The sequence below is a fragment of the Colossoma macropomum genome, unplaced genomic scaffold, assembly GCF_904425465.1.
Source record: "Colossoma macropomum unplaced genomic scaffold, Colossoma_macropomum, whole genome shotgun sequence".
NCBI classification, from domain to species: Eukaryota; Metazoa; Chordata; class Actinopteri; order Characiformes; family Serrasalmidae; genus Colossoma; species Colossoma macropomum.
The window spans coordinates 25,925,917-25,998,005 of NW_023494790.1; the positions used below are offsets into that span (position 1 = coordinate 25,925,917).

Genomic DNA, 72,089 nt, shown 5'->3' on the forward strand with positions numbered 1-72,089 from the left:
AGGCAGCAGTAAGGACAAAAGCATGCCATTGCAGTCTTTCACACATTCCATAGTTTAGGGGCATTGTTCGTACCAAACGGCCGTCGTAGGTAATCATACTATACAGGGATGGATGATCATGTCTGTTTTCCACTTTTTTTCTAACTCTGTAAAGAAATCTGAGATACACAACTACCAAAAGAAAGCATGCGTAGTTTATCACTGCTGACATGTTTACAAAGCGGGCAATTGGATATCGACCTTCTGTAAACTCCTCGTTTGATGACAATGTAATTACACATACCTAAAATTACAGTGAAATGTTCCTTCTAACCACATCCTTGTCACCCTTGCAGCATCTGACGTCATCACAATCGCAATTATCCAATTTCAGAACAAAAACGTAGGCATTATGCCCACAAAATAGAATCCCAGCCTTGGATAACTGTTTCATTCAGTGACATTTCGGTCCTAAAGCTCCACATGTCAGGTTTTTATTCCAAGCATGGCCTGTCCAGCTAAAATCCTGCTTATCTGGACAGAGGTCGAATAGACTCACCCCACGACCTCATCTCATCCAGTCCACTGCAGGGAACCTTGTTCCTTTAATGTTTGGCTTATGTTGGTAATCGCTCTCACAGGCTGTCATTTTCCACGGTGACATGAAATGACTTAAGACAGAAACAGGCTGCCTGTGAATGATTGCTTTTCTTAGATTGATATGTGGGACATCCCAGCAGTTAAGAACCAGAATGGACCTATGCTGTAGGTCAGAATGCGAATGGTCTCAGGTATTTCTAGCTTAGCCTAAAACCAACAGTCTCTTCCTTGTGTTACTGATGAAGAACCCTTGGCGATGCTCAGATTTGAAATTGATTTTCAACTAAGCTCCCAGATGTAATATCCTTAGCCAAATCCTTCAAATGCATATTTGCATCAACTACAATCTTCATTTCCACCAAAGGTAATCACATTTACCACAAATCATCTACGTCTAAATGCTACACATGAAAGTAGCCATTGTAGCAGGAATTTGTACAATACAACACTACATTTGAAAAAAATGCAAGGGATGTGCTAAGAGAATAAATAAACAGCAATAAATTAGGAGTAGATATTCTTGGTATTAATGAACTGTTTCAAAGAGCAACCTCCTTTGGTGTGTTTCTTAGACCTACATGATTTTCATCAAATGTATGGCACTGTTTTTGTAAAATTACACTGAGCTTAATTATTATTATTATCATTGTTATTATTATTACATTGCCTTTTTTCCTATGGACTTTTGCTCAAACTAGACAGTGACACACTTAAGACAACAAAACAACTAAAGATACTTTGTAAGATCATGGCTCATTGTAGCAAGCATAGCTAAATAAACTAGATTCTTTAAATAGCATTCCCTAAATGCAAATGCGGTTGGTTCTAAAAATTCAATGGAAAGAAGTAAATGAAATATTTTATGCCTTCAAAACACCATACAAATTGCATGGCACACATGCATTCGGTTATACGTCCGAGTAAAAAAGAGTGTGAAACAGGTAAATCAATGGATAAAGCTCCAGAGGTGCACACCCAAGGAGAGTATAATATCCGCTTAATTCTATCCGTAGATGAAAATAAAGTAGGTCCTTCGTTTCTGTGTGCGTTACACCTTTAATCTGTTAAACTGCCCCCGTGCAGTGATGACACTTTCTCAAAAATCATCCAATTGTGGCATCCAGGAACTCTCTACAGACATACATGAATATACATATATATACAGACATCACTGGAGTGCGCCTCGTCCTTCTTGTGGACACACATGTTTAGACATACTGCTACTATAGCCAAAGTGCGTATCATTCAGTGAGCATCCAACAGCATGGCCGCAGTGTAGGAGTGTACGCCCTCTGCCTTTTAATCAAAGTCTCAGTCCTTATTGTCAGCAGAGTCCGACAGAGGCCTATCCTCAAAAGGCAGTGCAGTATCTCCAGTAGTTAGTTCGCTAGCTAGACAGCAGCAGGAGGCCTCTCCACATTCATAGCTGTAAATTGGTGTTCCTACTGATGTTTTCTTGTCGTTTTGTTTTTCCGTATTCGTGACCTTGTTATTTTTTTGTCGGTGATTTGGGATTTTTACCATTTGAGACTTCTTTGGTGCATCCAGGTCTGGCATTTCTGTTGCGAGTGGAAGCCAAGCCAACAGCACTGATCATCATTTATAGTCTTGACCATATACTCTAAAAAATAAAGGTTCCCTAATGGTTTTTGGCCTGGATGAATGGTTTCAAGAGACACCGTTAATTGGTATAGAACCTTTACATTATGTGGAGCTTCTTAAAACATTAAGAAGCATCTCATATACAAAAAATGGTTCTTTAAAGAACCATCCATTAGGGAACTAGAAGTGGATCTTCTCCAGCATTGCTCCCAAAAACCTCCTTTTTGACACCTTTATTTTTAAGAGTGTATGGGTCAATTTGTGTAATAATTTAATACTTACTGAACACCCGTAATACAGAAGTTTCCACTTAAATTTTTGCCTGTTGAGATTTGTCAGTCCAGTCACTTAGAAACCCATTCAAGAATGCCAGACTAGGATGCAGCTCCACTCTAAAACACTCTTCAGCGTTCCCTCACCGGTCCAGCCCAATAAGTAAGCGGCTCCTCTCCTCCTCCTTCTGGCTCTCGTTCTTGAGGTCTGCGAAGACCTGGGTGAAATAGTGGGGATCTGAGTTGATCTGCAGCATCTTGGCACTCATCAGGTTGATTATGGACAGGCAGCGGTCCCAGAAGGTCTCCTTAGAGCTTTCTACAAGGAATGGCTTGAGAGGGTAAGAGATTTCATTGCCCATGTAGGAGTAGGACAAGTAGAGGCAAGTGAGAAGCACTGCCTGCAGCTCATGTTCTGTGGCCACTTCTGAGGAGACTACATCCCGACAGAGCATGTAAACAAACACCACATTGGCTGGAGTGATGAAGCCTTGGTCTTGCCAGCCTTGCAGCAGTAGGGAACGGTCTACACTGCGCAGCCATAACACTGGGTCAGTGGGGGAAAGGTGCTTGAGGCGGTAGCATCTCCGGCACAGGAATTCACCCAGGCAGCGCAGGAGCTCACTGGTTGAGGCTTGGACAATCACCCTCTTGGGTGTCCCAGGTGCCACATTGGAGCTGGAGAGAGGTGCTTTCTTGACAGAGGAGGCCACATTATTAGAGCTTTTGGAGCCTTGGTTTGATGGGCTTGACTGCTCTTGAGTGAATGTGGACAGGTTGGCACAAGACTGTGACTTCTTCAGGTTCTCATTGTTCAGATGGGTGACATTGTTCTGGTAGGTGGTGTTGGGCTGCACCTTCTTAGAGCCCTTTTTCTTGGCCGAAACAGCTACTATCCTTTTCCATGGTAACACACTGATGAGCGAGTGACGCTTCATGTTCTTGTCTTTGGCGTTCTTGCTGTTTTGAACAGCAGTGTAGTGGCCCACCGTGGCTGGGCCATCCTCAAAAAGGGCTGCCTTCCGGTAGCTGGGAGAGAGAGACAGGACGGTTCCCATGGTGCCAGAGGAGAACGGGCAGAGTCTCTAGGTTAGGAGATGACTACAGAATGTGCCTGGAGTTGAGGGTCCTGCCTCACTGCTGCCACAATTGGAGACCCAGAACCAGGCTTAGTGTAAGTTCAGCATCAAAATCTGAATTAGTGATCAGCCTGAAGTAGAATAATGTCTGTGTGGATGCAGGCCAAACAAGTTCCTTCCTTGATCCAGAATTCTATTGCTGCAAGACCTGAAAATGCAACAGAAATTTTATTACTAACAATGGAAATGCCACTTACAATGGAAGAACTGTAGCATTCCTACTGAAAATTTCATGTAGAATACGGTAACTTATACTTTTAACTGAAGACTATAAGATATTGGGCATATTTTAAGATATTAGATGTATTAATTTGCCACAAAAATAATATGGCCTACTTCTGTGACTGCATACAGTTAATTACCGTTGCATTATGAATAATAACATATTATGGTGCCATATTTAGATCAACGAAATATTGGTCTAAACAGAAACCATTTAGCCATTTTCCTAAATACACTATATGTGCATAAGAATCCAGAGACCATTTCTTGTAAGTGTATTGACTTATTTTAAGGTCACTTAAAACAGTGGAAGTAGAATATAAAGCATTGGACCAGGCACTCAAAAACCTGAAATCACCTCAGCTAGAGAGGTATAAAGCCCCCCAGCTTTGGGCTGTGGAGCAGTGGAACTACTTCCTCTGGAACATCATTGAATACCTTTGGAATGAGATGGAGTGGCGTTTTGTTATCCAGAACTAATCATCCAACATCAGTACCTGACCTCATTAATGCTTTTGTGGCTGAAAGCAATCAAATCCTCACAGCAATGTTCCAACATGTAGTGCAAAGCCTTCCCAGAAGAGTAGAGGCTGTTATTACAGCAAAGGGGGGCCAACTCTACATGAATACTCTTTATTTTGGAGGAAATATTGGATGAACATGTGTCTATATACTTTTGGACACGTAGTCTGTGTAATGTAAACCCATTAAAAATGTAAAATTCACATTAAAATGATTTTAATGTAAAGTAAACCAACTAATGAGCTGTAGCAAAATTGTCTAGATAACCAATTAGTAAAATATAAATAGCTGTTCTAAAACATAACATACAAAACTGTCAACATGGCAACACTGTATCACTACCTTACTGCAAATCTGTCCATTTCTAGGTTATTTTGCATTGTCTTTGTTCCACATTGTCTGACAGTCTCACACCATAATAGAGGCGAGTGGTGCTTCTCACATGCAAAAATCCACATATGGATTTCCTTCAGAAATCTTTCTCCAGACCTAATACAGACCTCTAATCCCTGGATGAAATACTGTAGACCCTAAAAATTGTTGCATAAGAGTTCTTTAGTAAAGGCAATGGTCATATATAGAACCATGAACACTCAAAGAACGACTTGAATGCATGTGTTGTTCTTTACATGGTTAAATGGTTCTTCTTTATGATGGAAAATCTGTTGTACGTGGTTCTGTTTTTGTATGGTGCCACAAAGGGTTCTGCTACTGTTACCAGTCATAGAACATACAGTCTAGACTACCCTCTAAAAAGAGTTAAAAAGAGGGTCTTAAATAATTCTTGTCATGGATGGACAGTTCTAATGAAATATTTCAGCATCATAATTATTACCTTTTCATTTAATCGTTACACTTTGAAAAGGTTCTTCACACTCGCACATCACACGAAAATGAGTCCCTAAGAATCAACTAACGAAAGGTTCTTTAAGGCATTAGGGTTCCTGGCATTGCTCCAAAAATCCTTTTCAGCATCTCTTTTTGTATTGTAATAACTGTGTAATTATCTGTCTGTCTGTTGCGTTTAATAAAGCTGTTGTTATGTGTAGGTTTTAATGCAGGGCGTGAATTCTGTATCAATCTACCCTGAACGCTTCACAGTGGAAGCGCAGAATGTAAACACCTGATTCACTCCCGTGAAAAACACAGATACGCTTAAACTACGCAAAGCAGGTACTGATGTTATAGATGTGACAAATAGCTACAATCGATCACGTCTACAGGGCCTAATGTTTCGTGGAAGCATTAAATGATGCTAGTCGATGAGTTATAGCATTTCAGAAATATGTCTACATGCCGCTCCCTGTTTAAGATGGCAGATAATCGTTTTGCTCGAAAATAATGCAGTACGGTGCTGAGGGGCATTATTTCAGTGTTAGCCCCCTTCAGCGTTTGTTTAATCTCTCGCTGCTGCAGTGAAGGATGGAGTGCGCTGCTGTCCAAGGTCCTGAAAATGTGCGCTCATAATACAGTAATATTCGCTGATGGGTGTAGGCCTGTCTAAATCACCGTTCTTGTGTGATTTACTGTTATTTTTCCAGCAGATCGTAACAGTGGACGTAGATAAACAAACATCTGGTTTCAGAGATGCTCCAGTCTCTCATGTTTACATCATCCTCCGCTTAATAGAAGAATAACAAATAAAAATGAAAGTATATCGAGTTCGACTAGACCGTGCCATTAAACTAACCGCCCCTCAAACACAGATCAGGTGTAGGATATTCACGTATTTTGTCCCGAAAGCGGTGAATTGTACTTACTGTATTCTTTCCCCCGCGACGATGTGGCTATGAGGAAAGCAGAGCCGCAGTAATGGCCGTGTCTCTGTATCCTCCGATACGCTGCGCATCAAGGTGACACGAGAGGAGCCACATCAAGGAATGCGATCCAAATAATATGAATGATAAGAATGAAGCGAAAATAACTTCAAACAATAATCCAAGATGGGAGAAAAACAAAGAGAGAACAGGGGAAGATCCGCGCGGCTGTGCAGAGGAGCGTGCCCGCGCTGCTGCGCTGCGCTGATACTGAGTGTGTGTGTGTGTGTGTGTGTGTGTGTGTGTGTGTGTCGTACAGAGATGCTGAGACTGAGAGGCTGGACGGTTCACAGCGGGACAGCGCCGCTCTCTGCTCTGTCCTCACTGCTGTTCACCACAACTCCACCCAAGCGCTCAGCACTGCCGAGGTCTAAACACAACACTTCAGGCCTAAAATCTGACCCTGGTTCTCTCTTAGCCAACAGCGCTATCATTTCGAGAGAAACAGAACATATTACCTAGTAGCTATTAGCCTTATGTGAATGCGCTGGCCAACCGATTTTTTTTTTTAGGGCTATGTTGGAGTTAATGCAAAAGAAATAGCACCGTGTGCGTATATAACCGTTCAAAATGCATTCTGAGGTCAGTATAGGCTAAGAATGATGAAATTTAAAATTTTAAATCAAAATAAAAGCCCATTTCATCAGTTAAAAGAGTTTGATGTGGTATGTAATCACATATAATCTAATGCGTCTAAAAGTATTTTTAAAACGTGGGCTAACTTTGTCTGTTCTAACTCTCAGAAAAAATATTGTGACATCGTAAAAACTTCTTGCAGTATTATGATATGACATTTTATCATATTGCTCGCCGCTGATTTAAATATACATACACCTCTTCAGCCCACAGCAGTTTAGCTCCTTATAATGAAATTATGAGGAGTGTTTCGACCCAGACTCCTTTTTTATTACAGCCAATTAGAACAGAGATCATTGGCACAAAAGCCACAGAAACAGCCTGTTTAAAAGCAATCATGAGTTGGAAAATGGTCATGTAAACATGAGTTATGACTATGGAAAAAAAATAATTATAAGAAAAAATAAAGCAATGGCCTTTAAAACCATATCGATTGTTTAGGATCTGCTCATGTTGTTTTTTTTTCTTTCCCAAGGGACAAGTCAACATTATTGTGGCCAATAAACAAATTAATATTTGACATCTATATGCTGTTGATCATTCAGTGGTGAAGTGGCTATTTTTGCAACACACTGCAATATCCAGAACACACCCCTAGTGTGTACTGCAGGTGGCAGGTGATTGTGGGCCTGAAGAGACCCTCCCACAGGCTCCCATATAAGTGGAGCCACTTCCTTTTCCTCCTATCAAAACAGGAGTGCAGAACGCCAGAGGGCGCCCGCAAGTGAGTCCTCAATAAACAAGAGTGAATGGAGCTAACAACGAAAATTTAAAATAGCTTCTCACCACTTGTTCAGTACCTTCCTTTAATTTCAGAAAATAGAGGGATTCACTAAAAAGCAAAGAAAACTAAACTGTATATTTTTTTTATTTTTTTTTACAGCGAACATTTTCTTGGCAGTAGGATGATTAGCATTATTGCTACTGAGTGCTGATTGATTAGTATATTACTGGTACTGACTGCTGATTGGCTAGCATTACTGCTACTGAGTGCTGATTGGCTAGCATTACTGCTACTGAGTGCTGTTTGGCTAACATTACTGCTACTTGGTTGGTGCTGATTGGTCGGCTGAGTGAAGTGGTTAGTGCTCACTGATGTCATGAAAGTACATTAGGCACTGTCTTAAACTCCTATAACTGGAATTCAAAGGCGCTCAAAAATATAAAAGCAATGTTTTATGCCATTCTGTGTTCAGGAAACAAATTTTTAATTTGTTAAAGCATTTACAAATTGTGATTTTGCTCAAATGCTCCATATTAACCCAATCATTTCACACTTGTTTGGGAGTGCCCTCTAGCGTTGACAAGCCCAGAAGACCTTATTGAGTGGCAGTTCTCCTCACTACACATTGTCTGACGGCAGTCATTGGTGTAAAAGGCATAACGGTGTGCAAATAGCGAAACCAGAGTCTCTGAATGAGTAAAGGGGAGAAAATGGAGGAAATACCTGAGTAAACTGAACAAACTGCTGTTTTGTGAACTATAATACACTCCTGTACTGTTTTTCATCTTCAACATGTTTTCTACCACAAGTAACAGCAAGATGCAGTTGCAACAGTTGGGGTTAATTTACAGTACTGTCATTTTAAGTATTCAATTGCAGTAATGAGCAAAATTCTATGCAAATGGTCCATAGGTTTATTTTAAAAATCACACTCAATAGAATACATACAAAAACACAAATAAACAAGCCATAGTGCTTTTATGTATGTCACTGTGTTATCTATTTCCAGCCATAGTTAATCTAATAAATTCTTTATTATATTATATCAGATGTGCTGCTGAGGAATGGAACAAATCCACTCTTAAAGCTTAGATAAATTGTTTTAAACTGTGCAAATATGGCTGCCTAATACTTTTGCACAGGACTATATAAAATATTTTACTATTGCAGTAAATGTATGAGTAAAGGAATCTACTTTTAGTTACTATTTTTTGTGCCTAAAATGATTTACAACAGTCGCCTCCTTTTGTTAATGCTAGTTTAGCTAGCTATTGTTAGCTAGCCAGTTTGTCAGTTAACTAGCGAATGTACTTACAAATGGCTTAGATTCATGGGTAATACATTAGCATTTTAGTTTTGCTGTAACAGAATTAATTTTCACAATTGGCTATAGAAATACAATAATAAAAATAGCAAGACTGCAGGGTGGTTAACCATCAATTAGTGTTATCGAGTGTGTTAATGCACTATTTTCTCCTCTCACTATCTCTACTGTATCTGTGCTGTACTGTAACGTTATCTGATTTGGCCAAAAAGCCACTGAGCTGAGCTGTGCAATCCGGTGGCCTCTGATCAGGGAGATGTTCATTATTGTGCCAAGGCTATACGGCGATCCAGGCCTGAACTCTTTACTGAAATTGAATGTAAGTGTATCATTCTGCACTCCAGGTGCCTTTTTTGTCACTCAAGCTATATGAAATTTCTCTTGTTTATGAACACAACATGGACTTTGCTCTGCCAGTTTCACCGCCACCTAATTCAGAGTATCTTTACAAATCATTTTTCATGCTATGATATTGAGGTTGTTTGTGTTTAACAAACAGAAATCAAACAAGGATGCAGTGTCATTCCTGTGAAACACTACTCTATAAAAGGCCCTAAATGCATCCCCCATAAATATGCCAACACAGCACCCAATGCTGTTGCCATTGCAGTATAACAACAATACTGGAAACCATATTTACTTATATGGCAAATGTCCACTTGTTCAGAGTAATAGTACTGCAGTTGGACTGTGGATGTGGCTCCATCAAATGCGCTCTGTGCTGGCATAGTAATGGAATGTGTGTTCTGGGCCTTTTATTTTACATGCTTTGTGACTGTAAAGCACTTTTTTCAGGTAAGATGACTCCATCTTTTCAGTGTAGTCTTACACCTGTTTCTGTTGTGGTCTGAGATACTCAGATACTCAATCCTGTGACGTATTTTGTGGGCAGCCAGAGATTTGTAAAACAATAGCAAGTCACTGGGCCAATCCAAGGTAGGGTCATTCAATAAGTAATGTAGTCATACATTCTTATATGATACTGTCACTTGAGTCATTAGAGCTATCATAATTCTTCTGTTAAATTGTGTATAATTTTTGTTTTCTAATTAGGAATTGGTTCTGGAAATATTACTCTAGCTAATAGACACCTTCTATTGTGCAGAGGTGAGTTTTCCACCATACACCATTAAGTCATATGTGTGATTATATAAGACTGTGGCTCTCAATCTTGGTCTGAGAGCCTTACTAGCCTGCTCGTTTTAGTGTTTTCCTGCTCAGGAAAGGTTTGTTAATACAGTGATTCGTTGATTTGGATGTGTTGGAGCATGTATAGCACTAAAACACACAGGACAAGGGGCTGTAGGTGCCTAGTGAAGAATCACTGATGTAAGGTACAGCACCATTCGACAGTGTAAGGTTAGCAATGTTGTTCATCTGTGAGTTGTATCATAATATTAATCCATCGATTGTGTTTTTTCTCGTAATTCAGAGCATTTTTCCTCATCTGTGAAAAAGGTAGCCTCTGGAACTGTCTTACTTTATGTTATTAATGATATTAATATGCAGGCATCACAATGAATACATAGACTTCTTCTATACCCTATTACTACAAAACATCTCTCTCATTTGTCAGTGTGTTACTGCTTAGCAAGATAATGTTAAAGCTAATGATACCACAAAGGTATCCAAGATTATTAAAGGGGAAAAGTATGAAAGTACAAGTGTAAAAATATTATTTGACCCTGTATATTGGCCCATATTTTTCAAGCATTTTAAAGTAAGAACAGTGATCTGAGATCAGGTGTCATCAGTTTTTGTAATTCTATTCAGTGTTATATAAAAGCAGTAAGCTTACCACTGATCAGCATTCTGACACTGAGAAGTTTGATAAATATGGGCCATTGTCTGCATATTGTCTGTATATGTATGTGCTTAGTGTGGGTACACAAGGACACTTGATGTACTTCAAAGACGGTTTGAACCACCTTCAAGTCTGGTCCTATCATGCTTTTAAATGACTGAAGCCCAGGAACTTTCTCTAAAATGTCAATTTTACTACATTGCTGTTTTCAGGATGCTTTGTAGCAGTGTAGTCATCAATTTAGGACATCTGAGGCACATTCATAAATAAAATGGTGTTAAACTAGAGATTCATGGCACTACAGAATTGTATTTTTTTTTCTCTCCTGGATCATTTAGGTTGGATTATTAATAGGTGAGTTGAAGGTCATGAGAACAAGTACAAAACTGCTGTAATGCTTTTAGACACATTGTTCAATAATAATGTTTTTAGTAGATGATAGAGTCTAAAATAAGGCCTCACAGCAAGAAGGGCCTTTGTTCGATTCCCAGCTGGGTGACCAGGGTCCTTTCTGTGTGGAGTTTGCATGTTCTCCCTGTGTCTGCGTGGATTTCCTCTGTGTACTCCAGTCCTCCCATCGTCCAAAGACATGCAGTCAGGCCAATTGGACACACTAAATTGCCCCTAGGCGTGAGTGTGTGTGTGTGTGAATGTATATGTCTGTCTGTCTGTCTGTCTGCCCTGCGATGGACTGGCGACCAGTCCAGGGTGTATCCTGCCTTCCGCCCAGTGACCGCTGGGATAGGTTCCAGCTCCCAGAAGGATAAGCGGCTTAGAAAATGTATATGTGTGTGTGGGTGTGGGATTTAAATATTTCATTAACTGGTGAATGACTGTGTCAAACCAGGGACACTGCAGTACTGAGGCAAAAGAGGTTCACTTTAAGCATGCCAGTTTTTAATATCAAGCTTGTCATTTTATAGGCATACCTAAATACTTGCACAGAGGAACTATGTCTAACCTCTCACTGGCATGTTTTACATAAATTTTGAATACATGCTTGCATTTGCAGACTGATCATATTAAACATTATTTGACATTTTTGATTGAAAAGATCACACATGTCCAGACTGTGCTTTAAACTTAAAGACAGCATTCACTAATGTGTTTTAAGTTTGTAATAATAAGTGGTGATGATGCACAGTACTTCAAAAAGACTGTCCAGATTTTTAAATGTTAAATTGATAATAACATTTTGTGGCATATTAGGTTTAATATAAATATAGAAGAGCCTGAGTTTCTAGCCACTGCTGGTCATAAATTTTTGTTCTCAAGGAGGTTTTCTCTGATGTAGGATCAATTTGTGGATTGAGTTTGTTTATAATTAATATAATACTGTTATATCAGTGTTTCCTAATCCTGTAGCACCGCATAACTTCAACTATTCCCTGCCTTGCCACACTTATCCGCACTACAATACCCAGAACACGCCTGTAGTGTGCACGGCACTACGATGCCCAGAATGCCCTGCACCGATCTGCCCTTGCTTACGTATTTGTGGTGCAGTTCGCGGGTGGTTGTGGGTCTGTAGGTTTGAATAGGGAAGATGGCAGCCGCGGCGGTGGTGGAGTTTCAGAGAGCTCAGTCTCTTATCAGTACGGACCGAAACGCTTCTATCGACATTTTACATTCAATAGGTAAGACGCGTTAAGCGGGTTTTGGTTATTTTATTGCTTTAGTTTGCTCTTACACTAACTTTGGTGAGGCTGTCTGTTGTCAGTGCTCAGCCGGCTGCTGCGGTGCTGCTGACTCACTGCACTGTCAGTCAGTGTGGAGCTCATAGGGCTGCAGCTAATAGCTAATGTGGTTAGCTCGTTGTAGCTCACCGGCTATCGGGGTATTGAATTGTAGCTAAGCTAGCTGGCCCTGTGGTATGAATATGAGCTAACGTTAGCTAACGTAATTAATTTCCAGATTTCATTTTGAAATGAGTTGCTTATCGTTAGCCAGAGTTAATGAATGGTCTGATATCTACAATTGAGGATTATCTCGCAATACAAGTTAGCTAGCTAGCTGACTAACTTAGTTACTTATCCAGGTAAAATAACAGCAGTCTATAAACTTATCATATCTTACTTTATTGTCTTATTCTGGGTTAGCCATGCTAGCATTCTACCATTTTAAGTTATGTCAAATGACCAGCCAAGCTACAGGAAAACTGGATAGCGCGATTAGTCATTCCCATTAGTCAGCGATTTAGCTAACGCTAGCTACTTGCTAAGCTCAGTTTTGATCGCCCCTCTTTCAGTTTATCGTTATCGTTGCTGTTAGGTAAATTACTAGGTTAGGTTAGTTATTTGGGAAAACAGAAGTTTTATACTGCTATTCAATAGTTTAGCTGGTTAGCGAGCAGTTCTCTCAGACTTAATGCTGCTTCCATTATGGCTTGCTAACTATCTAACGCTAGTTGACTGACTTTGTAAAGTGTTTGTTGACCACAGCCGGACTGTTTCTGTTGGACGGTCTGTCACGCTTGTAGCTGTCAAGAGTCACTGCTTTCTTATTAACTTGAGAACAGCTACTCCTAAAATTATTAGCTGTGTATATACGATGTAGCTAGTAATATTTGGCGTCTTGTTTCATGCAACATTTCTGTAATAAAAAATAATTATAACTATATATTTCACCTCTTCTTAAGTCGGTTTCACTACGTTGATCATTCACCTTGTGATAATCAGGCTTTCCAAACCATTGAGATTTTCTAGTTGTAGTTCTACTTGTTTTTCCTAACAGTGATGTCATATTCCTTTTGGTAGGTGATATGTAGTGTGTTATCTGCTGAAGCACTCTGTGTTCTCACTGTGTTTCTTCAGTCAGGCGAGATGTTCAGCAGGATGATGAAGAGGCAGTGCGTATCAAAGAACAGAGCATCCTGGAACTTGGCACTCTACTGGCTAAGACAGGACAAGCCGCAGGTAAGATTCTTTATTTTGTGTTTAAAAATGATACAACTCCCTCAGGAGAGTTTGGAGAGCTGCAGTCATGAAGCTAATTAGTGATAGTTTTTGAAGTGTTAATGTAAGGACTGTTTGTTTTGGTAATTGATATAATCTCTCACTGTTTCATACATAGAGCTTGGAGGACTCCTGAAGTTTGTTAGGCCTTTTCTGATCTCCATAAGCAAGGCTAAGGCAGCACGACTGGTGCGCTCTCTGCTGGATCTCTTCTTGGACATGGAAGCAGCTACAGGCCAAGAGGTAGAACTGTGTCTGGAGTGCATTGAGTGGGCCAAAGCTGAAAAGAGGACGTTTCTCAGACAGGCCTTGGAGGTACATATATACCTTACAGTACAACATTGCACATATAGAGTAGCTGATGTTTAGGTTGACTGCATGAATTAACGGTTTTGATAGGTCAGTAGGAAACAAATGTGCAGGGTGTAACAGTTCCCTTTTGTCCAACAGGCTCGTTTGATCTCACTGTATTTTGACACCAAAAGGTACCAGGAGGCCTTACAGTTGGGTGAGTTGTTTAATGGAATCTTCAGGATGACAAAAAGACCCAGTCTTATTATATTAGGCAACATTGTATAGAATTTGTGGTTCAGTTACATATCAGAATTTCTTAGATAAGCTGCTAAGCCTGGTTGTACTGCAGGCTCCCAGTTACTGCAAGAGCTGAAGAAGATGGATGACAAAGCTTTATTGGTGGAGGTCCAGCTGCTTGAGAGTAAAACCTATCATGCACTCAGCAACCTGCCCAAGGCCAGGGCTGCCCTTACCTCTGCCAGGACCACAGCCAATGCCATTTACTGTCCACCCAAACTTCAAGCAGCCCTGGACATGCAATCAGGCAAGTCTAATGTGTACTAAACAAGTTTTGAACTTTCCAGTGTCAGTTTTGTGCATGCAGCATTCCTAGCAGTCTATATATACACCTGAGGTTCTAAAAGCCCCACTTAAGATTCTGTTAATGAACACATATCAGAGTTAAAGCTCATCTGCACTAAATATATGCTGCCTGTATATAACTGTGCAGTTGTTTAATGTTTTTATTGTAGGCATCATCCATGCGGCTGAGGAGAAAGATTGGAAGACAGCCTATTCTTACTTCTTTGAGGCATTTGAGGGCTATGACTCCATCGACAGCCCCAGGGCTATCACTGCACTGAAATATATGCTTCTCTGCAAGATCATGCTCAACTTGTAAGTGAAAAAGCAGTTTGTAGTTTTACTCATGCCTGTGTAGGAGGCCCTTGTAAGAGTGTGAATTGTACATGTTGTCCTGTCTTGAATTATGTAAGGCTGCATTGGAGAGTATATGCATTTTGGCAGAAGTAATGCAGTAGTACAGTTAAACTGGCCTGGGCTTTGTGACTCAAACAGATTTCAATAGTAAAGGCTTAGGAACATTACACTGGAAGTTTTCTGGCTGTGATTGTGGGACAAAATAAGGTATTTGTATAATAGGAGAAGCTAATATGAGAATTTGAGAAGCTTGTGCATAAAGCCAAAATATTTATTTTTGGTCAGGTTAAAATACTTTGACTTGAGCTTACTAAGATAGCAGCTACTGGAAGTCAACAGAGGATACCAGTCATAGCTTATGCTATTAGTGCATGCACTAAGATCATTCACCAGTGCCCCTGCTTGTTTTCTTATGTGAAATCTCATTTTATTTTAATTATTGTTTTGCCAGGCCTGAAGAAGTACAAGCCTTGATCAGTGGCAAACTAGCTTTACGGTACGCTGGGAGACAAGTAAGTACTCTTCTTTAATTTGTGGATGATTTTGTGGGATTGATTATAGATAGTTCTCATGTACACAAACTAAGTGATTCTTCTATTCTCCCTGATTCTTCTGTTCTTCTCTCCAAATCTGTAACAGACAGATGCACTGAAGTGTGTAGCACAAGCCAGCAAGAACAGATCGTTAGCAGACTTTGAAAAGGTGAGACAGACTTGCTGATATTTTTGTAGATGAGTCTACATTTTCGACATCTGTTGCTTATCTGCCCATATTTCTTGTGCATGCTCACACACAAAGGCGCTGACGGAGTACACAAAAGAACTGAGGGATGACCCCATCATCAACACACACCTGGCCAAGCTCTATGACAACCTGTTGGAACAGAACCTTATCCGCGTCATTGAGCCTTTCTCCAGAGTACAGGTAGAGTACGCATTCTAAAATTCCATATCAACTATAACCAAATACTGTGTAAGCACATTTTTTAGGTTTAATCAGAGTCTAGAAAACTGCTGTCTGTAGATTATCTTTGATAGCTTGTATTTTGCTGCAGGTGTCAGAACATACCTGTTTTGTGTTTTCATTGATGTCTGTAACAGTCTGTAATTTGTCTTCTAGATAACACACATATCTGGTCTCATCAAACTGTCAAAGGTAAGAAGCCATATGTTATGTAACAAGGTAAATTTGGTTGTATTTTTCATAATTGACTAATCAACCTTCATTGCATAAACATCAGATGCATGTCTAAGTCAGAATCGGCCTCTTAGTTGTACCTGTAGACATGGATGTAACCTCGCTTTTTGAAAATACTGGGGAGACTTGAAAAACTTGATTAGGCTACACATTCAATTCTCAGCCCATCGTTGTAGAAACCTCCAACCGTTACTATTCCCCCTTTTTTTTTATTTTTTTATTTTTTTATTTTTTTGTATGATAAACAGCAGGCAGTAAACACATTCGGGTCTTTGCTTTAAATAATGCCACAATTTTACAACAGACAGTCGAGAGAGCCTGATTATGTTTATTACTGGACACTGTTAATATTGGCCAGCGTTCCTGTGTCCTTTGTTTAGTAACAAGAATCTCTCAGTACGTTTTGGTACACATTCAAAGATCTACAGTGCTCTCTAGAAATTACGAGTGTATAGTTGTAAATTGTAGTGCTCTTGTTTGTGTTTAATTCCATTTTACATTTTGGACACTGTGTGGTAGTCAGGTTTTTCATAACGGTGTCGTAAAACATAGTTAGATCTATTTTGGTCACAACTCTGATTTTATGGACAAATTTAAATGGTTTGAAATGCCAGGACCACACTGTAGGATGATCAAGGTGATTTGAGAAACTGATTTGTCCCTCCTGACGCAAACGGTGTACCAATTTCAGGTTGATCTTAAATGATCATATTCCCAGATTATCGCGTGTGCGTTTGCGCGTATTACTTACATTCCACTAGTGCCGACCCCGATTTGTTAAACACGTTCAAACCTATGGTGTGGGGTGGAGGACGCTGTCTGTCATATGTAAAACAATGTTGACGTCATGCATCAAAGACCAGCCATTGAGAAAGGTGCTTAATGGAGAGCTGGAGCTAGAGAAAAGGATAAAAATATTTCAGTTTAATCAACACTGTTAAACATTAAAGCTTTTCTTTCACTTTTATGCTCAGTTTTTTTTTAAGTCAGAGAAATGTCATTATGTGAGGGTCTCTCTCAATTTTGATGTTGTTGAGGGTCTTAAAATCCTGAAGTTTGGGCCAGGCGGAATCAAACAAATCTGCCAAACAATTTTTTTTTGTTTTGGCTTACAGGGTGATGTTGAGAGAAAGCTGTCACAAATGATCCTGGACAAGAAATTTCATGGTATGTCACATCAGTTTGCTTATTGCTGTTTTGACAGTGCTTGCATATTTTCACCACCTTTTAACCGGGATATGTGCTGAGTGTTGGCCTCATTGCTTCCCTCTAATGTTCTGTGAATATTTTTTTTTTCCTAGGCATCCTTGACCAGGGTGAGGGAGTCCTGATCATATTTGAAGAGCCCCCTGTAGACAAGACTTATGAGGCAGCCCTCGAAACCATTCAGAACATGAGCAAAGTTGTGGATTCACTGTACAACAAAGCTAAGAAGTTGACATAGGTAAGTGCTAACACTAAGTATTCATTCATATGCTAATCATACATTAAGTTTAGAACCATGTATAAAAAAAAGTTAAGCAGTTAATTTAAAGGGCCTGAATCATTTTAAATATGATGATTCTTCCCTTTTTCTTTATGCTTGGTATGCACTGAACTGAAACTTGTCTCTCCAACAGAAAAACGCAAAAGGATGCTGCTCTGCAGAGTGGATGTGTGTGCGTGTGTGTGTATGTCTGCATGCGTGTGTGGCCAACATGTGGAGCCTTTTGTCAAGGCGAGAAGGGACAGTAGAGTAAGACTCACAAACTGCAATGGGATTCACTTGCTCCCCACCTGAGAGTTTTTAACTCATCTTTCAATGGACAATTTCATCCTTCTCTAATTATGATGTTTATTTTTCCCCCGGTGTATCTGTCATCGGCCAGTATGGCCATCAGGGAATATTGTACAACTACAATAAAATCTTAAAGTCATCACATAGACATGTATAACTCTTTTTACAGTTCAAGTAACAACCTCCTGTGGTGCAATACTGCTTCAAGTCCCTATTATTTTGGGGTCACAAGGAACTGTGGATAACTGTTTGTCTTCATTAGTTCTAGTCTCATGAAAGCACATTATTCTGTCTGCAGCAAGTAAGAAGTGTCGTAACGAGGCATGTTAAGGCAGTTCAGATGGTTCTGTAGCGAGCACAGTTGCCAGCAATCAGACCAATCATGGTTATTTTTCAGATTTTTTCAAGTTCAAAGTATTGCGTTTGATGTACAGTTTACTCTGGCAGTATACTCTTTGATTCTACACATTGCAGTTCATTTTCTTTAACTCCTAAATGTTTGTTGTATTAAAAAGCCCATAAATTTCTCTTCTCATGAAAGTACTTATGAATAACTTCTTTTCTAACTATTTCAAATGCTAATGTTTAACTGCAGTACAAATAAATTTCTTTACTTGTTTTGTTCAGTTGGACTAAACAGCCATTTTATAATAGCTGGTTCTAGCACAGTATACGAGCTGTATACTTCTGATTAAAGTAGCCAGTGTGACTTCCAAAGGACTCCAACCATTTATTTCCTTAGAATCTTATTTTTAATGTGTTAAAATACAGTTTTCTATTCTAAGTTGTACTGTTTGTGGTCCATGCTTAGAAATGTTGTGGGAAGGATACAGGTGTGCCGTACTGTTTTACTAAGTTTTATTCTTGTTTAGGTTGAGTGATTTTGCATGTTTTTGTGACTGATTTGGCCATTTTATCCCTTGGGAAGTTCATTCTTGCTTTTGTTCCTGAGTTGGTAAGGTGGAAACAAGTCCTTGTAAATGTCCTTGAATGCAAACTATCAGAAATGCAAACAACTGCACTTCACTTTCACTTCTAAGCAAGTTTGAAAAAAACTGTTTTGCTCACACTTGCTCACTCTCCCTTGGGATGCATTTATTTCTGTTACGGAGTATGAGGTTGATGAATAGAACACACAGTTATTGCTGTGTGTTGGGAAATACTCTCTGACAAGGCCTTTGCTTCTGCACCAGATAATATTTGGCAGGTGATATTTTATCTAAAGGTCTTTTACATCATAGCTTAGAGAGAACTGTGGCCATAAAATAACATTGTGTTTCTAATATGCAGAATGAGATGCCTGGAGCAAGTGAGGTCAGATCATCAGTAGAGCTGATCCTTTTTAACACGGTTGCATACAAAACCCTGTGTAAGCACTCTTTAAATTAACAAGGTGCCATTTTCCCCTCCTGTGACGGATCCGTATCAGATTTCCCAAACCAAAAGTGTTGCCATGTGTATTTCAATCACATCAGTATTAAATGTACAAAAGGTTCTTGTTGACCTACAATTATAGCGTTTATCTGATGTTCAGATGACTTCAAATAAAGCTTTTCTGTCAGTTTTGTGCCACTGTTCAATCAAATAGCTTACAAATCATACAAAATAGAGCTCAAAAACCATTAACGTGAAATTGTGACTTGAACATAGAAGAAAAGAATCTGGAGAAAAGAATTCCAGAATCCGGAACTGTGATTAGCTTTTAACCTGAAGGTTGAGTGCAAATCAAACAAAATTTGATACTGTGTGGCTTGACATTGCTGATGCGTCACATCTTGTGCACTCAGCGTGTAGCTCAGACAGTGGTATTATTATTTATCATTAAGTGCTACCGTGTTGGTTCTGACATCTGGTGAACACGTATAATGCTTCTACAGAATATCCGTTTTTTTGTTTCGGTCTTTGGGCTTCTTAGTGGATTTTTTGTGAGTCCCCTGATTATCTCCATCTGACTTGTTGCTGGCCTTCCTCTTCCTCTTTTACCTTCACCAGTTCCAAGCATAATTGTTGCTTCCAATTAATTGTTTTTTTCTCAAAATGTATACAAAATAAGCTTCAGTTTGGTTATCTGGGCTTCGAGTGTGAGGTGAGGCTTGATTTAGTCAAGGATCAATTTATTTATTTCTTTGCCATCCAAGATATTCTGGAAAGTATATGCCAGTACTAAAGTTCAACGGCATTATTTTTTCTTTTTTGCTTTTTTATTATCCTGCTTTCACGTCCATAGAACCACAGAGAAGACTTGCTTGGATGTTTTTGATCATCATTTGTAGAGATACATTTTTACATTTAAGAACCTTTTGTTAATAATTGATTCAAGTAGGCAAAAGCTGTCCACCACTTCTATATCTTTCCCATCAATGATGGATAGCAGTCTTTCCCATTGTCATAACGTCTGTTTTCTTCAAATTAAGCCCACCTTTTCGTGCCTTTTTTTAATTTTCCTTATTGGGCCTTCAAATCTTTTTGATTTTCTGCTGAGTGTCCTGTCATCTGCATATCAAAGGTTACTGATGTTTTTTTCCACCAGTCTTGAATCTTCTGTCATCTTTCTCCAGTCTTGCTTCTCCTATGTGTTTGGCAGGTTAAACAAGTATGGTGACTAGATCCTTTCCTAGATCGTGTGGAACCGTTCTGTTTGTCTATTGTGGCTTTTTGGTCTGTGTAGAGGTTCCTTATTAGAACAGTGAGATGCTCTGCTGTATCCATTTTTCTGAGTACATTCTATAATTGTATGTGCTTGACACAACTCATCAAAGGCTGTTCTATAGTCGATGTTGACTTCTTTCTTGAATTTCTTGACTTATAGTTGTCCATCATACATCGACAATGATACACTATATGGACAAAAGTATTGGGACACACCTCTTAATCATTGAATTGAGGTGTTTCATTCAGTCCCATTACCACAGGTGCACCTAGCTATGCAGTCTCCCTTTACAGACATTTGTGAAAGAATGGGTCGTTCTAAAGAGCAATTTCTTCCCTTCTAGATATTCCATGATCAGCTGTGAGTGGTATTGTTGAAAAGTGTAATCGATTAGGGACCACAGCAACTCAGCCACGAAGCGGCAGACCATGTGAAGTTACAGAGTGGGGTCGCCAAGTGCTGAGGAGCATAGTTCATAAAAGTCGCCAACGTTCTGCTGACTCCTAACTGTATGGTTCCTAACCTTTTCTGGCATCGACATTAGCACAGAAACTGAGCCTGAAGCTTCATGGCATGGCTTTCCATGGTGGAGCAGCTGCATGCAAGCCTTACATCACCAAGCACAGTGCCAAGTGTCGGAGGGAGTGGTGTAAAGCACGCTGCCACTGGCCTCTGGAGCAGTGTAAATGCATTCTGTGCAGTGACGAATCACACTTCTCTATCTGGCAGTCTGATGGATGAATCTGGGTTTGGTGAATGCCAGGAGAACGTTACTTGCCTGACTGCATTGTGCCAACTGTAAAGTTTGGTGGAGGAGGGATGATGCTATGGAGTTCTTTTTAAGGGTTTGGCCTAGGACCCTTAGTTCCAGTGAAGGAAAATCTTAGTGCTTCGGCAAACCAAGACGTTTTGGACAATTCTATGCTTTCAACTTTGTGAGAACAGTTTGGGGAAGACCCTTTTCCAGCATGACTGTGGCCTAGTGTACAAAGCAAGGTCCATAAAGGCATGGCTGGGTGAGTTTGGTGTGGAAGAACTTGACTGGCCTGCGCAGAGCCCTGACCTCATGATCGCGAGACAGGCCCACTATATAAGAACTGTGGCCATACAATAACAATGATAATAATAATAATAATAATAATAATAATTATTATTATTATTATTATTATTATACTTGTTATTATTATTTTAATTGTTATTATAACATTATGCGTGTGTAATATGCAGAATGAGATGCCTGGAGCAAGTTAGGTCAGATCATCAGTAGAGCTGATCCTTTTTACAAAGTTGCATACAAAACCCTGTGTAAGCACTCTTAAATTTCACAATCTGGAACTGTGACTGAATAGCTTTTAACCTGAAAGTTAGCAGTTCAACTTGCTGTAGTGTACGACTGAAGTTTCTGAGAGTGCATATCAAACAAAACCTCAACCCCATCGAACATCTTTGGAATGAACTAGAACAGAGATTGTGAGCCAGGCCCGTTCGTCCAGCATTGGTGGCCTACTAATATACAAAAATTGACAAAATCTTGTAGAAAGCTTCCTAGAAGAGTGGAAGCTGTTATTGCTGCAAAGGGGAGACAAACTCCATATTAATGCCCATGGATTTAGAATGGGATGTTATAGAGGCTCCCAGTACTTTTCTCCAGTCAGTGAATCTTTTGTCCTTCTGTCTTGTACAAAAAGAAAATAGAAAAAGCTGTGGAGCTGAAGAATATAGGGTTGGTTGTCACAGTTATATTTGATTAAAATGAAGCTTTTATTTTTTTAATAATATAAAATTAAATTAAGTTGGATTAAATGATCTTGAATAAATCAAATCGAAAAAGTTTTAACACAAGTTAATGATTAGCAAAACCAACCTTATTAAGTGACCTCTTAGTGATTCTCCCCACTATACAGCTTTCCTTTAATTGTAGTTAGTCAATCGATTCATTTTAAATAAACCTTAATGTCCGATTCATTAGGGTCTTCCCAGACTTTTACTTTGAAAATAAAGAAGTGACTCTTTAGTTGATGTGATGTTCAGGGGAGTTCAAATGTATCTTTAATCAAATAATCTCAGTCTCAATCAAATAAGTCATACAAAGCGCAATACACAAACTGTTAACATCTTGAACCTAGAGGACAAACTTAGAAGAATAAACAGCTGAATGTGTAAATGGAAATGATGAGCTTATGGAAACTGAAGCTATTAAACGACTATGAATCTATGTGACTGAACAAATCGTTTTAGCATGGTCTTGTCACAGAGTTTGAACGTAAATGTTTCAGACATTGGTAGGAAAAGCTGGATGTAGCTGAGGAACCTGGGGTTGCTTATGTCACATCAGTACAAATGAACCATTATCCAATTTCACCTATAATACTACATAAACGATTAATTTGAATCAGCCTTTATTGATCATTTTTAAAGTTTACCGTTCGCGTCTCAAGACTTTTAATTTGAAAATAAAGAAATGAATCTATTGGTCTCCAGCTTCCTTCTTTACTTTGAACGTGTGTGCTCGTATCCTGCGTTGACAGCGTTGCAGATAGTCAGAAGGGGAATGAATGGTTTTATTGTTTTGCTTTTGACAGGTTTCTTGCTTTGAAATGGCCGTACAACGTCGAGGACACGTTAAAAACTCTGACAGTAAAGCCATAGAGAGAAAAATAAAAAGGTACAACTTTACGTTTCACCTCCGTAACGTGATTTAGTTTGCACAGCTTACGTCAGTCCTACTGCAGACTGTTCAACAGAGCAGCAGGTTATCAAGCTTTTTAGTCACAACAAACAACACACATCTAAAGACGTAGAACAAAATATAAAGTATTATATATATATATTATATAAGTTACTGATTTAGCCTACATAATGAATGGTCAAGGCTCAGTCCAGTGTGTTGGGACTGTGGGGTTTTGTGTACCATATTCCTCCAGGTAGGGCTGAAAGATTAATCATTTTTTATATCAAAATTGCAACTTGGAAGGCTGCAATTTTAATTTTACCCTATATAATCAACAACATTGTCTTAAGTTTTAAGTGGTGAAATTAAAACCTGCCTGTAGATGAGTTAGACCAATCAGAAACAACCACACACCCATGTGTTGTGACATCACAGCCACAACTTACTGGCAGCCTGCCACACTATATTTATTGTTGAAGCATCAAGCAAGAAGAAGTGCATAGTCTGGTCTTCCTACCTACAGGTGTTTGTGTATGTGAGTGTGTGAGAGATACTGTCTGATTGCTGTGGTGTTTTTCTGAGCAGGGCTAATGCACAGAGACAGACCTTCACTTGGAGAGGCTTCGTTATTGTCCTGCTGCTGTTGACTGGCATCAGTGCTGCAGTGATCTGGCTCTATATGAGTCTGAGTGATGAGATCACAGAGACTCTGGTCTCCAGAAGAGAAGTCCTGACAGAGCCTCGATTATTCCTGGTCCAGTGCTCTGAAGATTATGAAAACTACAAGCGGTTCCCAGGTACCTCCCAACCACCCCTGCACCACCCACATCCGTCTACATTAATGGCACCGATTAAAATCATGTTCATTCTTTTTTGACCACTGCTAAGTTTATACTTCTGAAACCTATTATTGTCATATCATCCCATTCATAAGTTAAGCTTGTAGAATATGTGGCTTTAATTATATTCACTGTGCAGTAGGGATAGCAAGAGTCACCAATTTGCATCGGTGCACTAGCATAAAAGTAAACGATGCAGTTGCCCGATTAAAAAAGTGTGCACCAGATACTGTTTATGATGAACTTGGGATGCATTGTTTCTAACGTCTTTGCATCAGTAAAATCTGATCTATTTATATATATTATTATTAATTATTGGTCAATAACATATGATAGTTTTATGTTTAGTTTGATTCCTCCTTTGTAAACTGTTTCTCAAGTGCACTCTCTCATCTTCACTGCTGTCAGTGGCCCATTCACGTCAAATTTCTCAGCCAAATCTTACACAAAATATGCGATATATGAGTCACTATAAAGTACACAGGCAACGTGACTAACTTGAGTAATTACCTGAAGCAGCGACATGGTGTGAGTGCAGAGACATCCACCTTCACCTCATCCCCCTCAGATTCAGCTCTGACTAGCCCCAGTGGTGACCCTAGCAAGAAGACTGATGAGCAAAGTATCACAACTTTTTTCACCACCCGCTGACCAACAGCTCTGTTCGTTCTAAGATAGAGTAACTGAAGCCATCACCGTATTTATTTGTAAAGATAGCCAGCCTTACAGTGTTATATAGTGTTATAGGTTTTATTTTATCTTTTGTCAGAGACTTTTTGTGCTAAAAAGGACTTGTGAAAAGGCCAAGTGTTTTTTAGAAATCAAAAAGAAACAGCATAAATGAGGTGCTTACTGAGTTGCAGTAGTAGATAAATACCATTGGAAAGGGGTGAATCGTATCGTATCACATTAGTAGTTGCTTCATATGTATTTTTAATGTATTGGATCGTTGGCAATTCATTGAGATCTTTGCTGATGTTTTGCATCGGCCTCAGTAATGGAGATGCAAATCCCTGCTGTGCAGTGGTTCTTAATAGCCCTTTTATAAAACTCATGCATTCCATAGGGAATGATTTTACTGCCCTGATATGCCTAATTCAACTGATCTGCTGTTTGTTCAGTACTGACTAGGATGGAAAGACCAACAGCGTTGAGGCCTCATCATGCATGCTCAGTATTGAACAACATTTTATAATCTCCTCCTGCCCAACATTTTCTTTTAAAAAGGTGTAGAAAAAGTGATAATGTTTGAAAATTCACTCACTCTGCTGATGAAAATATTCCAGTTGCTCTTCTTGTGAATCACCTGTTGGATAAAGAATATGGCAGTATGCAAATGAGCACTGCTTAGTTTCTGCATTAACACTAGGCTTCCTAAGAAGAGAACAAGCATTTTTGTTGCATAAAGCTGCTCATCTGAAGCTGAAAGACAAATAAGCTTTTCAGGTTCAGATCAGTTAATGCACTTGTTTATTTTATTCATTTTGTCCTTCTGTTTATTTGTATTTACAACTTTCTCGACATGCCCAGTAATTAAGTGCCCCTTGAAGGTAAAATATGTTTCTGTAATTCAGTTTAATTCAGGTCAGTACAAATAGTCGCAATTGACTACGGCAAGGCTGTCTATGTGACAATAGCAATAAATGAAAATTCAGTGGAACTAGGTTGAGAGGTGTGGGAAGGCCATATTAAATCCAGTGAGCTTTGTCGTAGGGTTTTCTAAAGAAGTTTGTGTTGAGCAGTCAGCAGCTTGCAGTATAGTACGTGAAATTGAATTCATGCTGGCTGACTCTAGCAGTTCTATTAGTTTCGCTGAGAACAGGTTCAAGTTGAGCATATTGGTTAAAATAGGAGAAGTTCAAGCTAGCCTGTTTTCAGTGAAGCAGCCCCAGGGAAACTGCCAGAACTCAGTGATCCTGATGAAAAGTGTTAAAAGTTATTTTTGAAGTTTTCCCTAACCATTACAGCATTTTTCTGAGAACTATAGAAGCTCTGACAGTTTAAACAGTCTTTACTTTCTGTTTTTAACTCCTTTTACTAGACTAGACAAAGGTTGAAGATTCAGTTCATTCGAGCAGGCAGGAAAGTCATGCTGTACCAAAGTAAACAAACAAACAAATGAAAAAAGACTGCATCTGATTGGGGCGTTTTGTTCAGGTGTATTAGTGTGAGGCACTCAGGTCATGAATGACAGTCCGGACTCTCTTGCGATCACTCCTTACGGAACTCATTACTAGCCCTCATGCTGGCATCAAAAGACTCCACACAACCCAAACAAAGACAGTGCTGGGGTTAATGAGCCCTTCTCGGGTCTGTTCTCCTTCCACAGCCTCCACTGGCTGTAAATCAGAATAAGGGAAAGAAAGCTGAAAGGAAGGAAACCACTCCAGTCCAGATAGCCAAACACAAAACTCAGAAGTAGTAGACTGAGTGTGCTAGGAATGATAATCTGAAATGTTTGGTGTGTTTCATACAGTATTCACAGTAATAGTGTGGTGTTGTTAGTGGTGGATTGATGTGTAGTGATACGATACTATTGCAGCTGAAATGCAGGCTGAACTGCACCATGGTCATGAATTAGGGCTGGCCCTAAACCCTTTACAGGCTTCGAATACTTGCTAGTGTTTCCAAATGAGTACTCGAACTCTTGTTCTCAGTGTGATTCTTAAAAACGTGAATATTTCCCTGATTCATAATTAACCATCATTTCAAGTCATTTATTTTAGATCATCATATTTTTGTGCATTTATACATCCTTTTTACAATGAATGTACCAGAGATGCTGAAGGATAGATGTGCTGTAACCCCTGCCAGAAAAACCAGTGTAGAGTTGCATGGCTGGTCACCAGTAAAAACAGCATATGTTGTGTTTTGGATGCTGGTATGCTGGTCAACCACCATGACAATGCAGGGTGACCAACTAAACAAGCATGGAATTCATGCTGTTCTGTGCTGTGTTTTTTTAGCAGGGATGTTATGTCAGATAAGGAGGCAGATAAGTTTGACTGGATTTCTGGTTACCTAGACAGCAGGATGGTACAGAGGTTTGTTCAAGACTTTAGCCTTTTAAAATCTTTGTTTAGGTGTGTTTACACGGTCAGTTTTACATTGGTTAGTGAATGATTAGCCAAGTTCAAATTCCATTGCAAACCTATTGATCGAAGTTCAGGTTTGAGAATGAAATAATTGCAAATCTCGTTTAGCATTGAGCACTATACTGCATTCGCATGAATCCATGATAATTCATGTCTTATAGAAATCAGCCAAACCAGTTAGCTAGCCTGATATCTCTGCTTATCTCTATCTCTCATTTTCGTGACGGCTTGTGGACATGCTTAGATTCTTCACCTGAATGTCATACAACAGTCAGAACTATAGCCAAACATGTATTTGGCAATTTCTCTTTGTTTAAACATTGCCATGTTATATTTGCTAAGTCTTCTAAAATCATAGGAATATTATATATTAAAAAGATTCCAGTCTGATCATGGGTGATAATTTACATAATTTCAAGACCTACCTGAAATAAAACCTCAAACATCCTCTCATCGGCGGTAATGTGTGGAAAATTTTCCAGTGTTAATGTGTGGAATGTTTTTGTTCCCAGGCTGTACTCCTAAGAAATGTGGCCGAGCTGTTATAGACAGTGTGGTAACCAAGGAGGAGGCACAGGCACTAAGGAGGTGAGTGTAAACTCAATCTCTGTCAATCTCTGTCAAACACACACAGACCACATCTATAACATTCTCTTTGAATCCACAGGTTAGCTGAGAGAGGACTATCACTCGGTGGTTCAGATGGAGGCGTGAGTAGAAAATACTTTATTCAGGATTTTGTCTGCGTTTTGACTGTTTTATCTAATAGCCAGTGTAAAGGTCTTAGGTACATAAGCTAAACCATTTGTCCATTAAGACATTGATCTGGGCAATAAGTGTGTGTTTGCTTGTAAAACCTATGTGTCTATATATCATTAGAATGAATACAAACATACATTAATGCAGAAAAAAGTAACATGAATATTTATTAATTTATTTATTTATTCATCAATCAATCAATTAATTGTTGATATCTTGTAAGCTAAGTTTGGTTCCAGAGTTCTCCTCGATGTTAAATAAACACTCACTGCCCAGATAAGTAGCTTTCTAAATCTAATTTTTTCAGGTGCCTGTAAGAGAGCACTGTATGTGTATGTATATAAGTGCACTGCACACAGCTTATCAGCATCTCAGTTTCTGCATATTATTTGGGTGGTGGATGATTTTTAACACACCAGCAACACCAACATGGTAGGAGCATGATGTATGCATGGCACTGGTAAGAGTGTATTTGGGTCAGCAGTTTTGACTGAGATGAATTACAGTTTATAACTGTGGACCAACAAGCGGGCAGTAAATGTATGTTTTTAACAGTTATTTTTCATATTTCTGATCACAGAAATATCTCAGTTTCTCTGACACAGATATTTTAATAGTGATTGCACATCCCTGTAAAGTACACAAGAGGGCAGTATTTGACTTCCAAGTAATATAGAGGTGACCATCAACCTTTTTCTCATTTACAGTTAAGATTTAATAGTTCTGTTAAAATAACCAAGCTGTTATAGTCAAACTTAAATTGGTGCTATTAATCTTGATATACCTTTGAATATGTCGTTGACAGCTGTGTTTGCAGTGTGCTGTACTGAAGATTTTGACTGAGTATAGGTTCTCAAGGGTGCTGCACTCATAAAAGAAAAAGCTTCAGTTACATACATTTTGGGACTCTTTAGCTTGTCTCTACAGAGACTATTCTTGGTTCTTTTATAGAGGTTCTGTGAAAATCAGTCAAGTAATATAATTTCCCAGTACTAAAGGAGTCCTGAAGGATACCCAAAACCCAAATAACAGACAGCATTTTTAAAGCCATCCTTTTTATCACAGCTCTGCGGTGAGTACCTTATTCAAGAGGCCTGTGAGAGACAGAAGAGCAAAAGTAATAGAAGTTGCAGGTCTCTGAAATTTCCTTTTATTTCATTGAAGAGGTGCACTGTGGTGAAGTATTGGCTGTGGATTTGAAGTGTTATGACCCACAGCACAATTTCCAGAGCGCTTCCAGAAATATTAGCATTGCTCTTTTGGCATGCCTCTTTAGACCGCACAGAACCGCATGAACCGTCCAAGAGGCTTAGACTTCAAGAGACTAAGCCAGACTTCCCGCTGCTTCATGCAAAGCATCTTTTTATGAAGTGTGACTGTCTTAAGCTGGAGATAGGAAAATGGCGTTTGTTTTCGAACGAGCCTAGCTAATCCAGAATTATTCATATTCTGTGCTGAGACAGAGAGCAGGGAATACCTCAGCTAGTTTTCTTCCACCTGCTGAGCTGTAACCACAGAATTAGCAAGATGCGGATAGAGACTGAATGTGTGAGGTTGTGAATTTCCCGCTGTCGGGCGATATGGTATGCATCTTGATACACAGTTTATAATATGACACAAAAGCAATACAGTAACGAACAAAAAATGACTCAATACACTTTGATTCACTATTGATCTCATACGATTTGGTTCAGCATGATACGATTTGATTCAGTTCAGGTCTGATCCACTGTGATTTAGGTTAATTAAACTCAACATGCGTTGATGTGACCTAATTTTAACTGTTTCAGGAACAGCAATTTCTGTACTACATTAATTAAAAAAAAGAAACAGTAGCATGGTTGTCATATGACAGCTGTCATATATTCTCTGATTCTGTTCTGGGCTGTGTGTGCAAAGCAGGTTATCAATCAGGAGAAATGTAATGTCCTGTACTTGTAGTATGAGATGTCCATCTGTTGGTTGTCAAAGCTATTTGCTCAGGCCCAACAGAACCTGCGAGTGAATAGTTTAGTCTGCTTTTGTAGCACATGCCATCACTAAATGTATTAGCAGAGCTGACTAGCATGCAGATCCGCATGGCTGCCAGATCAGGCAAAATCAAGGATTTTCAATCAAGTGACTCTGGTCAAGTGCATTGAATTTTTGACCTCCGAATCGGATTTTAGCTGTTTATTTTTTTCTTTTAGATTCAAACCAGATGTCGGCTTGTAAGTCGGTGAAGCCATATATTTATCGCTTTTTTTTCACCCTCATACATGCAATCTCAGTGTGTATCATCGCTGTCCAAAGAAGACCTCACCCACTTTTTCCACTCCATTTGAAAATGCAGTTTAAATTGTGTGAACATTTCATGATGAATGGACCAATAGAAGTGGCCCAAAATGACTGGGGGGTGGGGTGAGGAGGGGGATCTTTACATTACCATACATCAAAGTTGAAAATGTTTTTTCCTTCTCCTATAAAGTTACTGTTTCAGAGTAAGGGTGGGCAATATGGCAAATGTCATTTTCATTATACATAGTATGTATTAAAATATATATATATATTTTAATGTTTGATGAGTTGGAACAGATGAAAAAGTAGGGCAGCATTTAAAAATGCTGTCAAAAACTGAGTACAATGAAAATTTAGCAGCTAACTGAGGAAAACATTTGTAGAAAAAAAAGTTGAGGGAAATCGGTTTTCATGTTGGATGTAAACCATGTTTCTCAGAGAAATGTATTTCTACTGTTTCTGTAAATTGCTTATATCAGCTAGGCTATTAAGCCTAGTTAACAAAAAAGCTGCTATAACAATGTGTGCTTGGCAACGCGCTCACATTAAGGCAATTGTGTATTAGCTGCAAAGTATAATATACATGCTTACTCAGAAATATGATCAAAAGCGTAGTATTTCTACAGTCCTATTAAATGGAAAGATTCTCCAAATAGTGATTTCAGTATTTAAATACTGGCACCTTGAATGGTTAACTGAGTACTTGAGCACCTGTGCAGACCCCTACTTCAGCATATTGTCATGTAATTTACCACAGTAACGATAAATATCATCATATTGCTCTACCCTATTTCAGAGATATGCAGTTTCATCATGACAGAGACAATATATTGTAAGCGATGTACTAACCTGCATTCTGAATACTAAATACGTTGCCCTAAATATATTCAGTAATGTATTCCATTACAGTACATAAAAGGTAACGCATTCAGGATACGTTTAGAATACATCGCTATTACTGGTTGGCAGTTTGCTTCATGTAATTCTTCTGTTAGTATTTTTCAAGAAAAATTCTCTTATTTAAATAAAATGACCAAATTCTCAGCATTTTTGCTCTCATTGCCTGCTTCAGTCCACTGTTTCTCCCATAATCCCAATGCCATCTCATGAACTAAGGAAACAATTCGCCACACCCCAATAACTAAATCTTTCACTGTAATGTGGGTAGTTGTGATTTTCAGTAAATGACATGCACAAAATGTGCCACAAAATGCTTACATGAGTCCAGTAAAGGAGTGTTGCTAAGCTTATCAGTCATCGACATGTCTACTACTAAGGAAACTGTTCAGTTTGATCATACCATAAAAGAGCTCAGTAATGCTGAGAATTGGCTCATCACACTGGTTTATCAGTCTACTTAGGCTTTAGCAGACCTCATTAACACAGAGATAAATAACAGACTCATGACATTGATTTATCAGACTACTCAGGCTTTAGCAGGAACTTCAGTGTTTGTAAAGAAGCTGTTTTTAAGTTCTTTGCATTGATGGTGTTTCTTTTAAAGATGGAATATATTTTTAAAATTTAGTAAGTACTCTATAAATGTAAAAGGTAACTGTGCTCTGAATACTGCCTTTTCAAAATGTAACTTGGACTGGATACAGACACTTATTTTCTGTATTCTAAATACATATTTCAAATACTTGTATTCTGTCACATCTCAACATTGCTTACATTTTCCAATATCCTTTTGGGTCAGTGAAAAGTTTTTGCCTGCCTTATCTGTGTTTTCTCCGTCTATTTTCACCAGAACTCTTTTGTTCTTATCTGCTATTCAGATGTGGGTTTGCTTTTCTTTTTTGGATCATCGTCTTGCTCCATAAACCGATTATGTTTCAGCTTCAGCTTGTGGACTGATGAACAGACAGTCTACTTATAAATTCATGAATTCATGGTTCCTTCAGTAATAGCAAGCTGTCCAGGACCTGAGGCTGCAAAACATCCATATTGTAACATAATTTATCACAATAACAATAAATATTGGCATATTGTCCACCTCTAATTCAGAGTTATCTGCGGTAATATACTAATATAAACAATGCAACCTGCAGCTTCGGTTCAAGTATTAATTTGGATCTGTGGGTAATTTCTATATAAAACCTCCATGTGTTTTTTTTTCTATTTATTTGATCTATTTTCTGTAGGCATCCATCCTAGACCTTCACTCTGGAGCTCTGTCAATGGGGAAGAAGTTTGTCAATATTTACAGGTGAGCCAGTAAGTCGAATAAGAAGAGTTAAACTTCTTGAAGCAGGGTTGGAAAGTTATATGTGTGACTCATCTCAGCTGAACATCTCAAGCCTAGCATAGCTCTATCAGCCTCTCTCAGCATACTTTTCATCTGCACATCAAAGTATGCCTCAGGGTCTTGAGTCCTAAGGCGAAATTTATTGGGAACTGAGTTAGACCCGCATTTCTCATGCTGCTTACCTTTTATTCTTGACACCTGGAAGTTTTCTTGTAAGCCTGCTCTGTTTAGTGAAGGTTGCAATCCTGTGCCCTCAGTCAGGCTGCCAGAGTGCAGTTGGACATCTGGCATATGTTGACAGGCTCAGGATGCTACAGTGTCTCTGTGTGTGGAACAGCCTGCATTTTAATTTGTCTACAATATTTGTATTCCAGTATTTGCAGACCTGTTAAACTGGGTCACAGTAATATATTTGCTGTTGGCTTTCAGGTCCAGTATGTCTCAATTCTGCCTTTTCTGTTTCTTTCCAGGTATTTTAGTGACCAAATAAGGGAAGTGTTCACTGAAGAGGATTTTACACTTTATAGGTAGAGTAAAGCCTACATTTTGCACTGATAAACATAAAGAATTATCCTATTAATTATCTCATTAATTGGCTCATTTCTCACAGTGTCACATCTGCCCATCCATCCATCCACTTCTCTAACCATTAATTCATACATTCATTTAGAAGATTTATTAGAGCTTCCCTGAAATAACAGTCCGTATATATATATATATATATATATATATATATATATATATATATATATATATATATATATATATATAATATAGTGTGTGTGTGTGTTCATAAGTGCATATATATGTTTTTAGAAATGTAAAGGTGTTTTGTAATCAGAATACAAAAAATGTATCTGTTACAGTAAAAAAAAACAGTAATCAGATTACAGGTACATCATAAAAACAGCATGATTACCAGCAGAATTACATTCAAAAGCAAACTCGTTGTCTTTCACCCAAAATCATATTAATGATAAATATGTCATAGATTTAAAGAGTTTTTTGGGGTAAGGGGGACAGTGGTGCTGCCAGGAGAGAATTCTGAATAACCCCCCTCCCAGCAGCAGTTCAGTTTTTATTCAGCCAAACTATATAAATTTTATAAAGTATTTTATTTTTATTGGCAGAACTGAGATCTGCAGCATTTTTCTGAAGATCTCTTGACATTTAACCTGGATTTCCACATTGCCAGATTTTACTGCAGCAGTCTGATCTGATCGGGTAGTAAACTCTTGATTCACGTTTGGTGCTCCATAAAATTTGACAGTTTGATGGTCTACAAATCAAATTTTTAAAATCCTTAAACTGACAGATTTTAACTAACAGTCTTAAACGGGAAAAGAGAGCGAATTAAGTTAGTTACGTCTTGTGAGCGGCAAAGTTTTGTTTTTCCTTGAATGATTTCCTTCTTCAGTAGTTTTTGAATGATGTATACAAAATGTTAATATGTGTAAATGATCATTATTTGTACCTAAGACAATCAGCTCCCACTTAATGCCTATTTTAATGCCTATATAAAATTGTAGGATTTCTGTGGACTGAAACCACTGAGAGCTGATTAGGGGCTTCTAAAAAATGTATTAAACAGAAGAAAAGAGATTTATATGCGGTATGCACTCCAACACTCTCTGCCCTGTGAGTTTTTGTGGTCTAACGCTTTGTGGCTGAGCTGTTGGTGTTCCTAGATGCTTCCATTTCACAATAATAGCACTTGACCAGGGCAGATCTAATAGGGCAGACATTTCAAGAACTGACTTGTGACAAAGGTGGCATCCTATGACAGTGCCGCGTTTACAGTCACTGAGCTGTGCAATAAGACCCTTTCTACAAAAAGTGTTTGTTTTTAGAGATTTCATGGCTGTGTGCTTGATTTTCTACACCTGTTGGCAGTGGGGCTTGCCGAAACACCTGAACTTGATAATTAGGAGGGGTGTCAATTTGCTTTTGGCCATGTCTCAAGTATGACGTTATATTACATCAAACCTTTGCAATACTCATGTGTGTCTGTTTCCACATTAAAAGTGCATATTTAAGTCTTGCATAATTTTAACTAAAATGTAATACTTTATCTGTGTCCGTAATTAAGGTGTGAGTGTTTTATATGTAATAATAATGTAGTTGCTTTTAGTGACATGAAGAGTAAGTGTTTTTAGCTCTTTAGAGAAGGCATGTTAAAAAGTTGGTTCTGGTCTCATTCAGCATTTATAATTTGTTGATTTCTCCGACCTTGACAGGGTCCATCCCGTTAACGTGTACACCCGGTCACACAAAATGGGTGTTTTTTGTAATATTTACAGAAATCATATAATTCACAGAAATGTAGAAGTTAGGTTAGACAGATTAGACAGAAATATTATTTATATTTATATTAATATATATATTTTTTTCCTTTACAAGTTCAGTGTCATAGTGTGATGGAGTTGTACTTCTTGTTTTATATATATATATATATATATACACACCTTGACATATTATATATATATATGTACACACCTTGACAATTTTCAAAATAGCATGTCCATTTGGCACATATCTCATGGAAGAGCTCATAAAAGGATAAATATGAGTGAACAGTAAATGTTAATGAACAGGCATTTAACAGGCAGACGCACAGGATGTATAATAATAATAATAATAATAATAATAATAATAATATTTTGATTATGATTCTTCAGGAAATTATTCAGATCTTCACAAAATCTGATATTTCACCATGATTTGATACTTGATTATTTTTGCACAAGATTTTTTTGTGGATTACCGTAGATTTGAGACAGTTCTAGCATTCCTTATGCGATGCAATTGATGCCTCATTTTACACGCCTAATTGCTATGGTAACATTTATTAAATGTTTACTTATGTGTGTCCTGTTCTAAATCAGGGATGTGCGTGGTCGTATTCAGAGGGTGATTGCTGAAACATTTGGGCTGGACTCCTCTCAGATGTACCTCACAAAGCCTACGTTCTTCTCTCGTATTAACAGCACCAGTGCCAAGACTACTCATGATGAGTACTGGCACCCACACATTGACAAGGTAACACACACACACACACACACACACACACACTAATCTCAAAAGAATGCTCAAACACTGGAAAATGTTATCCTCAGTTATTTGGATAGTCTTGTGCGTGGTCAGAGGTCTAATGTTCTGTAAAGTCTTACTGCAAATTCAATTACAGCATTTACAAAAGAGCCTGCAAATGTCTAATGTAGAAAATGACTACTTCAGTTTAAAATGTGTAGATTTCAATGTGCCGACCATCCAGCAGGTTCTTGACATGGCAGCTGTTTACAAAAAACAGAACAGCTTCATTTATAGCTGTTGGTATTGTGCATTGTTTTGTATGTTTATTATTTCACATGATGTGAATGTTAACTCACTCATTCTATTGTTATACTGTAATTTTTTGGGAGATACAGCACTGGGCAGGATTTTCCCTAAACTGTTTTGCCTGTAGCCACGTCTTACTTATTTATAAGCTTTGATAACGAACTGTTTTTATTTTCTCTTGACTTGTTTTATGACTTGTGTGTTTGATTTGCAGAGTTTAGGAATGTATTCAGGCAGTATGTTTTAAACAGGCGAGGCAATTTCCTCTGTTCAGCCGTAATTGGGGTGGGGGACTGCTTGACACTTGGCCTGACTTCAAAGCAGCATCAGCTGAGGTGATCAGAGCATCCACCGAGATGCATGGAAGAGCCAAGAAAAAAAAGAAAAAATCCCCATCTGTTTACTGGAGGAGGCATTTATAATTGCTGTGAAATTCTTTTAAAGGAGCATTCCAGTCAAAATTAATATGCATGAAAACTGTTTAGAGGATTTTACCCAATGCACATCAGGCTTAGTGTGCCTGGGAAAAAAAGGAACTAGTTCACCTCATCAGTGAATGGAAAGCAGTTGTGTTCTTCAGGGATCATAGCAGACATTCCCTATCTCGCTAATACAGGACCAGCACCCCCTGTTCAAAACCTTATCTTAATCCCTTTACAGAACTGCTCTTAGATCAGCTTATAAGACAAGCTTATCACACTGAAATAGGAAGCAACACAACTTCTTGCTGTTTATTGATTCATTCATTCTCTTTTTCCCAGAACACTAAGCATTGGTTAGATCCTGAGTAGAATGAAAGACTGAAATGTGAAATGAAGAGGAATTCTGTCTGCATGTTATTATTTTGTTATTTTATGATATATACTGTCAGGAAAAATGGGTACAGTACAGGTAGATTTTTGTCCCCCAGGGTAAAGTGAATGCGCTCTCAAAGGCAAAACATGGTCCTCAAGGTACAATAGTGTGTCTTAAATGTGTTGAATAAACACTACATTCACTTTCTCAAAAGGTGTGTGTATACACCAATTTAACCATTTATTTTAAATAGAAAACTCAGTGCAACTTAGAAAAAAATAATTGCAGTGGAATATGGTATAATTTCAGTGTTGTGCAAAAGTCATAGACCACCCTTCATTTTTTTTTTTATTTCCAGTCAAAATGACCATTACGTACGAGTTATTAGTTTTTCAGTGCCAGGGACAAAAACAGAAATTTACACAGAAGACTTTTCAGGGGACTCACTTTCATTTTGTCAAAAAAATCTGCAGGGATATTTTTCCACACCTCCAAAGTTCAGTCGCAGAAGTTTGTTGCATTTTTTTCCTCAATCCAGGTATTTCCAATCACATTTAATTATGTTGAGGTTTGCACTCTGGGGTGTTCAGTCCATTGTTCTGAGAACTTTAGCAGCTTCTTGATTTGATTTGGAAATTTTCTTTTTGTCTCTTTCCTTTTTTCAGTAATGGCTTCTTGACAGCTGCACATCCTTTCAGCTGAATTGTCTTCTCACAGTAGAAGGATGAACAGAAACACCTGTTTTATTTTTTTTCAGATCTGCAGTAATAGTGGAGCTTCATTTTCTCTTCTCTCTCAAAGATGAAAGATTTAAATACTGTTCATCTGATGGTCACAGTTTTGGTGTTCTACCAGGTTTTGCATGCTTGTTAGGATTCTCATTTTCTCTACATCTTTCAATATTTTTTTTGAACTCCAGTTTTGGAAACTCTTTTGGAAACCTTTTTTTTTTTAATGTTCCTTTGACTTTCTGCTTCCTTATGCAAGCGCATTATTTCTTTCTGATTTCCTCAGGTTAAGGTACTGAAGAGGGGCACTCAAGGATACCACAGTGTAACAATATTATACCTTGAGGATGCAATGCGTTATAACAGTATTAAAGATGCTCAGCAGCAAAAGCTTTGTTTTGGAATGAATGCTGCTGTTATGTTTGCCAGTAGCTGCTTTATGTATTCTCTCAGAGAAAGATGTATTTCACTCAAACTTCCTCTTAATGTATGCATTCTAAATCAGATGTCAACATAAGATAATGGGCCATAGCTATTAAAGGTTGAAACCTACTTGGATCACATAATTTTTCCTCTATTTCCTAGTGCCGTGATCACAGTAAAGCATGTTCAAGCATGTTTAATGAGCTTGGGACATGATTGAATATTCATGTCTATTAGTACAGTTTATCAGGCTCTTTGTTTGGAAGCAGCTTTGATCTCTGAAGAATGAACTGTGTCTTTTGATGCCAGATGTAAAGATGCATAGCATTTTGAATTATATTGGTTTTGTTTCACAGCATGCCTGTATTAGAGGGGTGATGGTGCATGTGTTTGAGAGAGGCGGATGGTGTTCCAGTTGTTTGCCTCTTTATTAATTCAGGTCCCCGTTCATGTTTTTGAGTCTGCGGTATAAATTGCATTCAGAAATTTCAGCACAGCCATCATCTGCCATTCCGTACCACACTTTCCCTAATTGCCCCAAGCCCTCCCACATTTACATAGAAATGGATTATACCACACTACTGTTAACATGCTGCCATTTTCTGTGCTGGCAGCATTTGCCCCTGTGAGATTGGAGAAGAGTTTTTGATGTGCATATGGTAAAAAGAGAGCAATTTCCACTGGGATTTCCGCTATTACTGGTTTTTGAATAGGCACTGGTAGCCGCCAAGACAGCAAAAGCCACACCATTTGGAACTGTCAAGTGTGAAGTAGTTAAATCTGTGGTTCTCCACCTAGAAACATGAGATATATTTTGTTTGGATATATTGAGCTTTCCCTTCAAGAAGCAGAAGATGTCTAAAATATCAGTGGGCAAGTTTCAGTAACTCATACAAACACTTCCCAGTGCAAAGCCCAGTGCATTAAAATGATTATATTTAACGTTGTAACTAAATGTGAATGTCATTGAATTAATGTAACACACACATGGACAAAATTGTTGGTACCCTTCCGTTAAAGAAAGAAAAACCCACAATGGTCACTGAAATAACTTGAAACTGATAACTCGATAGTCTTGAGATTTCATTGTACCCTGCACAGATTCAAAACACTCTGTGCCAGATGCAGCAAAGCAGCCTCAAAACATAACCAAGCCTCCTCCATGTTTCACAGTAGGTACAATGTTCTTTTCCTTGTATGCTTCATTTTTGTGTCTGTGAACATAGAGCTGATGTGACTTGCCAAAAAGCTCCAGTTTTGTCTTATTTGTCCAAAGGACATTCTCCCAGAAGCTTTTTGGCTTGTCGATATGCATTTTGGCAAATTCCAGTCTCGCTTTTTTATGATTTGCTTTTAACGGTTTCCTCCTTGGCTGTCTTCCATTACGTCCACTTTGGCTAAAACAGTGACGGATGGTGCGATCTGACACTGATGTACCTTGACCTTGGAGTTCACCTCTAATCTCTTTGGAAGTTGTTCTGGGCTCTTTGGTTACCATTTGTACTATCTGTCTCTTCAATTTGTCATCAAATTTCCTCTTGCAGCCATGTCCAGGGAGGTTGGATACCGTAGACCTTAAACCTTTGAATAATATTTGCAACTGTAGTAACAGGAACATCAAGCTGCTTGGAGATGGTCTTATAGCCTTTACCTTTAACATGTTTGTCTATAACTTTCTTTCTAATCTCCTGAGACAACTCTCCCCTTAGCTTTCTGTGGTCCATGTTCAGTGTGGTACACACCATGATACCAAACAGCACAGTGACTACTTTTCACCCTTTAAATAGGCAGACTGACAGATTACAAGTTTGAGGTGATGCTAATTACAGGACACGCCTTAGTTTAACATGTCCCTATGGTCAAACTATTTCCAATATTTTCTAGGAGAACCATCATTTTTGTCCAGGCTAGTTTCATTAGTTTGTTTTTCAAAATTATTCTGTTGAACCACAATTCAAAAGCAATGTCTGATTTTCATTAGTTGATTTTCAGTACATTTTTATTTATTATTACTTTTGTCAGTTTCAAGTTATTTCAGTGACCATTGTGGGTTTTTCTTACTTTACCGGAAGGGTACCAACAGTTTTGTCCACGTGTGTAAAGGTTAGTGTTTTGATAGTTTGCCAGGTCTTGCACGGATGAGTCCCATTTTCTCTGGATCTTTTAAAGGATTTTTTGAACTCCGGTTTTGGAACATATTTTGAAATTATTTATATTTTATTGTTTTTAGCTTATTTTTTATCTTTCCTTTTCTCATGCAATCATTTTATGTCTTATATCCTTAGGTTAAAGACCCTCGAGGATACCACAAAATAACAATGTTAAACTTGAGGGTAGAATACCATACAACATTAAAGATCTTCAGCGGCAAAAGCTCTGTTTTGGAATGATCTTGCTGCTGTAAATGCTGGTCATTAGCCAGCATAGATAAAAGTATAGCCCTATTCGAGCTGGATTAGTTTTACCAGTGGAGGTCTGGCAATGTAATCTGTAAGGGATTCAGCTGGCCGATTCATATAGGATAAAGTATCTGTGTGATTTTCCCAAATTAACCCAGATAACTTGGATCAAAACATCATAGCCCGGATGTTCACTTAAGACAAACAAAAACAAACTTCAAGTTAATACCAGATGGAATAGCATTAGGCTAGTAAAGTGGGCTCATTCAACTTAATACTATCCAGCAGAAGAAATCACAGTGCCTGTGAGAAGTACCTTCAATATTTAATTTCACTCTCCTGATAAGCTCGTCACAAAAAAATGTTGAAGATTACGGTAGTCCTGTGGAACTATGACGAGCCGAATTTTAACAGTTAGCCGAAAAAAAAAACAGTCGCCAAAAAATGCTGATGTCTCTTACCAGGATTTATTATTACTGAAGTTACTGAAGGAGCTCTGAGTTTGGCGAATTATAGGACCTAATTCATTCTGGAATTATTGCTAAACAGACTTGTAAAAACTATGCATGTGGCATAGTTCTGATCTGTGATCACTCAACTAACAGTATCTCCCCAGATACAACTTAGCCAGCTCTAATAGGGCTTATGCTTGGAACGTTTGCTATTACTACAGTCCTTTATAAAATTTGTGATTTTTACAGGTAACATATGGGTCCTTCGACTACACATCATTACTCTACCTGACAGATTATGGTGTGGATTTTGGAGGAGGGCGATTCATCTTCGTGGACCCGAACAGCAACCGAACAGTGGAGCCTCGAGCAGGTAAACAATACTTTACTGAATGGCATTTAAAGTCTAAGACTGTGTTCATGTGCTATTTGAAATGAATGAAAATGAATGATGGGCCCTTTAAATGCCAAACAGGCGTCTCTCGCCTTTATGCCCTAAGCAGATGTTCAGTGTGAAACCGTTTTCAAACCAGGTTCTGAGTAGAGTTGAGACTAGCATAATGGCTGGGCATCACTGATTCATTCATTTTTTAATACACAGACTGCTGCGGTAAAACCTTGGATCGAGGCTGTCATTCAGTAAAGTCAGTGTTCTCTTGAATGTAATGGTCTTTCAGACTGAAATACGTTTTCATTCTTTTTCATTTGTCTCTTTCTTTTTTTGTCTTCAGTTCTGTGTAGAACCTCAGCCCATGCTGAGGAAAGCACCCCAAGTGCAAGGTTGTGTAGTGCTGCATAAGCAAGTGGTTCTATGCAGCACAGGCCTCGTGTCTTTTACCACACATGATGCTTTGAAGTTGAAAATGATAAATAATTATTACTCAAATAAAATATTAATGCAAATGTATTTTTGCTTGAGCCACTAAACTCTATGGCTTTGCGGAATTAATTACCATTAATTGCAGGCCTGAAAGTAGCTTCCCATGTCCTTTGAGAACTTCTCTGCTTAACTTGCTGAGAAACCCTGCACATTTGCTGACAAATGATCTTAAAATAATGATATTTGGGATAAAATATCTGTATGTGTATAATGGGGCCCTTACAGATAAATTTGTGGCCAATAACGATTTTAAGGGTTTGAAAATTCTGACCACCAATATGGGCAGATGTAATTTTCTGTTTATGTTTTCACTTTATACTCTGCTATATTTAGTGAAACAGTACTTTACTGACTGCTATGACTGTCAGCTGTGAATTATGGAATATGTATGTCATTTCTCAATGGTAATGTTTCTTAAAGAAACCTAGTTCCAGATAACTCCACCCCTTGAACCTTGAAAAAACATTTGATAGTGGAAGATGGTGGGTGCTACAGCAGCAAAACGCCAACAGAGAAAGCAATACCACTCTGTCTCTGTGAGTTTAACTTCATTTTGACCCAAACAAAGCCTGTTAACACGATTACACAATTCCAGTGAAGCATATGCATGGCTTTGCATCTTTCTTATAGAATATAAACAGTGATGGACAGAATGGTGCAATTTTCTTGCGCATACAGAAATCCAAACCCATCTTGTTTAATTCAAGTAATATTAAACCTAATGTAGAAAAGTGAATGTTCACCATTGTTAGTTTTGCGCTAATATAACACAAAGAAACACATAGATAGGCTAGCAGAAATTAGTGTTCTTGTATTGTTGGTCATTTCTGGTGAAACAAAGATGAAAACCAGATTCCATTGCCTTGTTTTTTCCACTTGCTGTGGCAGTGTCTCACGCAGCGAACCTTAACTAGCGAGGAGGGTGTCATAATCAGTGGGCGGTAACGTTGGCTGACTGTTGTGTACACTGTCACGTAGATTCTTACTCCAATACTGGCCTGTGTCATTTGCATCTATAACAGAATTGAACCAGAGGGAGCACTGCATCTGCTGACCTGGCCACAACTTTGATGTTATTTCCACATTTGGAAAAGTAGCGTTTAAACTTCAAGACTGACGTTTATTATTACAAAGCAATATATTTCAGTTTTTAATAAAAAATGACTTTATGCAGGGTTTTTGTCTGGTGCACATAGGAGACAGGAGCACATAGAAAAATCTGTGAGTGCAAACTCAATATTAACCTTTTTATTCTCTCTTTTGTCTTTATTTCTTCTCCTAGTCAGAGAAGATGTTTAATTCAGCAGTCATTTTTCCCTACATGTTCATGTGCTTACGTTTACAATATCTGAACAATATTAGGTGCTATAAATTTCAGTCATGTAGTATTTATGATGTTCTTTCCTTGCAGTTTCTTCCATTTCATCTATGTTCCTGTCTTTTTTATATTTAACGCAAAGTGTGCCTTTTGTAGCAACAGTTTTATAAGTTTGGCCTGTAAGCCTGTTTTTTTGAAATGCATAAAAAAAGATGCCTTTTTTGTGCTTGTTAAGCAGAAAGTGCATGAAGATGTGCTAAAAATCAAATGGACTCATTTTGGAGTTTAAAAACCATCAGTGCTACTGAATGGAGAGCATTCCTGGTGGTGCGATCAATGCAGCACGCCTACTCTACAAACTCTAATAACTCACGTAACACATTTCCCTTATTTTAAGGTCAGTGCTGTCAAATTAAACACTCCATTCAGAAGATTTTTCTGTTGTATAGAAATATGATGCACAAAATTAAAAAATAAAACATTGTTGGCTTTAATTTGGTGAGGTCATATTGGCTAATAGTACCAGGCATGGTGTTGCAAGCTTTTTCAGAGAGCTCATAAGATGAGACCACAGCAAAGGCAAAAACGTGAGTCTGTTTGGCAGGTTAGTTAAGCTTCTTGTAACAAATTTACTGAAAGGTTTTTACTCTACACTTCCTCCTAATGTCTTTTTACCCTAATCCTCCTCCTAATGTGTTTTTACACTAAACCTCCTCCTAATGTGTTTTTACACTAAACCTCCTCCTAATGTGTTTTTACCCTAAACCTCCCCCTAATCTGTTTCTGCTCTATACCACCTCCCACTGTGTTTTTACCCTAAACCTCCTCCTTATGTGTTTTGCTCTATACCACCTCCTAATTTGTTTTTACCCTAAACCTCCTCCTAATCTGTTTTTGCCCTATACCTCCTCCTAATGTGTTTTTGCCCTGTACCTCCTCCTAATGTGTTTTTACTGTGTATCTCCTGCTAATGTGTTTTTACTCTATACCTCCTTTTTATTGTGTTTTACTCTACATCTCCTCCTAATGTGTTTTTTTACTCTGTACCTCCTCCTAATCTGTTTTTGCTCTATGCCGCCTCCTTATGTGTTTTTACCCTAAACCTCCTCCTAATGTGTTTTTGCTCTATACCTCCTCCTAATGTGTTTTTACCCTAAACCTCCTCCCAATCTGTTTTTGCTCTATACCTCCTCCCAGTGTGTTTTTACTCTATACCTCCTCCTAATGTGTTTTACTCTATACCTCCTCCTTATTGTGTTTTACTCTACATCTCCTCCTAATGTGTTTTTTTACTCTGTACCTCCTCCCAGTGTGTTTTTGCTCTATGCCTCCTCCTAATGTGTTTTTACTCTATACCTCCTCCTAATGTGTTTTTACTCTGTACCTCCTCCTAATGTGTTTTACTGTACACCTCCTCCTAATGTGTTTTTACTCTATACCTCCTCCTAATGTGTTTTACTGTACACCTCCTCCTAATGTGTTTTTACTCTATACCTCCTCCTTATTGTGTTTTACTCTACATCTCCTCCTAATATGTTTTTTTTTACTCTATACCTCCTCCTAATCTGTTTTTGCTCTATGCCTCCTTCTAATTTGTTTTTACTCTATACCTCCTCCTAATGTGTTTTTACTCTGTACCTCCTCCTAATGTGTTTTACTGTACACCTCCTCCTAATGTGTTTTTACTCTATACCTCCTCCTAATGTGTTTTACTGTACACCTCCTCCTAATGTGTTTTTACTCTATACCTCCTCCTAATGTGTTTTTATTCTACACCTCCTCCTAATGTGTTTTACTGTACCCCTCCTCCTAATGTGTTTTTACCCTATACCTCCTCCTATTGTGTTTTTACCCTATACCTCCTCCTTATTGTGTTTTACTCAACAGGTCCTCCTAATGTGTTTTTGCTCTATACCTCCTCCTAGTGTGTTTTTACCCTAAACCTCTTCCTAATGTGTTTTTACTTTATATCTCTTTTATAGTGTTTTTACTCTATGCCTCCTCCTAATTGTGCTTTTACTCTATACCTCCTCCTAATCTGTTTTACTCTATACCACCTCCCAATGTGTTTTTGTTCTATACCTCCTCCTAATGTGTTTTTACTCTATACCTCCTCTTAATGTGTTTTTACCCTATACCTCCTCCTAATGTGATTTTACTCTATACGTCCTCCTAATCTGTTTTTACTCTGTACCTTCTCCCAATGTGTTTTTACTCTTTACCTCAATCTAAAGTATTTTTCTCTTCCTAATGTTTTTGCTCTACACCTCTTTTTATAGTGGTTTTTGCTCTATGCCGCCTCCTTATGTGTTTTTACCCTAAACCTCCTCCTGATGTGTTTTTGCTCTATACCTCCTCCTAATGTGTTTTTACCCTAAACCTCCTCCCAATCTGTTTTTGCTCTATACCTCCTCCCAGTGTGTTTTTACTCTATACCTCCTCCTAATGTGTTTTACTCTATACCTCCTCCTTATTGTGTTTTACTCTACATCTCCTCCTAATGTGTTTTTTTACTCTGTACCTCCTCCCAGTGTGTTTTTGCTCTATGCCTCCTCCTAATGTGTTTTTACTCTATACCTCCTCCTAATGTGTTTTTACTCTGTACCTCCTCCTAATGTGTTTTACTGTACACCTCCTCCTAATGTGTTTTTACTCTATATCTCCTCCTAATGTGTTTTACTGTACACCTCCTCCTAATGTGTTTTTACTCTATACCTCCTCCTTATTGTGTTTTACTCTACATCTCCTCCTAATATGTTTTTTTTACTCTATACCTCCTCCTAATCTGTTTTTGCTCTATGCCTCCTTCTAATTTGTTTTTACTCTATACCTCCTCCTAATGTGTTTTTACTCTGTACCTCCTCCTAATGTGTTTTACTGTACACCTCCTCCTAATGTGTTTTTACTCTATACCTCCTCCTAATGTGTTTTACTGTACACCTCCTCCTAATGTGTTTTTACTCTATACCTCCTCCTAATGTGTTTTACTGTACACCTCCTCCTAATGTGTTTTTACTCTATACCTCCTCCTTATTGTGTTTTACTCTACATCTCCTCCTAATATGTTTTTTTTACTCTATACCTCCTCCTAATCTGTTTTTGCTCTATGCCTCCTTCTAATTTGTTTTTACTCTATACCTCCTCCTAATGTGTTTTTACTCTGTACCTCCTCCTAATGTGTTTTACTGTACACCTCCTCCTAATTGTGCTTTTACTCTATACCTCCTCCTAATCTGTTTTTACTCTATACCACCTCCCAATGTGTTTTTGTTCTATACCTCCTCCTAATGTGTTTTTACTCTATACCTCCTCTTAATGTGTTTTTACCCTATACCTCCTCCTAATGTGTTTTTACTCTATACCTCCTCTTAATGTGTTTTTACCCTATACCTCCTCCTAATGTGATTTTACTCTATACGTCCTCCTAATCTGTTTTTACTCTGTACCTTCTCCCAATGTGTTTTTACTCTATACCTCCTCCCAATGTGTTTTTACTCTATACCTCCTCCTAATCTGTTTTTACTTTATAAAAATGTGTTTTTCCTAATGTGTTTTACTCTATACCTCCTCCTAATGTGTTTTTACTCTGTACCTCCTCCCAATGTGTTTTTACTCTTTACCTCAATCTAAAGTATTTTTCTCTTCCTAATGTTTTTGCTCTACACCTCTTTTTATAGTGGTTTTTCTCTGTGCCTCCTCCCAATGTGTTTTTACTTTATATCTCTTTTATAGGGTTTTAACCCTATGTCTCCTCCTAATTGTGCTTTTACTTTGTGCCTCCTCATAATTGTGTTTTTACTTTGTACCTCCTCCTAATGTGTTTTTACTCTGTGTCTCCTCCTGTTATGCTCTTACTTCATCGTCTAAGTGGTGGTGGAGCCTCAGTGTAGTACAAGAGAATTGGTCATAATTATCAGTAAAGGCTTGTACCCTGACCATAGCCTCAGTCCTTTCTCTGAATCAGTCATTCATCCATGTTTTGGAAACAGATTTATTAACCCGCTTGTTTTTTTCTTTCCCCTTTATGTAGCCTTTGGCACATGCCACATTTTCACGTGGTCCATAAATAGCCAACTAATAAGCCTAGTGCAGAAAGAAGTGCCTTTTGACTGGTGTTTTAGTTGAAATTCTTGTGATAATCTTTTATTTGAGTTTAGCATGACTGTGATTTATCAGCTCAGTGAGGGAGCGGTATTTTAGTTTAACTACATGCTCAGAGACAAGTCTAAATTTTTCCCTTTCACTAAAACATCAGAAAAACTGCTTCTTGCCTTGCACTGACTAGGCTTGAGAGAAGAAGTAGTGCTTTGTCGGGTAGGGTGACACCTGATCGCTCAGCACAAGGAAGGCGTTTGGCAGGAGAAGGGCGAATAAAGAAGATTGGTCGATATGCTTTTGCAAAGCCATTCTCTTGAATACACATGGGTCCTTGAAGCAGAAAAGAACGGAGTATGGGCTGCAAGAAATCAATAACAGAAAAATCAGAAATCTCAGAAGTGGCGTGATATACAGCATCATTGTCAGTGCTCGGAGAAACATCTCGCATATATTATTCATTAGCTCAGTGATGATCAGTTTGGATGATCAGTCCTCGTTCTGCCAGCTGTAACTGAATTGGTGCACAGCAGGTTTTGAAAGGGCCGGTTTAAAACAGCCGCTGTGGTCGTTCCCTGCTTGACTCAACCAGGGTGTTGATTAGCCATCGTGTGTGGATGATGAACCTGCGAACTTGTGAGGTAATTACTACCCTGACAGATACTTCAGTTACAGTTCGATTGACAATCAGCCTCCCTCCTTCACCCAGGAGGAGGGGAAGAAAGGCAGGCATTAGTCAGTCGGGAGACACAGTGCAAAATTAAAATTGAAGGGGGTCGACGTGAAGGGCACAGAAATGAAGCAAGGAGAGTGACAGGTGAAGAAACAAATCTAAGGGCTAAAACTGATATAAGCCTGCAGGGGAGATTCAGACGAAAGGCCTAAGGAGAAGAAAGGAGGTAGAAAAGAGGTGTGCTGGGAAAAGGGCACGTCAGCACGTCACAGCGGGGAAATTGAGCCCTGGCGCTGAAGGAATCCAGTGGGAGAACAGCTGCTTTCTTAGATTGGAGAATCACAGCCACAAGCCCCAGAGGAACAGCATGGCCTTGCTCCTCAGAGCTCCTCACACACTCAATGCCCACTGTGTTAATAGGAAGTGACAGGTGTATTCCTGCTGTTCCCTGCTCAAATCAGATGGGGAAATGAAATGCACCGTGGGCACACATTTTGGGCTTGGTATTTGTCTGGATGGTGGGATGGAGGAGAGAGAGATAAACAAACACCCTCTCAAAAATAAAGATGCCTAAAAGCCTTCTTCAGAGCAAAGCCATAAAACAACCACTTTTAGCTTCCTACAGAGCTTTCCAGTGGATGGTTCTTTAAAGCGCTATTTTGTCTTAATTTGATGTGCAAGTGTGAAGAGGCTTTAAGTTTAAAGAACTTTGTTCTGTACTAGGTTCTATACTAGGTTCTATACTAGTGATGCACCAAAGTGAAAAGCCTTGGACGAAAATCAAAACCAGGAACTGGAAAAAGCTGACAATAAATAAAAACACTTCACACAAAATGATCTTACTAAAATGATTACAGTATTCAGGCTATAGTTTATAAAAAATGTGAAGAAATCCAGTGTCCTCGACAACAGAGAATGGTTGGTTATCCTCTTGGCACTGTCATTTGTGAATTTTTTCATCATTTCAAAAACTGGGGCTACAAATGGCGTCTATGTACTAATGGGCTTTCTATTTTGTTTCTGCTTTTCTGTGTATTTTGCATATTGAGCATGACGTATTTTCAAATGGTATCAGACCTGTAGTGAACACGTCCTTGGTCATTGTACCCTGTCCTAATACTCAGACAGAACAGCCTAATGTCCTTCATAGAAACTGGAAAATAGTTTCACACAGCCAGCATTTCGCTCTGCTGCTGCTCATTTTGAACACACTGAACACGTGAATTGCTCTGACTAAGGCAGGACAGTGAAAGGAAACAATGTTTTTAATCAGTTTTTCTTCTTCATTAAAATTATTTGTTTTAGATTTTTACACTTTGAAGCAGCCATATTTAATCTTGGATGTTTTCAGTCAAAATTTCCAGACATGAATAGCACTTTTAGCTGAAAAACCAAAAGTGCTCTTCTTGACCATTTTTGGTGGCTGAAATTACTGTGCTTCCCTATTAAGCTCCCCGGACAAAAAAATTGTCACCTTGCGTGTTTAAGGTGGTAGTAACTTCAGGCTCCTGCAGATGGCGTTGCACGAGGATGATTGGGCTATAAATACTTGCGGGGAGTGTGATGGGATTCATAGATTGAGAAGAGGTGGTTCAGTGCAGTGAAAGTCTCATTCGATGTGTAGCAAAGCAGATTTTAATGATTGACAAAAAGGAGTGACTGCATGTCGGCGTGCCAAAGGCCACAGTGTGAAGAAAGTAGCTGAATTTGCAGGTGTATCGAAGCGCATGGTCATACGGGTCGACCAGCAGTGGCAAAAATCCCAGTCTACAGGAAATTCTCATAAGAATTGTGGCCGAAAGATGAAACTGACGGACAGGGACCGCCGGCGTGTTTCATGACTTTTGAGTAAAAATCGCTTCTCTTCCAGGCAATAATTACTTTTAGAAATCAAGGCAGGTCCTTCACAACCACTTTCTGAAAGAACACTCCACAGGGAACTCCATACTATGAACATATGGAGCAGAGTGGCAGGCAAGAGGCCTTTGCTCCGTTCCGTTCACAAAGTTGCCAAGTTACAGTGGGTGAAGAGACACAAAAATTGGACTGTTTATGACTGGAAACATGTTATCTGGTCAGATGAATCTCGTTTCTGTCTGTATTTGAATGATGTTGGGCACTGTGTTCATTGTAGACCTGAGGGCTGTGTGTAAGGTGTGGTTCAAGCTGGAGGAGGCTTTGTGATGTTCTGGGGGTGTTTTAATTACGCAGATGGGTCCGTTGGTTGAGGAGACAGTAAATTTGAACCACATTTGCCTACATTGAGCTTCCGGACAACCAGGTTTTGCTGTTTGCTTATCATCTTACCGAGGAACAGAACATCTCTGTATTCCAAGATGACAATTCTCGTGTTTACAGGGCTGCAAATGTGACTGATTGGCATGATGAACATTCAGGAGCATTCACACATCTAGACTGGCCTGCAAAATCCCCTGGATTTGAATTCAATTGAAAATCTCTGACTACCTGGAACAACGAGCAACACACCTGGGAAGGCATCCACAAAATCTGGCCGAACTACTCCTTTCTTTGATGCAAAAATGGCTGAATATTGATGTCGCCTACATCCAGACACTTGTCCAGTCCATGCCAAATCGAATCGCAGTTATTCTTGGTAGTATTACAGCATGCTATTAGGTATGTTTCAGTCACAGGTGACTGACGGCCTTAATTCGAGGGTATATAGGTCCATATCGGGTGCTTAAAAATTACAACCCCACTTTTATCGAATCCTTCCATTCCTGCCTGGCTACATGTTCTTAAGTTGTTAGTTCGTGCACAAGAGAGCCACCAAAAGTTTCAGGTTAATATTGCATATGGCATTTTCATGTGGCATATATTAATGTTAGAAGCACAAGTAGTAAATGTAAAAAGAGACGTAGTCAGATAATTAGGTAAGTCAAAATGGACTGTGAATAAAAAAGCAAGAACACACTAGTGAGCTCTTTAGCAAGCTTAGCAATAGCAAACAACTGGCAGACCACAGTAGCAGAACACAGAAGAACACTTTAAATCATGAACAAAATTCTCTTTGTAACTGCTGTAGAGCACAAGAAGAGGAATAATGTGTCAAAGTGTTAAAATGTCATAAAGTTTACCACAGCATGCAAATCATTGGTAACTCTCAAGAACAGAAGGGCTAGGTACATAAAAAGCCTGGCGCAAAGTCTTCTGGACAGATGAGATGAACATTAACCTGTACCAGAGTGATGGAAAGAAGGAAGTGTGGAGAAAAAAAGAAACTGCTTATAATGATCCAAAACATACTAACCCATCTGTGAAGCATGGTGGCACTGGCCCGCATGACTGCCTGTGGAACTGGAGGACTTGTATGTACTGTTGGTGTGACTGCCAGCAGCAGCAGGATGAATTATGAATTGTATAGAGATATCTTAACTGCCCACATCCAACCAAATGCACTTGATGGTCTTGTAGAAAGACAATCTGAAATATACTGCTAAAGCAGCTGTGAAGCCTTCCTTTTTTCTAAACTAAATAGAATTTTCTGGACTGACCAAGTGAATCAACTGATTTAAACGTCACAGAGCATTGCTCATACTGAAGACCAGACTGAAGGCAAAAAAAACACCTAAAAGAAGCAGGAACTGAATAAGTCTGCAATACAGATCTGGCAGATCACCACCAGGAAAGATGCCAGAAATCCCTGCATGCAAGCTGACATTCTGGACCATGAATCCAGTTTCTGGTCCTGGATTTCACAGTCATTAGTTATGACACTAAATAGCCAGTCAATTACATCAACAGGTTAGCTAACTACCACTGATTTATTAAGTAAAGGACTGGAAAATTGATTCGAGGTCCAGATTTGAGGACCTCTGTTCCACACTATACGTACATAGTCTTTGATTCTCCTCAAATCCAGTGTGCTGGAGTAAGGAGTCAGAACGACTAAAGTTGTCACTTTTCAATTGCACATAACAGCACATCATATGCCTGTTCTATTTTTTATAAGCCAAGTAATAACGATGAAAATGATACATATTCAAACATATTGGCTGAATAAACTGCTGGTCCTAGATTGTCCTTAAAATACCATTAAAATACCTCCCCGCTCTAAATGATTTTCTTTACTATGCTAATTACGCCAACCTGACTAATCAGATAATCCTGTCAAAAGAGTTGGAGGTGCTAAAAACATGACATCACTTTGAATCTCCTCCATGGAAAGCATATAGATTATTAGTTGTGGAAGGTGGAGTGTAGGTGGAATTTATGAATGTCTTAAAGAGCTGACTCTGTTGTACATTGCTGACAGAGTGGGTGTAGCTTGGCGAGTTGATTACTCTTGGCCAGGCTCTTAATTGATTTTGCCCTGTACACTGTGTGCTTCCTTCATCAGCTCTGCTCTGCATGTTTAATTAACAGTTTGCAAAACAATGATTGACATGCCTCTCAGCCAATTGGGATAATCTCTAAATGCTTCTTCTTCCATGAAGCAAAGAAAAAAACATTGACAGAACTCCTCACAACAATTTTGTAGAGATAATGGTGATGGCTGTGAATTAGTCAGAAATATTAGGCTAAGAGAGGTGAAAAGGTATTATTGAGGATTGTGTAATTACGATACAGTTTATCCTGATCATCTGGTGGGTGGCGCTGTTTTTATTTCACTCCTGAAGCTAAGAGTTAAACTATGTGGAAGACCTCACTCATAGCTCTGACAAAACTATTAACAGACAGATTTGTGCTGGCTCTAAGGTCAGCTAAACATCTGAGTTGCTGTATATGCTAAAGCATTTTGATAAAATGAAAAGACAGTTAACGTCTCAGAGCAGTGTTAAGGTCAGTTCGTTAACCAGTTAGTTAACAGCTTGGCTTGATTTAGCTGCTGACAGCTTGATGAATCAGTCAGATTAAACAGGACAGTACAGTGCTTGCATTTGCGATCCAAAATATTCTAAATATTAATGTACCTCCACACATGCTTCAGCTAGCTCTAGTGAAAGCTTTAGCATTTGCTTTTTGATTAGCTCATCTTAAGGTGTAGATCGCGTGGCTTAAACCTTCTCTTCATTAGGCTTGTAAAACTGTTCCCTTAATACCCAGCAGCTAAAAGTGTTCCCTGGCTTGCTTAACATAAAAGTGGCTTCCAGAATCCCTGTTTTCTCTCAAATTGGCTTACTTTCACATTTTGTCTATTCTCAAACATTTACAGTACTGTTTTAGGCACCTGAGAAAATTAGACTCAAAAAGCTGCTTATCTGAGCTGTACACATTATTTGCTTGGAAAGACACCAATATTAGAATAAATGCAAGTAATATTAATACAGTAAGTGGTTTTATGTATGTCAGTGTGTTGGTTTAACCATTTCCAAAACTCCTGGTGGAAGCCCAGTATTATTCCTAGTTATCATCCAGTACCTGGTTTGGTTAATCGATACTTCATTGTGTTAAATCAAGTGTGCTGGTGAGGGAATTACATCCATATAATGGCCGGGAGCATTGAGGAGAAATCTGGAACCAAACTTTGTTCCTCAAACTAGCTCACAAGATATCAAGTACTTTTTTAAAAAATAAGAATTTTTGTTACATTTTAGTGCATTCATGTTTATTTGCATTTATTCTAATGAAATGTGGTATATGGTGTTTTTACAAGAATAAACATACTTATTGCCAAAATAACTGGCTTTAAACAATGTGTTTTTACACAGTACTGTATGTCTGCAATGAACATGTAAAGCTGGTTTATATTTTTTTAATAAAATGTCTTCAGAGGTCCTCCTCTGCATACCTCTAAAGTTATCTTTGTGCCACTAAGCTTTTTAGACTGTTACATATGCCAGGTAGTCTCAGGTGAAAGTTTGACGGATATAGCAACAGCAACTAAATGAGGCAGGACCTGTCAGAATTTAGCAAATGGTCGGTTAGCAAGGTCAGCACACGTTATATCTCTGTCTCTGTACTGCTGTAGCTATTAGGTCAGGTATTGCATGGCACCATGCTGCTCTTTGCTTAAAATTCAGCCAGCAGCGTACATTGCAAGGCTAATACTGCAAACCAAAGTCACAAAGGCTCTTTCTTATCTTGTTAGATGTGTGTAGCTTGAGAGACAGCCAAGGAACACAGTGCACCACACATCTTTTATTCAAATAATCAACACATACATTCAGCCCCTTTCCAAAGTTGCCATGTTAAGGACATTTTAACATCCTAATAAGATTCAGAACCATTTTCATGCTAAATAGCTGTCTACAGAGGTCAATGATAAGCAAACATTGCAGAGGTAATTTACATAAATGTCCTGCTATTTTTGCAAATGTCTCCTTTTGGTGTCACAGATCATAGGCAGCTATCTAATGCAGCAGCACACAGTTCTCCCTGTACATGCTCACATCTGTCTAATTAGTGTTTATAATGCTCTTGTGTGGGTAGTGGGGCAGAGAATATTTAAAAATCACCTGCGAAAGCAGGACTGCAGTACTGAATTGCTTGGGGAAATGCCGCCTCTGTTTGACTCATCACAAATACTTTTTCTCCTTCTCCATGTTGGCAACCATGTACAGGACAGTACAAACATCATGAACATTTTAATACAAGCTGAAACCAAGCCTCAGAGCTTAGTTTTCATGTGTTCATATAAAACCCGTTTCTTTTTTCCTTTATTTATTTATTTATTTTTAATAAAATTTGAAATAAAAAGATGAATCGAGGTTCTCTGCTGGATCCTAGCTCTGACTTCACTACATTCCAAGTAAATGTGTTTAGATTCCCTTCCTTACTCCAGATTTTCAGCCCTACTCTTCGTTGTCTGGCACCATTACATTCCTTTCTTCTCCCACAGGACGTGTGTCTTTCTTTTCCTCGGGATCGGAGAATCTCCACCGTGTCGAGAAGGTTGACTGGGGCACGCGGTACGCCATCACTGTGTCCTTCACATGTGACCCTGATCATGCGATAGCAGACCCCACTCTGCCGTAGGGTCCCTCTTCAGCTAAGGACCCTGGTGCCTGGTTGGAGCCCTGGGACAGAAACGCAAAGTGAGACGACATTTTGAAGAGCACTGTATTTTTTATAATTGCATTTCTCAAGACATGCCATTTCGTTCTCTGTGGAACAAATTTAACAGACATTTGCAACTTGCTGACAGTCTTTCTTGATTTATTTCTTGAATTGGAACCACAATGATGATGCAAATAATAATTATTCTTGTAATTAACTTTGAAATGAAAAGAGTTTTTACACGTTCAGATGTTTGCCTCTTGTGGACCTTCGCTCTCTTTTGATAAGGAACAGCTCTTGTGTCTCCCTTTAGCTTGGACTATGATTTTTTTTTTGTAAATGACTCTTTTCTTGAGCCTGGCTGTGGTTCTTTCCTTTCTGGTCCCATTTTGTCACAGTTGGATCACACGCAACAGTTTGGACCAGACAAACGGCACAAGTAATTCTCAACAGGTGGTAAGAAAAAAATGACTCTCAAAGAGCAGAGCACTCTGATATCCTACTGATGCAGCTTTTCAAAAGCATGTACTGAAGCTTATCCTTGAATACTTTTCCTGAGCTGCACAGTATCTTATTATAAAAGTTAAAAGTGGCTGAGCAGTGTGTAGTTTTCTTTTGTGATGTATAAACTCATGACTTTTGCCTTTAAGTCTGTCACAATTTTATATATATTTATATATATATATATATATATATACACACACACACACACACACACACACACACACACACACACACATATATATCACACAATATTTTGAACAAAGTTTGAAACAAATTTTTTCATTGAAAAGAAAGTATAGCTTTCTTGGCTTAATCCTTGTCCAGGAAACTGACCACTGCTGCAATACAATAGAATTAGATGGTGTAATTAATAGAATGCAGCATATATTACCCATTTACACAATGTGTATTGTCTTATTTTTGTATTATAGTACGTGTCATGATGAATTATTGCATACCATTATAATTCTTATCAGTAAGGAAATTAACTATATTATTATCTCTGTATCCCTACCACTATACTCAATTAGGTTTCACTGTATCTCTTGGCATTGTCTGCACTGTTACATTAAGACTTTGTACATGAAAGTGCAGTAAATGAAGTGCTATCGACACACGTCTTTAAACTTTACAATACTGTATTTTGTTAAAAGTTAATTTATACAGGTTTCTGGCTTTTGCAGTTGCTTTTCTGAATTACTGTTGGTTAGCAAAAAACATGCTGTCGATGTCTGCCAAGCAGCTGAATTTTGTCATCTACACTTGGTCTGGCTATCATACTGTGTGGCCTTGTTGTCAAATGTTTCATCTCTTACACTGGAAATTGTTCTTTTTTTAAGCTGTCTGCTAAACAAATGTATTTCATGCAGTGTCTCACGGCCATATTCCCTATTCCTCATAGAGAGACTACAAGGGCTAAATAAGCTGTTCTGCTCCAAAACTTTATTAATGCAAAATATTCTGATTGAGCCTTCTACTGCCATGCCATGCAGAAATAAATGAATCAATTTGCCCTTTTTCTAAAAGTGTGCATGATGATCTTAAATTAATTCCACCAATTCAAATAATGACTGAATGATCGTTGTAATAAATGTCATTTAATGATTATAGTGCTGCAGATTTAATCGTGTAGTTCTGCCTAATGAGCTTCAGTTTCAGTGCTTACGGTGGTTAATCATGTTGAGCAGTTTTGAGACAGTCGAGCTGATCGCTGCACCAGAAAGGCGTTACATCCGTTTACACTATTAAAAATACAGGAGCCAAAAGGGTTGTTGGAGCAATGCTGTCAAAGAACCACCTCTAGTCCTCTAAAGAACCTCAGTGGATGAGGTTCTTTAAAGAACCATTTTTGTATATGAGATGTGAGGATTGCTTCCTTGACATTGTGTGGTTCCTTGAAACTCATGTCCTTCACGCTCACACATTTACAAAAATGGTTCTTTGAAGAGTCCCATCCAGTGAAAGGTTCTTCAGGGAACCAGATTGCTCCAAAGAACCCATGTTCTAGGAGAGATGTTCACTCTATACAGAGACCACTCTGTTACTTTTCTGTCTTTTTCTGGATGATACGAGCTAGCTGAGGGAATCGCTGAGGTTTTGAAGTAAACTTATGACCCTGAATTTTCTGTTTACTTTCTGTACTGGTCACGATCTACAGTAGAGTGGCATCAGCTGGTGGGTCCACACAAGAAAGTTTACTTTGAGATACACTTCAACTATACAGATTTATGAAGTGAGCTGTCAATGGAAACCATTCTCTGAATAATTTATAGCAGGTGATTCATAGGTTTCTCTCAGATCTATCCCAGTATATCTGTCAGTAACTGTCATAAAGATCAGCTGTTTGTTTCGTCTCCCTCACTGTTGAACCAACAGGAATGGACAGTTATTAAATTATTTGGTGTCTCATTTTTACTTTTATTGTTCAGTATATATCCGATTTTTTTAGTAGCTTTGGATACTTTTTGGCCACCAAACTGATTACCAATAGGGGAGCTCGCAGTATGTAAGTGATTGTAAAATGTAGTCCTTGGACTGCCTGAAGTCTCAGAAATGAGAATACATCTGGTGATGTATGAGTCAGACCGCAGACCATGTGCAGGTGACTGTGTTCCCCTGAATATTTGATTTTGGGTCAAGTTAACCTACTGGTCTAAGGAGTTCAGACTGCCAGTGTTTATCATACTTTGCGGACATTTCCTACACATGGCTGAACAAGTAAACTCATCATGTTTGTGGTTACTTTACTGACGACTGCGAATGGAAATTACATTTGTACCATGCCATTTTCATGATAGCACGCAGGACGTTTGTTTGTGGCTTTTTTTGGCGGGCATGCATTGATTTACAAACAGAATTTGGATGGAGTTACACGATGTTCTGTTCCTACTGTGTTACATCAGCAAGAGAATAATTAGGAAGGTCTGTAATATTACTTAATGAATTATACATTGACTCAATTCATTGCAGGAGATGACTATGAATAAGTATGTGGTGATTGCTAAATTGATCATTTAAGTTTGATAATAAGTCAATCTTTTGTAGCAATGGAAACTGAATCTAGTCTCAGGAGCTCTTCTTGCCAGTCTAAATTCTGTGTGAAAGAATGTGTTTCTTCTATGGGATCAGAAGGTATGGTATGGTAATTCATTTCCACTGTAGGCTGTCTATTGATCTCTGGGTTGATGAGCTCAAGTTTCACTTGCTGCCTTCATGTTTTGGGTCAAGGCGATTGCATGTATTCCTTAGCGAATCAGATCACAATATGAAGCACAATCCCGTATAGGATGCTCACAGACGACTATGGGTTAAAGGGTAACCCTTTATCTTGCCAAAGATCTTAGACATGAGGGAAGCATTAAAAAGATGATAATTAATGAATATGCAAACCCATCTGTTCACAGCACTGACTGAGCCTAGAGTGCAGTGCCCCATTGGACCAAATGAAAGAAGGCATTTTACTGAAGTTAAAGAACAAACTACATATAATTTGAAGTGAGGAGAAAATCAATAACAGGGAAGTCTTATAAAGCAGTTAGACTTTAGTGCCTCCTGTGGGACGGTAATCCTTTTAACTGCATCTTACATCAGTCTTAATCTCATAACACTCTTAATATACTTGAAAAAACTGACAAAAATAGAATCAAAGATGGTTAAGCCTCATGTGATTGCTGGTTTGATTGCACTATGATGAAATATGGGTATAGATGTAGATGATCAAATAAATCTGAATTCTTAGATTCTGATGCAACAATTAATAGATTTACAATAAGGAGAGAACAGAGTGTCAATACTGACAGACTTTAGCCACTTTCCATTATAGTTCTTCTTCCCAAAGAAGCAAATGCACATTTTCATTTTCAGATACTTATAGGGTAGCATTATGTGAGAATTGGTATTTTTTTGCTTTTGGGCTCCCCCTACAGTTGCAGAGTGTATTTCACTTTTACACTACTGTCGTAAATACAAATTGTGCTATGAGCCCCTGTCACATACACATGTTGACAAGCTGAAGTATACAGGATGCGACTCCCCTTCACGATGGCATAGGGATGCTACAGATTGTTATTTTAAGGTGAAATTGTTACATAATGTTTTAAACAAATGTTTTTGGCAAAAGATCAAATTTACACAATTTTCAATTTAATTTCAATATAGTTGACAAGCCAAGACCAAATTGGTGACCAAATTCATTTCTCTTTTTTAAATAACTGTTAATTTCCTAACTGAAGATATATGTTTCAAAATAGAAACAACAGAAATTGCTAACTTAATCTAGCAACCATATGCCTGCACGGCATGCATGTACGCAAAAGAGTCGGATGTTGAGAGCGGGTTGAGAGTTTTAACAGCAAAGTTTTAGGTGACTATTGACTTCTAGTGTTTGTTAGCAATGTTAGCCTCGTAGCCTCAGTGCTAAACTAAATAAGTGAATGAAATTCTATACTCAAAACCCCTTTTAAAGAGTGTGGTGGAAAGACGAACTTCACATAAGACTTCTTGTACAGTGATTAAAGACTGTTCTAATAGCAGTAGTAATGTGTATGTATGAGTTAAAGAGTAAGTAACACAAACTCCCTACTGACTATAAGCTGCCGTGACGTTTGCTGTGAAGTCGCTGAGGAGCCATTTCATAAAACCGCCTTTTTGTTAAACCCATAATAAGAATCACAGAGAGGATATTGATGATTTCAGAGGAAATCCAAGAAGCTGATACTGTGAATGTGAAATAAATGGTGGAGCTTATTATTGGCACTCTCTTTTACGGCTTGTGTAATGTATTATTGTACGTGACCTTGGTTAATAAGCATGTGTTTTCCCCCACACTGCCATTAGGTAAAGCGATACTCTCAATTTGCACATCTGACTCAAATCTTCCACTTTTGAGCTAATCCCACTTTAATAAACGGTACTTAAACGGCCTGCCACTGAGGTGCAGAGCACCAGGGGCTGCACTAAAATCCGTATCACTGCTTTAACCCTGGACTTGGTTTTCAGCTCACTTTGAATTTGATGGCTGCATGAAGACATCAAGACCCAGCAGTGAGCCTTGTGCTCTTTTACTGTCTTCAGAGAGATGGAGACTGTAAAATTCTTTTTTTGTCTCTCTCTCCTGCCGCTGCGAGATAGAAGCACATACAGTACAGAGTGAACAGTTTTTTTTCTTCTCCTATACTGCTGAGAGCTTAGGGTCTACTGATTCAAGACTGAAGCCTTCAAGGCTATGGCTTTTTTTCACAGATTCTTGACTCTGTCCAGATGATTTATGGAACACAGTGGCTCAGTGTTTTGTTCAAATAATATTGTTAGGCCTCTATTATACTGTACATTATGTTGTTCTTGTCTACTTGGTATCCAATTTTTCTTATCTCACATACAGTATATTGTAAGGCTGGACAATATATCGGTCTTTAATCATTACAAAATTGGCCTTCACAATACTGATATTTGCATATTGCAAACTTCTGCATTAAAACCATGCACTGAGTGTTCCCAGGTGCATCTTGACCAATCACAGTTCATTGGGTGGGAGGATGAATCAAGACATTCACACCATCCGACACATGTAAATTATTTCAAAGTAAAGATAATGCAGGCCAGTCTTTCAAGGCAATGATGTTATATATATATATATATATATATATATATATATATAGCAAGATCAGAGAAAATACTATATTATTGTGCAAAAGTCAGAGACCATCCTTCATTTGCTCAACTTCCAGTCAAAACGGCCATTTAATACAAGTTATTCATTTTTCAGGAGGCATTTAAAACAATCCACTTGCATAATGAGGCAAAAAAATCAAAAGAAAATTTGTGAAAAAACAAGAAACTGGAGTTTAAAAAATGATTAAAAGATGCAGAGAAAATGGGACTCCTAACAACCATGCAAGACCTAGCAGATCTAGAGAAACAGGAGAAAAAAAGCTCCACTAATGAATAACTCGTACCTAATGGATGTACTGGAAATTACATGAAGAGTGCTTTTTTTACAGTATATGCTTCAAACGCATGCAGACACCCCTTGTAATTAATTTTTAATCTGTGACTTTAAATTGCACCCGATAGATGACACAGGCATTCAGTTGCGCACAGCTTGTCTAATATATAAATAGAAAAGTACTGCTAATAGAATGGGATGCCCTGGAGCATCATGCCCACTTTGTTGGCTAGAGGGGTGTAAAGCCCCCCCAGCATTGGACTGTGGAGAAGTGACAGAGCACCACAAATACCAAATAACATTAGTGATCCTAATCATCCAACATCAGTACCTGATCTCACTGATGCTCTTGTGGCTGAATGCAATCAATTCATCATAGCAATGTTCCAACATCTAATGTGAAACCCTCCCAGAAGAGCAGAGGTTGTTGTGGCAGCAAATGAGAAACAAACTCCCTATTAATACCACTGATGTCAGAGGCAATGTTGGATGAGTGAGTGTCTACAAACTTGTTGCAATACATAGCGATATAATTGCTATATGGTGTTTTGTCACAATCGTGCATCCCCAGAATATTTAATTGAGAATTGGTTAAAGCAAGCTGCAACGTTTTAGTATTAGACAATATGTGTCTCCTATTTTACATGCATCTGGCAGCACTGTGTATTTTCTGTTAAGGAGTGAAGGTGTGAAATGCCACCATGACCAACTGCTGCATCCATCTGTACCACCAGTTCCGTGGAATGCATTGATGTATGAGCACTGAAGTTCCAACGCATGCATATGCAAAAGGGGGAGATGTGCGATAAGCAGCCAGCGACAAGTGTCGCAGTTACGGATGTGATCAGGAACATGATCACAGTCCAGCTGGGATGCTCTTGAGCAGGTTTTATTGAAGGATGAAACACGTAACTTGAATCAAATCCATTTCTTTCATGGTCTAACTTTCCTGGCCTAGCCTGATGGAAATAAACAGCTGCCTTTAAATAGGAAGTAAATGGTTCACATTAAAAGTTTCCACCATTTTCAGCAAAATTAGATGTTACTACTTGAGAGACCTTTGCTCTGAAAAACTGAAGAATTTCACAATGAAACAGTGAAATGGTGTTTTCAAAGGCAAACACCCTTAAACACACAGTGACAAAGCTATACCAGTTTCTGTTTGTGTGGCAGACAAACTGTCATAGAGTGTAAATTTGTGAATTGTATGCTTCTCAAAGCATGAGAAGTATTTGAAACATCTCCTCTGCTCTATACACATGCAAAACAGTCAGGGCTGGGTTTTCCCAAAAGCATCTTAACATGAATATAATTCTTAAATGGTAGAGCGACCCTCACACCAGGCACTCTCTCTACCAGTTATGATCTTAACACTAAGGTTATTTTGGGAAACTGATCAGAGACATAGTGCTGTAAGACAAAAGTTTTTCATTCATTCGTTTTGTCTTTCTCCCTTGTTTGTGGCTTTACTGTGGCTGTAGATGACATGCCTTATGTTGCACTGGGTGCCACTTAACTGAAGAGAGCAAAAATGACTGCTTGACCTTAGCTGCCTTCTTTTTCATTTCGTTTCTGCTAGCAGCAAATTAGTCTGTGAGTCTGTCTGGCCATCTGATTAAGGAGCTGACCTCTCTTACGTCACACATGCACTGTACACATCTCACTGTTGATGGATTGTACACACAGACTGCTGGAAATTATAAATTTTCAGTGCTATATATTTGGTTTTGAAGTCACCAGGAAAGGAGAACTTCCCAAGCTGTAGCTGTTTTTACATGAATATTCTGATAAGTGTATTTTTGGTGCATTTAATGTTTTTGAAAAAAGAGGGACTATGTCTGTAGTGATCTCTAGAAAAAATGTATTCTTTTTGTGCAGCTGGATAAAATGGCAGGCTTACAGCTTAGCATATTTGTGATATGGCCAAGAGAATCAATGTCCTTTTAAACTAGACTTCACACTTATATGTAGATTTATTGTAGATATATTACAGAATTTGTATGTGATGGCTCTGGTGTTTTATTAATATTATGAATTAAAAAAAAGAAAAGAACCAAGAGTTTGTTTTTACTCATAAACTGAAAATAAGTTGACATTCGCCAGTCCAGTACAGTCCATGTTGAAGGGCATAGATTCCTTTTGATTGAATGGGAAAGTATGTTAATAATTAAAGAATTAACTTATCTAATTCAGCATTTAAAGTTCTTTGATTGAGTGCAGACTGGATGTGGATAATGATGTGAATCTTGGATTTGGAGAGCCAAACAGGTGAAACAGCTGCCATTAAATGGGAAGTAAATTGTTCGCATTGAGTTTATGTAAAGTAAGATTTTCTCAGATTTGGTAAGTCTGTCCAAAAGCAGATAAGCCAAAGAACATATTGGACAGTTCTCACTTTGGGTGTAAGTTATTCAGCTAAAGTGAGAAATCCTGCTTCCAGGTGGATATTTAACAATGCAGGATTTTCTCCTTTAGTCAGATAACTTAAGCCCAAACTCAAACCTGTCCATTAGCAAATAAGCTAGGGACATTTGTATTGGACAGTTCTCATTTTGGGCTTACATTCTCCAGCTAGCTGAACAATCCTGCTTTGTGAAATACCTCCTATGAGGGACATTTTATAATGCAGTATTTTCTTTTGGAATGAGCTGGAGTGGCATTAGTGATTCTAATCATTCAACATCAGTACCTGACCTCACTAATGTTAGCCATATAACTTATAACTTAATCTTCACTTTGGATGTAAGTTATCTAGCTAATTGAAAAATGATCCAGCTAACTGAGAAATCCTACTTTGTGAAATAAATCCCATAGGGGATATTTAACAGTGCAGGATTTTCTCTTTTTGCCAGATAACTTAAACCCACACTCAGATGTGTCCAGTAGCAGGCAAACTATTGGCCATTTCTAACTTTGTTAGAACTGCTAAACTGAGAAATCTTGCTTTGTGAAATATTTGTCTAATCCAGACCCTTTCCAATAGGACAGCACAGACTGATCACACACCCCTTTACCATCACTGCATGCATACACTTTAAATTCTTTATGTATTTGATTCTGCTATGAGACCTCAGTCTTTCTGTACAGTATGCAGTGATGATGTTGGCACCAGTTCCTTCATCACTCCTTTGCTGCTTGGTGCCAATCCATGCACATGGATGTGTATGGGTGTATATACATATACATGATGTCCAATCGCATATACTGTTTTGTTGTCCTGTTGAGTATTTATTGTCTTATGTACTTATTGTTCTGCATATTTATTGCCTGGTGTATTTATTGTATATTCTGCACTCCTGTGTCTCTGCACTCTGTGCAGTCCTGTGTTGCGCAATGTGGCCTGAAGAACATTTCGTGCCAATGTATACGAGTTATATTGAGCAATGATAATAAAGAGCACTTGACTTGTGAAACATTTAACAATGCGGGATTTTGTCACTTAGCCAGACACAAGCACAGACTCGAGCCTGTCTGATAGCTGTAGAGGTCAGGAACATTCGGACGACCCTAACCTTAAGTCTGGCCTACTAAGTGATGAAATACAGCAGAGCGTTTACCTTAGCGCGGGTTCACTTGTTCCTCTACTTCTCTCCATCCTCGCCTCACTGCACTTTCAGCTGCGCCATCACCAGCGTCTCGGAGTTGAACTCGAACTGGTTGCTGGAGGACGCGGACTTCCCCCACGAGTACAAGCTCGGCGGGCGCTTCTTGAAGGACGACGTGTAGCGGTAGAAGCTCTTGTGGCGGTTTTTGAGGTACTCTCTGTAGTTCTTGGTCAGCAGCGTGTAGAGGAAAGGGTTGATGCAGCTGTTGCTGTACGTCAGACACGCCACGAGGTAGTTGATGCAGGTGTGCGTGTGGGAGGCCAGCCTGAGGGGCTGGTGGTACAGCGGCAGGAGCTGCCAGATCCAGAAGGGCAGGAAACACGCCCAGAACACCAGCACGATGGTGAAGATCATGATGAGAACCTTCTGCTTGGGCGAGCGCTTGTTGCCTTTGTTGGCGGCTGAGCTCCTCTGAGACTCCAGGTACGTCCTGGCCAGCCGGGTGTACAGGTAGCCAATGATGAGCCCGGGCGCCATGATGCTCGTGCAGAAGAGGACGGTCAGGTAGATCTTGTACGCCTCGGGCGCCCAGGTTGGCGCGCACATCCGCTTCAGCGCCCCATCCGCGGCCTTTTTGGTGGTCTGGTTGACCATGATGATCATGGGCAGGGTCAGGAGCAGGGACAGGAGCCACACGCCCCACGCCATGGCTTTCCGGTAGCTTTTGGAGCGCTTGACCGTGTCCAGAGGTTTGGTGACGGCCAGGTAGCGCTCCGTGCACATGACCGTGAGGGTGAAGATGCTCGCGTGCATGGTGAGGAGGTCCAGGCTGAGGAGGATGCGGCAGCCCACGTCCCCGAAGTACCAGTCCTTCAGGAAGTACGTGCACACCACGAAGGGGATGGTGGAGAGGTAGAGCAGGTCCGCCAGGGCCAGGTTCATGATGGAGATGTACATGGACGTGGCGAAGCGGATGGAGTGGCACATCACCGCCAGCGTGTACACGTTGCCCGACACGCCGACCACGTAAACGAGCGAGAGCAGCGTGCCGAAAGTCGACGTGATGACCAGCTCGTCCACGGAGCTCGCGCTGGACGGAGCGCCGCCGGACTTGCTCAGATTCATGGCGCTCCGGGCGAAGCGGCTGGCTGCAGGAGCTGGCCCCGTTACCGCCGTGACAGGGGAACTTTTTTCCTTTCCTTTTTTCAGCGACGCGCTGTGGCTCGAGCGCTCTTCGCGGGCTCAAGATACGCGCGCGAGCGTCACCACCGCTGCCTGCGGCTCGTGACGTCACGAGGACGGCTGGCGGCGGTCACCAGTAGCGAAAAGTTGATTTGCACCTGAACAGAATAAACAAAACAAAAACGTGTTGTGCAGATCTTCACTGGTGTTTACATCGCTGGTCATCGTGTGCGTCGCGGCTCGGTTGCGCTGGAGTGAATCCTGAGAACAACACAATGCAGCGTGGACAGGGACGGTGTGTGCGCATGTCGCGAGAAACTTTCAGCATTAAAAACAACGTGAAAATCTTTGCTTTTTTGTCGTTCTCACATTACGGTGAACAGAAGCTCGTCCGGCGGTGGCGCCTCTTTTACGCACGGACGCAGAGGTTATAAATAAACGCCACAGCGTGATATTCTATAAATAGACACACTTATCTGGACAGGTGCTACCTGTATGGTTCCCTTCAAACCCAAAGATCATAGAAAACTGACTTACTGCTGTTTTTTAGAGTCTTTGCTTTGTGTTTTTGCTCTTACTCGGTGCGCACGTCGTTTTCCGCTCTCCATGCGGTACTCAACTAATCACACACGAGTCAGTGAAAATCTTGATATCAGCTGTAATGTCTGTTCACATCATTCAATTCATTAATTAGTCAATATTCTAACAAATTGTAGGAATCAATAAGCTGAAACGATAGGAATTTCCAGTATTGTCCTCATTAAATATATATTTATTATGTATATTACATCTGTACTGTGTGTGTGTGTGTGTGTGTGTGTGTGTACGCCCCTGTACGTGCGTGCTCACGTGTGCGCATGTATTCACTCTGATGCCTGCGTGCCCGAGGGAAATTCAATAAAGCGGGCTGGGATTCATACTGTGTCATTGTAGTGCCGCCTGATAAGTACACAGTAATCCTGCACGCATCTTGGTATGAATGGATTTCTATCAGCAACTGGTGCTATTGACTGAACAGCATCCTCACGCGCTCTGTGATTGCTGATATTGTTAATCTATGGGATGTGTAGTCTCTTTGATTTCGCCCTTTTTCTGGTGCAAAAAAAGTGGAGAAATCAATGTCAATTTGTTTTTAGATATTGGCTCAAAGTAAGCAGGACAACACCGCACTGCACATACAAAACGCTGAGCTTGATATACTAAATTCAATCCTAGACAGAATTTGTTGTCCGAAGTAAAACTAATAAAACTTGAAAAAACCATATACTGTATGACAACATTATGACATGGATTATAGATTTTACTGCTGACAAAGAAGAATTGTGAATATCACACTCAAAAAGATGGTTGTTCAAGGGTTTTTTAGTAAAGAAAATGGTTCTATATAGAACCATGAACACTCAAAGAACCCTTTGATTAAAGGGTTATTTGCATCATGAAATGGTTCTTCAGATTGTTGGAGAATGTGCTGAAGATGGTGTATATAGAACGTTTTTGAAAAGGGTTCTATATAGCACCAAAAAGGGCTCTTATATTGTTACAATGTCAAGCTTGTAACAATAGCAGAAGTCTTTTTGGTGCTATATAGAACTATATGTGCTATATACTATACTATACTATACTATAACTATATGTATTTTCTTAAACTTTTATAATGAACAGACCAATAGAAATGGTCCAAAATTACTGTAAACAGTTTGGCATTGAAAGAGATGGCATTGACAGTGCAACAAGTCTCAGAGACAATGATGGTTTACAGTGGGCAGTAGGTAACCGGTGGTATGTGACAGCTATAAAACAAGAAGATCAGCAATATATATATATATATATACACACATACATACATATAACATGTCTCTGAGGTGCTTGTTTAGGGCGTTGTAACATTTGTTCATTTCTCTTTTATTTCTTTCATAAGTTATCATTTGTTTTTCTGTTTGTTTTGTCTTCTTGTTTGTTTGTACACAGCAATCTGCTCTCAGTTCTCAGTAAATTATACAAATGCTTACAGATGTGAGTCAGCTAATAATACTGCTGTACTGTGTAGTATAGCATGAGCATTTGATCCCTCCTCTTTTGATCAAATCAATAATAAGATTGAAGACACTGGGCTTTAGGACATTTGCTGAATACAGAACCTGATTAAGTCAACGTTGTTTATTTATTTTATTTATTTATTTATCTCATCAGAAAATTTATTTCTGATGAAACTACCAATCATCTGGTTTTAATTGTAGCCAGCCACATTTTAACATTATATATAGAGTTATAGTGTACAGCAATACAGTCTCACTTTCTGATTTGTTAAGGTTTAAAGCAGCGCTAGTTCACACTACATTCAGCTGTGGCTGTGCAAGGTGACTGCATTTATAAACATTTTGTGAATATATGACTCACATATTTAAGATACAATAACAGTTTATATTTAATGTATTTAAAGTATCTGTAGGACTATGTGGTATACTTTTGACTCTATGTTTGCATATGACACCCTTTGTTTACAGCTGTATATTACTGGTATTGGTATTCCAGTGACACAGCAAGCAAAGAACGCGAAATTAAAGGAGGCTTTGCAGAAACAAACGATAGTAATACTATAAGAAACTAAAATTTCTATAGTGCAGTATAATACCTCTGTAATAATCTATTAAATTTTTGCCCAATACATTTCCTATAGTACTGTCTTATAGCAATCTATAATACTTGTGTTGTATCCTGTAGATGTGACTGTAGTGTGTCGTGACATAGTCCACATTTACTATAAGATTCTTATAGGAATTCCTGTGGTGTTACTGTAGAGCAGTGGTCACCAGCCCTGGTCCAACGTGCACCTAACATGATGCTCCTCCCCTTTTACCTGATGCCAATGCATCTGATTCAGCCAATCAAGGACTTCAGAAGAAGCTATTTAGCTGGACCAGGTGTGGCCCTAGTGGTTGGAGCTAGGAAAGTAGATCTCCAGGACCAGGGTTTGTGACCACTGCTATAGGGCTTTTTCACAAAGTACATGGAATGAAGGGGGAGATTTTGATCTCAAGAACGAAAGCTTGAGAACAGTTGAATTACAAGGAGAAGGCAGTTCTGGCATGGGAGCTGATTTTTGATAATGCTTCTGATGATCCTTTATAGAGGTCTAACTCTAACTTCAGTTCACTGAATACTGAGAATCATCACTATTTTGTATGCTCTGTTAGTGATACTGTGTAACTTTTTTGGTGTTTTTTAGTGTTCAAAATAATTTGCAACTGTGGAATGAAAAAATGCTGTAAGGTGTGTCTCTGGAGCTGTCCAAGGTGCTGACTTGTGTTTTGCTCCTGGAAGGACAGCATGCTGTGCTTGAAAATGTAGATAAACAACCACTCTAGATCTGTCACCATCTTTATGTTAGCAGTTGAGTAATCTGCCGATGAGTTATCAGATTTCACAGAATTCACAACAATTAAAAAAATATTTATGCACTTTGTGGTAAAAATGCATGTAAGTGATTGCATCTCTCAGGTTCTGTGTCTTACTGTGAGATTAGTAGAGAATTTAAAATATGTATTATCATCATACAAATTGCAAAATAATCACTGCAATTGGTTTGGTTTTAGTTGATGGTTTTAATGGATGATTTTTGCTTAATTGAGTATGCAAGTATATTTGAGTTGTAACTGAACAGAACCAGCCAGACGCTCACAGTAAAAAACAAGAAATGAGGCTAACAACAAATGTAACAAATAATAACAAGCAACCAGATTTGAAATGGCAAAGACAAAAAGGCAAAGCCAAGAAGTCCAAAAACAAGGTCAGGAAACACGGTCAGTATATTAGTGAGCTTATATACTAAACTAAAACTAGTCATATGACACATCACAGGTGCAACAGGTTAGCATTCAGGTGAACTGAAATGTTGATTGGTGGATTGTGGATCCTGAGTCATGTGATCTCCCAGAAAGTTCTGGGAAATGGAGTCTTTACGATTGTCAGAGCCGGTAGGAGGTGTGACATGAGTAATCATGGCAGCACTAAACTACACTTTGTGTGTTTTACCAAATACTTAAAAAACATTAAAAAACAATTAATCAAGGTTTTAATCAACTCTTCTTTATTTGAGTAGTTTAATCGAGCAATCATGATAGCCTTTTTAATACCTGTAATTTTTTAGCATGTATTTTAACGTATTAACCCAAATTATTGTTGATTAATCTAGAAGGCAGACTAATCTAGACATTTAAATCTTTAGCCCTAATCCACACTTTTTATCTGTAGTTAATTTTTTGTATGATTTTATTTTTTTTTTTACCAGATACTTCAGAACGCATGTAAATTCTGCTTTATTTCCTATTATTTATTGTTTTACTTAGTTTCTTCACTAATATCATTTCATCTGTCAAGACACCGTCTCTGATGATCTGACCTGAGAATGGATCATTCGAAAGGTAACGGTGCTCAAAATACCTTTACGTGTGTCTTGTACATAATGACGTTTATGTGGGTATTATATGCCCCTTTGGCTCACAACATTGTTATCAATGTTGTTCTTTTTAATTGTTGTTTTTCATGGTGTCTGGCTTTAAATGAAAATCTATTCTGCCATTAGATCCAGAGGCACCAGGTGTCCTTGAATGTGAATGTGAATTGCTCTTTCTTTTTGTTTATTTAGGAGGAATCCAACTGAGACAGAGGTTTCATTCCATGGAGTTCTGTTTGCATCATATTAGCATAAAAACAAACATGCAACAGTAAAAGCCACATGTTTAACATTATGTAAAGTAGCAGAATCTTTTTAGGCCATTTTTAATGAGAAGGGGAAGTTATGTAGTATTTACGTAAGTGATTACTCTTGTTCACATTTTAGGTCTATGAAACTGAGAGTGGTGATTGGAAGTAGATTATTGCTTGAACATAGTTTTGTTGTGCTACACCTTACTGTTCAATCAAAGGGAGCAGACTACAGAGGCAGGGTGTAGACTTTGTTACATTCCATTTCCAGCCATTTTAACAAAATACATCTCCATACCAGCAATTCAGATTTTTCTCCTCAGTGCTGCGAGGATATTACTTCCTGAGAACAGGTTGAGGCCTTAACTAGGCCTCCACAGAAATCATTAAAACATCTGCAGAACCAGTTTCACATCATCTCTTAAACCTGTACCCTGCCTGTGGGCTTTCAGACTGATCCTAACTATCTCCCAAAGAGGGCTCCAACATCAGCATTCATACCTTCCATTTATGTATAATTTATATATATTCTGTATGATAAACAGAATGATATAGAGTTACATTACAAACATTGTGGGTAAAGTTCAAATCTGCCGTTTTCCCTTCATGTTCACAAACTGTAATACGTCTGAAATTCAGACTTGATAAGTAAGATACAGATTTCATGGCACGCTTTACGATTGTGATTCTATGGTGCCAAAAGTGTATGTAGCAAATTGAAACGCAAATGTTTTGATCTGAATGAATGAAAAGCACAAAAGGCAAAATGCAAATTTTCACATCTGAAAAATGGACCTAAATGATGTAAGAGCCTCAAATTACTCACATAACTCACTTTTCATAGTTGCACTTTAATAAATTCACATTCCAGAGCTGAGGTACATCTTCAAATCATAGTTCACAAATACGATACGTAAAATCATTTGACTTTAAGCAGCTCTGGGTGAGAGAGGTGGTGCATTTCTGCTTGTTCTCTATGTCATTTGAGTCCACAATCCTGACTACCCTGTAATCTTGTTGACTCTTATGGCCATAGTGAGTCATGATCAGTCAATCATTCCACTGGACAGTAAAAATATGCTCCCAAAGTGACCATAACGCACATGGAAGTCACAATACCTTCCATTTAACACAGCAGTAAGCCAGGACATAATGGTGCTTATAACCAGAAATAGCTTATTGTAACTGTATTTTATTTTGAACAGCACAATCGTGCCTGGGAACAAGCTGTGCTGTTGTGTCTTTGCAAGATTTCCTTGCAGTTTCATTTATTGTAAAAGTACTCTTACTTGACCACAGTTCTTTGTTTATTTTTACTGTATTCTTTACTTTATCGTTTCTCATGTGACTGAATATGTTTACATGTGCAAATAATCCGATATCTGCAGAAAATCTGATTTAGTAAGTAATTCATTCAACACATTTGCAAGCACTCAAGGTAATGAAAAATCTCCAGGTCTACATTAGTTATCTGATTTCTTATGAAATGCACAGTGTGTGCAGCTCTACCATAGCTTTACAGCCCAACAATAAATACACCAAAGAAGAAGCATGAAATGTAAAATCTTAACCTCTTGCTGTTTGTTGTTTTAACACAGAACTGCTGACAAATATTTACGTGTGACGTTTTAAGGTTTAAGTGTTGAATTAGGTCTGTAGAGTTTACTGACTTCCAAGAAGATCTTCTCAGTATTTCATGCACAGACGTCAAAACAGTACTGTACAAAAGTCAGAGAGCACCTGTCATTTAGCTTATTTATTTCATTTAGTTAAAAAAAAACAAAAAACTTATAATCGGAGAAACAGCACTTAAAGCTTTCATCTTTGAGAGAGAGGAGAAAATCAAGATCCACGGGAAATGCTCCAAAATATAATCCCTTTTAAATGAAATTAAAAGTTAAGAACGGTTTTGCTTGTTTTGGCCTTCTCCTGTAAAGTTACTAATGTACAGATCCTTTATTTGGACAGTTTCGATATGTTTTCAGCTGTTTTTTTCTGGCATTGAAACCTGTACTAAAGGGCTGTTATGACTGGAAACAAACTAAATCAAGGGTGGTGTCTGTCTTTGGCATAGTGCTGTACAGCATATATGCGCTGAATTATTGAGCTGCAATCCACGTATCTTTATTGATATTTCTTAAAATCTGATAATGAGTTTAATCTGATATAAGAAGTTGTAGTGTGCTTGTTAACTTGATCACTTGAATAACTGAGTAACTGCTGAAATCAGATAATCAGTGCGTTATTAGTGTGCATGTTAAATGCACTCAGTCACTAGTACAAGCACCAGTGATTTTGCTGAGCAGTA

At 38.7% G+C, this 72,089-nt stretch overlaps 4 protein-coding genes across 4 annotated transcripts; 2 read left to right on the plus strand and 2 right to left on the minus strand.

Moving 5' to 3' along the window:
• Positions 1 to 478: 478 nt before the first annotated feature.
• Positions 479 to 6,367, minus strand: cdk5r1b (cyclin-dependent kinase 5, regulatory subunit 1b (p35)). Its single transcript, XM_036572795.1, has 2 exons — positions 6,097 to 6,367; positions 479 to 3,740 (listed from the first exon to the last, which is right to left on the minus strand). Exon 2 carries the CDS (start codon positions 3,509 to 3,511, stop codon positions 2,597 to 2,599), a length of 915 nt encoding a protein of 304 aa, XP_036428688.1. The 5' UTR covers positions 3,512 to 3,740; positions 6,097 to 6,367; the 3' UTR covers positions 479 to 2,596.
• Positions 6,368 to 12,152: 5,785 nt separating this feature from the next.
• psmd11b (proteasome 26S subunit, non-ATPase 11b) lies at positions 12,153 to 18,519 on the plus strand. Its single transcript, XM_036572796.1, has 13 exons — positions 12,153 to 12,278; positions 13,455 to 13,556; positions 13,714 to 13,910; positions 14,046 to 14,103; positions 14,239 to 14,433; positions 14,642 to 14,786; positions 15,280 to 15,340; positions 15,468 to 15,530; positions 15,627 to 15,752; positions 15,948 to 15,983; positions 17,141 to 17,192; positions 17,327 to 17,469; positions 17,645 to 18,519. Exons 1-12 carry the CDS (start codon positions 12,188 to 12,190, stop codon positions 17,467 to 17,469), a joined length of 1,269 nt encoding a protein of 422 aa, XP_036428689.1. The 5' UTR covers positions 12,153 to 12,187; the 3' UTR covers positions 17,645 to 18,519.
• Positions 18,520 to 22,954: 4,435 nt separating this feature from the next.
• On the plus strand, positions 22,955 to 55,038 carry uts2r2 (urotensin-2 receptor 2). Its single transcript, XM_036572798.1, has 9 exons — positions 22,955 to 23,117; positions 23,709 to 23,920; positions 27,570 to 27,645; positions 27,725 to 27,767; positions 32,238 to 32,302; positions 32,812 to 32,868; positions 35,227 to 35,380; positions 40,727 to 40,850; positions 54,246 to 55,038. Exons 1-9 carry the CDS (start codon positions 23,050 to 23,052, stop codon positions 54,380 to 54,382), a joined length of 936 nt encoding a protein of 311 aa, XP_036428691.1. The 5' UTR covers positions 22,955 to 23,049; the 3' UTR covers positions 54,383 to 55,038.
• Positions 55,039 to 63,917: 8,879 nt separating this feature from the next.
• Positions 63,918 to 65,020, minus strand: LOC118808859 (urotensin-2 receptor). Its single transcript, XM_036571741.1, has one exon. The coding sequence runs from the start codon at positions 65,018 to 65,020 to the stop codon at positions 63,953 to 63,955; it is 1,068 nt and encodes a 355-aa protein (XP_036427634.1). The 3' UTR covers positions 63,918 to 63,952.
• Between the last annotated feature and the right edge of the window lie 7,069 nt (positions 65,021 to 72,089).

Bases quoted from the DNA above. Each gene is read 5' to 3' on its own strand.
- uts2r2 (XM_036572798.1), top strand. From the start codon at position 23,050: ATGGCCGTACAACGTCGAGGACACGTTAAAAACTCTGACAGTAAAGCC. The intron at 23,921-27,569 runs GTACCTCCCAAC...TTTTGTTCCCAG, and splicing joins AAACTACAAGCGGTTCCCAG to GCTGTACTCCTAAGAAATGT. The intron at 27,646-27,724 runs GTGAGTGTAAAC...TTGAATCCACAG, and splicing joins GAGGCACAGGCACTAAGGAG to GTTAGCTGAGAGAGGACTAT.
- cdk5r1b (XM_036572795.1), bottom strand. From the start codon at position 3,511: ATGGGAACCGTCCTGTCTCTCTCTCCCAGCTACCGGAAGGCAGCCCTT.
- psmd11b (XM_036572796.1), top strand. From the start codon at position 12,188: ATGGCAGCCGCGGCGGTGGTGGAGTTTCAGAGAGCTCAGTCTCTTATC. The intron at 14,104-14,238 runs GTGAGTTGTTTA...GTTGTACTGCAG, and splicing joins CCAGGAGGCCTTACAGTTGG to GCTCCCAGTTACTGCAAGAG. The intron at 15,984-17,140 runs GTAAGAAGCCAT...TTTGGCTTACAG, and splicing joins GTCTCATCAAACTGTCAAAG to GGTGATGTTGAGAGAAAGCT.
- LOC118808859 (XM_036571741.1), bottom strand. From the start codon at position 65,020: ATGAATCTGAGCAAGTCCGGCGGCGCTCCGTCCAGCGCGAGCTCCGTG.